The 58,833-nt window shown below is 46.5% G+C and overlaps 3 protein-coding genes and 1 pseudogene across 4 annotated transcripts; 2 read left to right on the top strand and 2 right to left on the bottom strand.

Moving 5' to 3' along the window:
* The first annotated feature begins 1,361 nt into the window (after nt 1–1,361).
* On the top strand, nt 1,362–17,030 carry GOSR2 (golgi SNAP receptor complex member 2). 2 transcript variants are annotated; one of them, XM_027445342.3, is made up of 6 exons: nt 1,362–1,520; nt 3,664–3,728; nt 6,632–6,740; nt 7,858–7,990; nt 10,888–11,028; nt 13,757–17,030. In XM_027445342.3, the coding sequence occupies exons 1-6, from the start codon at nt 1,492–1,494 to the stop codon at nt 13,916–13,918; spliced, it is 639 nt and encodes a 212-aa protein (XP_027301143.2). In that variant the 5' UTR covers nt 1,362–1,491; the 3' UTR covers nt 13,919–17,030. The 2 variants fall into 2 exon arrangements, with proteins under 2 accessions (XP_027301143.2, XP_027301144.2); XM_027445343.3 differs by lacking the exon at nt 10,888–11,028.
* A 10,253-nt stretch (nt 17,031–27,283) lies between these two features.
* On the bottom strand, nt 27,284–36,711 carry LOC101804585 (gametocyte-specific factor 1). The gene is made up of 7 exons (XM_027445728.3): nt 36,555–36,711; nt 34,140–34,237; nt 31,621–31,747; nt 30,590–30,676; nt 30,069–30,129; nt 29,001–29,089; nt 27,284–27,905 (listed from the first exon to the last, which is right to left on the bottom strand). Coding segments are annotated over exons 1-7 (486 nt in total). The 5' UTR covers nt 36,577–36,711; the 3' UTR covers nt 27,284–27,903.
* Nucleotides 36,712–41,933: 5,222 nt separating this feature from the next.
* On the bottom strand, nt 41,934–42,837 carry LOC119714112 (feather keratin 1-like; annotated as a pseudogene).
* Nucleotides 42,838–57,999: 15,162 nt separating this feature from the next.
* On the top strand, nt 58,000–58,305 carry LOC119714093 (feather keratin 1-like). The gene has a single exon (XM_072028663.1). It carries the CDS (start codon nt 58,000–58,002, stop codon nt 58,303–58,305), a length of 306 nt encoding a protein of 101 aa, XP_071884764.1.
* The last annotated feature ends 528 nt before the right edge of the window (nt 58,306–58,833 follow it).

Here is a 58,833-nt window from a genome sequence, read left to right as displayed (position 1 = left end):
GGCTGATAACACAGTGCAAGGTATTTAGTGTGTCTGAGTGTGTGTGGAAAAATGGGATTCCCAAGAAAACAAACCTATTTGCACAATGGCAGTCCTAAGCTGTCCATGACCACTAATGAACAAGTATTTGGAGTCAGAGTAAGTAGATCTATGAAAATGTCTGATCAGTGCTACACGTAGAAGTCCCCGAAACAAGCAGAATACTGGAAATAAGAAATTACTGAAAATAGAACACAAGACTGGCTAGGACAGCTATACAGCTAGAAAAGGTTGTGAGAAGATGGTTGTTATGATCAAAGAGCTGGAACAGCTATTTTAGAAAGGATGCCTACATGCAGGATTCATCTTACTTTCTCATAGGTATCTGCTTTTTTGCATTTCCGTTTGAACTGGTCACCTAGACTTCTAGAGATTTAGTGAATGCAGTTCATGTGACAAAAGACAACCATGTGGATAAATTTGTGGGCAAAAAATACACTGAGGCATTAAGTACAGATACAATTCATCCAGCGTAGCTGGGCTCGCAGGAGACTTAGTGGTGGAAGGTGGGATCCTGAGGCATTGGAATGGGCTGCCCAGGGAAGTGGTGGAGTCACCATCCCTGGAGGTCTTTAAAAGATGTTTAGATGTTGAACTTAGTGATATGGTTTAGTGGAGGACTTGTTAGTGTTAGGTCAGAGGTTGGACTTGATGATCTTGAGGTCTCTTCCAACTTAGACAATTCTGTGATTCTATCAGGAAGTAGACAGAATAGTAACAGTAGACAGTAGAAGAGCAGCAATGGAAGAGACCGGCATGTGAGGGGAGAGACAGGGCGCTGGGCAGGAGGACAGCTCCGGGGAGGAAGGTGAAGGGCAGGAGCAACACCAAATGGCCTCTACAGACCCGGGACAAAGACGTGCCCCATGCAGAGACAGCTCCTGGGCAGCCACCCTGATGCGAGGAAGGTGGTCCCGGGCCCCACGCAAGGTGACGTAGGAGGTGGACAGGGCTTTCCTCCCGACCCCTTCTCATTCTGGTGAGCATGGCTGGAGGCCAAAACCTGAGGGGAGGCGGCAGCCTCGGAACAGCAGAAAGAAAGGCATTGGGGAACGGGTGAGGGAAGGGTTTTTCGGAGAGGACTGGCGAAGCACCCGGGGGGACAGGGATGGGGCGACAAGGCTGCTGCAGGCGAGTAACGAAGGGGAAAGCCGGGCCGGGCCGGCGGAGCGGTGCTGGGGCCGTGGGAGGGCGGCCGCGGGCCTCGGGGCGCGGCGCTGGGGTCCGGTCCCGTTCCCTGTCCCTGTCCCTGTCCCTGTCTCTGTCCCCGGCCGGGGGCCGCGGGCTCGCGGCTCCCCCTGGCGGCAGCTCGGGCTCCTGACAGGGCCACGGCCGGCGGAAGCCGAGGGTGGCGGAGCCGGATGCGACGTGGGCGGCGGAGCGGAGCGGGCCGGGCTGTGCCGAGCCGAGCCGAGCCGTGCCCGGGCGGGCCGAGCCGTGCCGAGCCGTGCCATGGAGGCTCTCTACCACCAGACCAACAAGTTCGTGCGTGCGGCGCTGCGGCGGGCGCCCGTGGTGGCCCCGCTGCTGTGGGGCGGGGGCCGGGCCGCGTTGTGGGAGCAGCCGAGGCCGCCTGGATGGCGGCGGGGAGGAGGGGGCGGTAGCGGCCGGGACCCCCCCCCCCGAGGGGCTGAGGGGAGCTGGGCCGTTTCTCGGCCGCAGGGCGAAGCCAACCCGGGTCCTCCAGGCTGAGCGGGTCCGAAGTCCCGCCGTGCCTTTAGCCACGTCAGGCCCGAGTCAAGGCTTCAGGTTCCTGGCTTCAGGTTTTAAAGTGTGGGATTAGAGGTGCTCACTGAAAATAAAAGTGATTCTGTTTTACTACATAAGCGTGAATTGAAGGCACGCTCGTTTGCTAGGGTTTTTATGGCAGTGGGCTTTGATGATGGCCAGGGGCAGCATTTAAACCCTCTCAGGAAACGTGTCAGTGAGATACAAAATGGTTTTGGAGATGAATGTAGTCTGGTGAGGTTTAAGTGGTGGGAAAAATGCAAACCACAAATAAGGCAGAAAACCTGCCAGTGTAGTGGAAATAACTCATGGGAAAGAGGAGGGAACTAATCCAAATATTCCACCCTGGTATTTTTGTTAATGGGTTTTATTAAATAATGTAATAGGGAAGAGCTGGAAATCTTGTTGTTGATCCAGAAATGCAAGCCCGTGATATAACCCTTGTTGATAAGGAGAATGGTTTTGCCTTTTCCAGTTTCCATATTGCCTTGCTCTGATTGTAGCTCTTGAGCTCTGCTTTTTATCGTAGTTCATTGTCAGTCTGAAGGTAATCTCAATTTGAAAACTCTCTTCCCACCTTTTCCCAGACCTACTATATTTTCCTCCATTAGAAAAATCCTGGTAAATATGAAGTGTCTTTTTCTAATACGGTTGCCAGAGATCTGATTTTGTTCCTACACATGGATTTCTAAACAGGCATTTTAAAAGCAGTGTGAGTCTCAAGATGTCTGAGGCATCCTAGACAAACTGGTTGAAAAAAAAAAAAAACATCGAACAAGGATGGGGTGCAAGATACTGGATATTGAATTGGTTCTCTAATTAGTTGAACATGTCATAAGTACTGTAAAAGTTGGAGTTACCTGTTTAGTGTCACAGTGTTAATAATAATAATAAAAAAGTAACTTATGAGTGAATATTTTCACTGAATATTGTCCTGGCCTCCCAGAAATCTGAGGCTTTTTTTTTTTTCTTGAATTTAACAGCTATCAATGTGTTTTTATTTATTTTGGTTTTTGTTCTGTCACTGCTTCTGCAATGTCAGGAATTTCTTCTCTTCTATTTTAAGCTTCTACTTAAACTCAATGCCTCTGTGATTCATGTATTGTATGAGATGCTGAAAGTCATTCCTTCTTCACCTTCCCCTGTGGCATTTATGCTCAACAGTGTCTCACTGCTATTATCTGCAGTCCAGACTGAACAACTCCATTGTATTAAAGCTGTTTAGTACTTTTCATAATCTTTATAGTCCTTCCCTGATCCTTTGTCTGTACTGTTATTTTGTTTGTGAGAAGGAGGTGACAAAGCTTGCACTGAAGATGCGTACTACCTATTTCTGCAGTGCCATAAAGGTGTGGAGTATTTAGTGGAGTATTTAGGTAGTATTTCACTGCAGACCTGTTATTAAGGTCTCCTTTGTACCAGCTCTTCTACCAATCAGACCTTCCCTCTGTTATACTTATTATTTATGAGTTCCTATTGTGAATCTGATACCTCCATGGTTGTCTTGGGGTAGGTAGATCTTAAATGACATTGAGCATGCCAGGTGTGTGACATGAGAGAGAACCTCCATTCAGGTTACAATACAAGAAGGGAGCTAGAACTGGATTGAAAGTCACTGAAGGAAAAAAAAAATTAGTTTCACCTTGATTTTTATTTCAACACTGAAAGTTACTTTGTAGATGCATATTAATTGAAAGCACAGCTGTCTTCAAACTGAAGATTAGTGTTTTTTTTAGATGTTTAGTGATGGGCTGTCTGCACTGAATACCATGTATCTCATTCTTATTATGTTCTGAAAGGTACTTTTAAGAGGAGCTGAAGATTAAGATATTGAAAAATTGTTTTTCATTTTATGGATGTTAACTGACTTATTTTTCTTTATTTGTCTTTTGATAGACAAGTCCACGAAGTCCAATCTTACATGGGACGTCTGGAAACTTCAGACAAACAGTCAGTACACTGTAAGTAGGTAATTAGAGGGAAAAGTCCCACTCCAATACTGATGTAACCTGAACCTTCAACCTTGTATGTTTTATCATTATATTTACAATCATTACTTGAACTAATTTGGCTTTTCAGTTACTATGATCAACAGGTGAGATGAAATGCTGATGTGGAATGCATTAAAATTATTTTACCATTTGACTTGATTAAGGTGATGTCTTGTAGGACAGAGTGGAAAAGACAGAACAAAAATTTACTGCCAGTCAGCTTCCTATGGGAGGTAGCTCTTGAATTGAGAAGTGGTGTTTGCTGTAAATGCTTCTACAAGTATCTTGAACTGGGAATATCAGATATTCTTTGGTGCTGTTAGATTTTGATGCATTGTCAGAGTGTGCCATGGAGACGTATGTTATAAACGGATTAAACGAATCAAATTGATCAAATTGATGCACATATGGAGGTATAATATAACACATAGATGTGGACAGAATTGCAAATTCAGACATCACCAAGCTAGTTTGTTAGAAGCTGAGAAGTTGAGAAATGTCACTTGATATCTGTCCTATTGTTAACACTGTTCCTTAAGAATCCAATAATTGGCAAACTTCCCAAAAATATTGTTAGTCCAGTTTCTGGGGAAAATACTGTCGTTTGATGTGCAAGAATTTAAGCAGGATGATTCTAATGGCTCCTGCTTGCATGAGCCCTGTAGAGACTTGCATCAGGTCCAGAGAACCTGTAATTCCATTTGCTTATGAGAAATATGTGGAACAACTAGGTCTGAAATTGCCTCAGTAAGTTTGGACTATAACCTTGTGTTAATAAAATGACTGTCATAAAATAATATGATTTATTGTGGCAAGATTTTTCACCCTAGTGCAGAATTGGCAAATGTATTTTGGATACACATTTGAAGTCTGAATTCATGTAAAACTAGTTGCTAACGGGCATGATCAAAAACTTTTGAAGTGAAGCCATACTAGATACATTTACCCACAGGTCGACTGACTTCTGTTACCCTAACTATATTCATGTAGCATGACTAGAAAAGGCTGTGATAACTTTTCCTATCAAAAAACAACAACTTGTCTACTGGTTCTGTTTTCTATGATGGTCGTTGCCACCTGTACTGTACTGTGATACCTGCATCTAGTACAATGCCAGATGACTTCCTTGACTGTAGTTCGTTAAATGTGATTTTGGAGCCCCTTGAAAATTAGCATAACTTGCTGTCTTGCTTCTGCTACTTGAAGCGAGAGATGGGATTATGTACCATCTTATATAGTCAATAAATGAGCATACTATTTTATATATAAAAGCACAGGTATGTGCTCTAGATATTATTACGTAGTCAAGAATTTATGGGAAGAGGAGCTATCTTTAGTCTGAAGGTCAGGAAAAAGAGTCAGGAAATCAAAGTTTCAGTTGCAGCTTTTTTTTCCAGCTTTGGGCAAATAACCCCTTCTTGCTCAGAAAAAAACATAAGATGACCAAGAAAGTAACACTGTTGTTTGGACTACCTAATGCTGATGTAATTGTCTATCTGCTGTTCTGGCTGGTCTTCTGTGAAGTTTAGCTGTACTAAATGATGGAGAAATGAATTAGGATGATGTGATTGATCTGTGTTTATTTATTTAAATAAACAATATTTATTTAAAGTTGGCTATTCTTTGATTGTGTGAAATCAAATTGTAAAGAAAAGGGGTTTTATGTGCCGTTTCCTTTTTGGGTACTGCTAAATGGAATTTTCTGGAAAGTCTTGAGGTACTTTGGAGGAAATAGTTGATTACTAATGCTTTACTGTATATCTCTTTAGTCTAGAAAAAATAGGAATAAACAATATCTCTTAAGATTTTGTCTAAATGCAAACTAAGAACAAATTGTGACTGTAAAGGTTTGTTGATTATTCTAAGACTGACCATGGTAGTCCAGGAGTTGGCTTCAGGGTTATCTTCGTGACTGCACAGGCATGATGGTTCTTCAATGTCCTCTAATAATCATTCTATGGATGTGCTCTGGAGGGTGCATACCTTCAGCCTTGCAAGCTCACTTTCTTTAAGCACAATAATGACAGATGATTAAAGGTCTCCCTGTGCAGTTCAAGCTGTGAAATGCTGGATTGTCACACAGTTAGAATATGTGGTTGTCGAATGAAGAAGGGGTTAGTGACTTATACCAGGCTTTGCTGCACAATAACAGTAACTGAAAGCATATGAAATCTTTTTTTTCCTAGTTGTATGTGCTTCCCACCTTACCAAAGTAAAAGTAATTGAGTTTGCATTTTGATCTCGTCTCTCTGCTATTTCTATGCACACATTATCAGAAGCAATAGCAAAGTAGACGATCACGGAGGCAGATGTTATATGTCTTGTTTTCCCACCTGTAAGGGCTCCCCAACCATGAGCATGCTTTTCCAAGCTGTTTGTCTAGTCTGCCAATTCCCATCAATTCTTTTGGTTGCTTTGTCAACCTCCCATGCTATAGGTGTGGATAATGGAACTCTTTGTTAACAGTTTTCAGAAGTTAGGATTGCCAAGAATCATCTTGGCTATTAGCTTTTATGAGCAAGACCTGAGAAAACAGGAAGGGGCTGTAGAGGGCAATGTGGAACATTTAAGTCTTATTATATAGACGAGACAGGGAAAGAAGTTCATGAGTCTTGGAGGAGCAAAGGCATTCCCCGTTCCCTTCTCAGAGGAGGGTGAAAAAGGCAAGAGTCTCAAACTAGCCAGTTAAAGAAGTGTCTCTTCATGATTTGTAGAGTTCTTAGTTCATCTGATTTTTTCGTTTGTTTGTTTCCATCCAGCAAGAATTTGTGTCTTTCAGTTTTAAATACTGGTTTGAATGCTGTTGTACTTTTGCCTTCACTCAATTTGCAGTTCTTTAATTCAAATTAGAATATATTTTTGTTTCCTTGTAGTAGTAGAAAATGAGATTCAAGCAAGAATAGACAATATATTCAGCAACTTGGAACGTCTGGAAATCTTGTCCAGTAAAGAACCTCCCAATAAGCGACAAAATGCTAGACTGTAAGTTCACTTTCTTTGCTTTGATAATGGTGTAGTCTTTGTAGTTATTTTCATTAAATTTATTGTAGCCCTTTTCCTTTTCATTTGAGTTGAACCTTTCCACATTACAACTTAAATCTCTATGCTCTACTGTAACAGAAATGAGGCACAGATGCAAAATCATTTTCCTGCATTTACCTGCAGACTGGCGATTGATCTGGATTCATGGCTCTGTTCTGAGATGAGTACTTTGCTGCTTAGCAAAATATAGCACTTTGATGCTTAAATGACACACTGAGTTGAAATTATTTTGCTTCTAATGGTATTTGTGGAGGTAAGGAGTAAAATTACTTCAGTAGGTGTCATTTTTTCTGAAAACTTTTACTAGCTATTGGTGACTAAAATAAGGTTTCAAAAATTAACACTAGTTGAGCAGCTTGGACCAGAGACCATCAGAGCACTTTCCATTCTAAATTGTTCTGTGACTCTGCTATTAATTTTTAGTCCCAATGCTGCCTTAGATCAGGTGGATTTCATGTCACCTATATTATAAAGGTCACCATCTGAAACAGTCGTCTATGCTTTCTTTGTAGTTAACTGAACATTTAATCAGAAACAGTAGAGTTATGGACTTGATTTATTTTACCCTAATGCAGATGCATCCTCTATTGCCAATTGGCTTTTAGGTACATTTTGTAGAAACTCAGCCTTAAGAACGTGATGTTAATTAATGAAACTTGAAAACCTAATGTTTTGCGTGAATAGGTCATAAAGTAGAAACTGTTCAAATCCTACTGTCTTTTCAAATCTATGTTAAATGAAGAATATATATATGTAATCTCTCTGAAGAGACTTGTCATGGGGTGGGATGTGCAAGATAGCTCAAGAATTCTGCTTCACATTCTATCTTTAGCTTGCAATTAAATAATCACCTGTTTACTAGTAAAATGAGGCACAGATGATATAAGTATGGAATGTAAGCGTAACATTGAATGTCCTTTATCTTTTAGATGAGTAGAATCCATCATTCTTTGTATTTGTTGCTGTTAATTTATAATGCTCCATTGTTCATTAAAAAGACCACAAAAGATTGGTATTTTATCCCTGGGAATATCTTCCTGTTGTTGATCCTGTCTAGCCGAGTTGACCAGCTGAAGTACGATGTTCAGCATCTGCAGACAGCTCTGAGGAACTTTCAACATCGCCGTTACATCCGGGAGCAGCAGGAACGACAGCGAGAAGAGTTACTAGCACGTACATTCACTACTAATGTAAATATTCTTTATTTTAGATTTCTCAGTTTTAGTTGCCTTAACCGTTCAGTGAAGTTTCAGGCAAGACCTAGGCTTGACTATTAGTTTGCTGCTGTGTGATGGTTCAAGTGGATTAAAGATAAAAAAGAGTAATAATACATGTTGAAAAAGTACAACTCTTTCATGAGGAAAACTTGGTCAAAAAAGAGGCAATAGTGAAAGACTTGAGATTGCTGCTCCAATTTCATCCAGTGTAGCTCTACCTGACTTTATATAGCAGTTTCAAAAAGTTGAATGAGGTAGGTAACAAAGAATACATTTTAATTGGATTTGTGTCAAAAGTCTTTGTCAAATCCCAGGACTTGAAAAATGTCTGGAAAATGCTTATGTTTATCAGTGGCTTTTATGCATGCTGCTGTTAGTAAATGCCAGCAAGTTTTCATTTGTCCAAATATAAATTGTGTAGCTGGGAAAAAAAACGTCCATTTTAACTATAAATGATTCAAAAGTTTTTAATGACAGGTATGTGTTTCAACCTGTTCTTGATCGGTCTGAGTTCTTCCACTGATGTCTCCCCCGGCAAATTCCCAGATAAATTTTGCTCTGAATAATGTAGGTTTGCTTTCATTCTTTGCTTTTCTGTGACTTAAAAGCATGTGTTTTTTATCTTACTGTTTGCTTTCTGTGCTGACTTTCACTGTTAGGACAAGAAAAAATGCAATGTGAATGGCTATATTTTCTTGAGATTTTGGAAGTTCACTGCACTACTCAAAGCCCAACATAACTGATCTCTTGCATTTTGTTGGCTATTTCAAAATTATAAACAAGTCTTGAAATGAACACTGGAACTTGAAACCTGATTTGCTTTCAAAAGCTGTGGTGTTCTGCAAATGGGAAGAAATTTTCCTGTAGGAAAGCTTGTCCAGGAAGAAAATGCATGAGTAAATAGAACAGTTTTGAAGAGGAGTAGCAGTCTTGCAAACACAAAATACATGGCAAATTATTTTTTGTTCCTGAACATGTTGAAAGGTATCTCCAGATGTAATTAAGTTGTGTGATTATTTTGTATTTTTTTTCTTAACTTATCATTACAAAAACATAACTTCTAAAGTATATTTTCCTTTTAATAGGCAAATGGTGTATTTGTGAGTTACTGGCCTACCTGTTTAGGTTCGAGGTTTACATAGCTATTTATATACTACCCTATTTTATTAAATAGGAATGTCAGGTGAGTGTGTAAGCATTCTGAATTAATAATAGTAGTGTACATAACAGCTCTTGAAAGCTGTCACAGTGTTCTGAACGTTTTGTTTAATTCGAAGATAAATATTGTCTTCAAAGCCTTACCTTGAATTCTGGAGAAAACCACTTATAGGAAATGAAAAATATGCTGCCATCTAGTGTCCCTCCGAGGGGGTACAAGGCCAGGTTGGATGGGGCTTTGAACAACCTGGTCTAGAGGAAGGTTCTCCATGCCCATGGCAGGGGGTTGGAACTAAGTGATCTTTAAGGTCCCTTCCAACACATTCTGCGTTTCTATGAGCAAAGATCTACTTTGATAGTTTTCTTGCTGCCTTGTGTATAAAAGAAAGTCAACTGCAAATTCCTTGCATAGGAAACAGAATCCCTTCTGATTTGAAGTTTAATAAATATCTGAAAGAATAGCCATTCAGATGTAAGTGCTGTTGCTCTGCACATTCCTGTAAGACAAGATAATTTTTTCAACCTTTGTGCTCTATTGACTTTTGATCAAAGAGTTGTGTACACCGTCGATAGCCTTCTTCATCCAGTACCTTTGACCATCTAACTGGGAATAGCTCTGTCCTTTATTCTTCATTCTTCATTCTTTCACACTACGTAAGCAGAATATCCATCTAGGCAGTCAGACACCCAACACTGGATTGTACATGTGATTCCTGTATTAAAAATTTTTCTACAATAATCACCAGAGACTACTCAGGGCAAATTTGATATTGTTACATGCAAGTAACCTACAGGTGACAGGTATTAAGCACCTTCTGCCCAATGTATGAATTATGCATTTTAGTAGTTCTTGCCACTCTGAGTACGTGGAAGCAGGTAAGCCAGTGTTTCCACACTTAGCTCTAACCAATATAATGATTACTGTTTGCAAAACAATGTGGGAGTTGTGAACTATTACCTTGACTCTCTCAGTGGAGTAGTGTCAGAGAAGATGAAACTGGAAACCTTTTGAAAAGTCATGACATCCTCTGACCCCTTATGTGACCCAGGTTAGAGAATTTTACCCAGTTACTTCCATTTCAAAATGTATAGTTTCTAGTTGCACTAATGCATCTTTTCTGGATTTAAAAAAAAATATCATTAGATAAGTCCTTGGGTGGTGAGTGAGTGAGACTTTCAGGGAACTAGGTTCATATGTCTGTTTGCCCTCCCTGTCAGAAATTTGCACATTGTTGTTAATACAAGTTTATAGAATGTCATCTCCCAGACATGTTTTTTGCAAGCCTTTTGTCATTATAAATGTGCTATTGTCTTTCAAAAATCTTTTGCTTACAGTGATCACATGACTTCCTTGTTTAATCCTTTCTGATACTTTTGATCTTTTCTACTGTAATACTCTTTCCTACCTATGTCATTAAGAGATTATGAAAATTCTCAGTTTTTAATCTGATCTTTTATCTCCTGAAATCTAATTGCAGTTGAATAGCTAATCAACTCTGCCTTTTGACTTGCTTCCTATAGGCTTCTCTACATTACTTTGTTCACTCAAATTAATATTGTTTTAACATCCCTATTAAAAATAAACAACAACAACAACAAAACATAATCCCACAAGTCCTGTCAAGGGGTGTTTGTTTCTGTATGTTCTCTTTCTGGATCTATGAGTATGAGTGAGTAGGCAAGGTAACCAAGACCCTGCATTTCCCCTACAGGACTCTGACACCACCATACCGATCGACGAAACATTACAGTTTAATGAATCCCTGCAGAATGCCCATCGTGGCATGGATGATCTTATTGGCAGTGGGACCAACATCCTTCAGGGGCTGAGGGACCAGAGAGTGACATTAAAGGTGGGGGCATCATTTTTTACCAAAAAGACCCCACATTTCTGCATTTAAGATGACCAGGCTAAGTAGAAGAAATAAATAAGTATGGTAAAGGCCTAAACTCTGATTTAGCTAAGCCTAAAATCTTTACATTTTGTCATTTTACTAGGAACATATTTAAGCCTTTTTTTTTTTTTTTTTTTTTTTTTAATGCCCTGGTAGGCTAGCAGTCTTTGTCTGCACAGTAGTCAGTATCTGGAGTGCTAAATGTTGTGTTTTATTTTGTTCTGTTCTGTGTGGTTTTTTTTTGTTTTTTTTTTTTTTGATTTGTTTGCTTTCTTCGTTTGGAAGAAAAACAATGGCTAGCTCACAGATAAGACGTTGGTACAGGTAAATATCACTGAGAGCAACCACAATGCTCACATAAAGTACTTATGTTTAAGTTCAGTAATGGAGATAATACTTAAGTCTAAAGTATCTAAACGATATATATCTTCCCAAATTACTGTTAAAAATAGCGAATGTTTGTCTTTTAATTTAAAGACTGTTTAACTGGTGTGAAATTTTGAGTTAAGAGTTCAAAGGTACAAAAAGAGAATCATAGAATCATTGAAGTTGGAAAAGACCTCCAAGATCATCTAGTCCAAAACTTTAACCTAGTACTAAAGTCCACCACTAAACCATGCTATTAAGTTGAGCTTTTTAATAAGAAGTGTATGTTTGGGATGGGAAAGCTAGATCTTTGAAAAGGGAAATTCCTATCTCTGTTGTGCTCATCTTAAATTGGGGTTAACTATTGCTACCTGTTTTGTGATTTTGCTGCTTTGGGATGTAGCTATCAGAGCATTTAGGCATTTTTAATTGCTAAATTTCTATACAGATATTCATAAATCCCTATATGTAGTCAGATGAATCACACCATATTCCATGGATTGTGTAGACTAATGTACCACTGGCTTAAAAGGCAGCCTAGCCAGCTTACATACAGATAGCTGAACTGTAGACACATACACATCTTGCCCTGAAAGTGCATAGACATTTTGCTGGAACAAATTTTAGTACCTATGGTACACATTTCGTAAGGGTTACCAGGGACAGGTGTCTTCACAAGGCAGCATTGCAAGGTGTTTCCTTTAATCGTAATGTCCGTTGCTGTTTACAGGCTGGGTACTTCCTTTCTTGATTACAGATGTCCAGGCTAGCTGGTGTTCTCAAAACACTGCAGGGTATAACGGTAATTATAAATGTAACCCCTTTTCTACTTAATACTCATGGATGCAAGGACTCATCACCTGAGTGTTACACTGATGCATTACAGCAGAGCATGAAGTCCAGGTCTTTCTTCTCTGAGATGAAGGATAGCTAAGTCTAAGATTACTTGTTCACTGACCTAGCGAATATATATTTCTTCTTATACAAAGGCAGTCAGTAGAAAAACTTATTGTGGTTGTTAAGCATTCATTCCTGAGATAGGTTGTAGCTGAGTGGTCTAGCCATAAGACTAGTGGAAACAAAGAGAGGTTCTGTTAACCTTTTCATGAAGCAGACATGGAAAAAAAGGGCGGGGAAGGATGGAACATTAGTGCCAGGAGAAGATTCAGGGTTTTGAACGCTCTCTTGAAAAAGTAACTTCTCTGAAGTCTCACAGCCTTCTGAAGCAGGGTTTTCTGTTAAGAGTTGGGGCCTGGAAGTCAGTTTGAAAGACTAGGTCCATTTATCCTCACCATGGTGATAAGGATTCTTTCTGGCAGCACCCATCTTCTTGCAGCGTATGATGGAAGTTGGTCCTGCCCAGTGTCTCTCTGAGGTATGCGTCAGATAATTGCATGCTGTGAGCTGGGCTGAGCTGTGGTGCTGAGTGCAGCATCTCTGAATGCACATCTGTATGTCACTTGTTTGTCTAGCTTATCTAGAATGGTGCTTTTCATCTACCTGTACCGTTGGGACTCTGCAGCTATGAGGTTTCTAACTTCCTCCCAGACAGGATGATACCAATCTCTGAACAGTGCCCATAGTACATCTATGAGCCTGTATTTCATGCGGTTTCCTTTGACAGTTGCCTTGAAATAAGGCAACGATCACTGCAGTAGTGACTGGGTACACACAATAGTGGTGATATGGTAACTGGTAGGATCCACAGATATTCTTAGTACCAGCTGTGTCGGCAGTGAAACAAAACAGATATGGGCCTGCAGCATACCAGCCAGCAGGCTCTTTTCACCACTTTTATCCTGAAGAATTTCTTGAAATTGCATTTACACTGTTATAGCCTTTTCATTAAACTTGACCACAGACACTACAAGCTTCTGGACCTTCTTTTGAACCTCTTCTTGGTATTAACTGTACTTCAGACCAGCAGGAGGGAAGTTCTGCAATAAAGGTTGTCTGGAGCTTCAAGCTCTTACTAGACTGTATGTCTGGAAGTGGAACAGAAGAACTTAATTCCACCATAGGGAGTTCATTTCTCTGAGGTGCTGTCTGTGATGTTTCAGTCTGGACACATTGCTTTGTACCTTTACCTCTTTCTTGTTCTCGTGTGTGAATTAGTCTAATAATCCACTTATTTCCAGGGTTCCATGGCTATCTCTTAAATTGTAGGAACAATATGGCAAAGATGTTGTAGAATTTAGAGAAAGTTCTTTCGTTTACTGAGGGATCAAAATTCATCACTTGCCACCCATGATAAAATATTCTGTAGAATAAGAAGTGTACCATGGAGTTAATTGTTTCTTTGCTGTCTTTTTATTCTTAGGGTACTCACAAGAAGATCCTGGATGTTGCCAACATGTTGGGCTTATCCAATACTGTAATGCGGCTGATTGAGAAACGAGCCTTTCAAGATAAATACTTTATGATTGGGGGAATGATTTTGACTTGTGTAATAATGTTTCTCGTCGTGCAGTATCTGACATGAGCTACTATGCTATTGCCAGAGGATATCGTCTTTTGGAGCAAGATGGACTGTCCTCCAAAATGTACTTTCCTCTGAGTGCTGCTTTGGATGAGCCCCTCCTGCGAACTTCAGAGTTTACAAGTCACACTCAGACACGTCATGTGGAAAGCACATAGGGGAACAAATTTTTTGGGGACACTGTAGTTTAAAATGACCCTATAAAAATATCCTTAGCCATTACTACTCTCATCTTATTGCCAGTAAGTTTAAGAATCTTAAGTAGGAGGCAGAAGTGAAATTTTTGCCCAGCTGTTAGCAAGTCAGGAGTGTTGGGTAGATAGGGGAGAACAGGATACAAAGGCAGAACATAAGATGAAGTGAGCCTTTCCTGTGATAGCTAGAAATGACCCTGGTGAGTGTATTTCCTTTTGAAAAAATGCCACTATGGAGAATTCTGCAGTGTCTGTGGGCACGCTCCTACAGATTGTGCAAAAAGAGGAAGTGAAGGGTTCCCATTTGTAAATGTACTCTTCTGCTTGGAGGGAGAAGGACTTGTGGGGAAGGGTCTTAACTCTAAAAGCATGGTCATAACCTCTGCTACTTTTTTGTATACTCATACGGTTTTACCCAGCAATCTTCAGTTTAGACTGAAATGCTTCTCATCTTATCTGAAATAAGTTTTGGTATCTTTTTATGTCCTGCTGCTTCCCAGTGGAAGCTGAATGCTGTACTCCTCCCTGCTTCCAGTCAGGTGTAGATCAGTGAGTGCAGATCAGAGATCACTGCACCCAATACCAAATTCAACTTCCAAAAAATTGGGAGCATTTTTGGTGCTAGTGCACATCGTGTTATAGTGAATTGTATTCATTATCTGAGGTGGTTGGTTGGGGTTTTCTGATCCATAGCTGGTATTTTTGAATTCAGTGAAGCAGGCACGTTCTTGCGGTGTTCAAACTGAAACTCGTGATATTTGTGTTTATAGAGCTGGAATGGGCTCTTTTTTTTTTTTTTTTTTTTTTTTCAAATTCAAAAATAGCAGTGTGATCATCAGAAGAGGAAGAGTTCCCTTAACTTAGTGCCTTGGGATGGTAAACATGTCCCTTGTCCTTGAGAAGGGTATTTGCATTATTCTCTCTACCTGTGAATTTACTGTGAAGGACATTCTCATACAAATCATCTCACAGAGATGATAGCTTAGATTTTATATCTTCTTCGCTGTAGATATTTATCCACATTTAAACATACACAGTTAAGAAATGCCTCCTATGGTACACATTTCCCTTAAGAAATGCCTCCTATGGTACACATTTCCCTGAAGATTGTGGGAATTCTGTTGGAATGGCCATCATGAAGTTTCAAACAGCCTTCCATTTCAAACATTATCCATTTCAGTCAGCCTTCATATACATTCTCATTTTGTGTAGAAGTCAGGAGCATTTCCAAATATCTGACAGTGTCATGTTCAGATAATGTGGCATTCTGTTGGGTGTTTGTTTTTTTTCTTTTTTTTTTTTTTTCTCTCTGGAATGGTTATGGGTCTTTTAATTAGTAACAGTTTACAAATTCTGCATTTCTTTGCTCCAATATGTTTTGTTTTTATAACTACATAGCTTGTTGCAGACTTTTTTTTTCAGTTACTAATACCATTTCTTCAATTTCAGCTAATATGGGCAATTTAAACAGGCTTCAGCAGTGCTTGTTTACATTTTCATGTTTAAAGTATTGACTGATCCATGTGATGTGGCATAACTTTAAAGCCCAGAATGAGACTCCCCAGTTTGATCAGCTGTCACTGTACAGTCAGCTTTGTATTTGGAATCCAGGGCAAGTAAAATGTCAGTAGTCAGAGCACTAGCTCCTGCCCTGCAGACACAACAGTGGAAGAGGCCAAGATGCTGTCAGTGCCTAGATAATCCTGTCAGGGGGTTCAGCAGGAGAAAGTGGAAAAGTGTCAGTGGTTGTTGAATATCCTATGTGCTGCACACCTTCCAGCTGGCTGTTTTGTTCTTAATGTGTTTGATGTTTCCCAAGTATTTAAAGCTCTTTGTTTTCCTCAATCTGCTGCACTTTCTCGAGAAAACATGTTAGCAGACCATGTGCAGAATCACTTTGCATGTCAGCCACAAGGACTAAGGAATCAGAAAGTTTGTTATGAGAGATCATATGTCTTACTGTATCTTTAATCTAAATTTACCTTGAATTTATTTTAAATCTGAAATTTATCATGATAAATTTTAGCACAGAATGCACTTGTTAAAACACTTTCTATTAGATCAGTTAGGCATCTTGTGAGGATCCCTGGCAAATCTTCTGTCCTGATCCAACTCTACCTTGATTTTACAACTTTATTGTTTAAAGTTTATATAGTTGTGACTTGGTGTAGCAGGAATCGTCTTATACCAAGGTAAGGACTCTAGTCAATCTGTTTTCTTCTTTTCAGCTTGTGGTATGAGCCATAAAATAAAATTAATGGAACTGGATTTTCTCTGTTTTGGGACTAGACTAACATTTTTATTCACGTTTCTCTGTCCACTTATTTTTGTCCTTTTAGAGTCTTCCTTGTGTAGGCTAATTTCCCTGTTGTATGCAATGTCCTTGCTATTCATTATCTGGAGTTGGGGTGTGGGCTCAAAGGGAAGCACTTAGATGACTGGATTTGATGATGTGTAACTTCAAACAAATTTGTACTAGATATTAAGTCCAAAATGACTTACAAGAGCACCTGTGTCATCTCAGATGGCTAATGTAAAACCCTCAAAACTTCTGTCATTAGTGTGGCACAGTAAAAATACAGGTAGGATCAACGATCAACGTCCCTGCTACCATGGAATGACAGAGCTGAAACCCTGGTGGCTTGTCACATGTTGCTGCTGCAGCTGCTGTCTCTGAAGTTTTCTTTCTTAAGACTGCTTCTTTCAGTGGAGCTGTTTGCCTGTGAACTTCTGTGGAACACCAAGTGTTCCAGCTGTCGAATAGAGTGCTCTCATGAGAGGGCGCTGTGGAAACTAACTAGTCTCTGGAAAAAAAAAAACAAACACACTTTTAACCAGTATTTTATACATAAGGGGACAAGGGTGGGACATGATGTGATTCATCTGTTGTGTTATGTAAATAAAGATTTTTTCAACCAGAAGTTTTTCTTTTTTATCTTGCCTAATGTTTGAGATGCCCAATTACTTAAGCTGGACAAATAACTTCTGGACACAGGCAGGTGAGGCACTAGGTTTGCTTGGTTGAATGGGGAACCTGTGCCTGAACTCAGATGTAAAACAGAAGTTCACAGAAAGTGCAAATGGGTGGCCTGCTCAGGAGGAATGGATAAATGTTACTCAAGTGTTCAGGGATGGAGCAGCAAAGTCAATTTGAAATTGGCATTGAAACTAGTGAGATAACAGTTTGTATGAATGCACTGCTAGCAAGAGGAAGGTTATGGAAACCAGCCATGAACAGGGCAGGGGTATTTCAGGAAGTATCTGGGTCATGGTGTTTCATCCTGCAGCCTCTGGGGCTGTTTGCCCACACAGGCAGGAGTGTGTTGGCAGGTTCCGTGAGGGCTGAGGCCACAGGAAGCACACAAGAACAACCCAGAAAAGTCCTACATATGGAGGGTTGTGGTGCTTCCATCGTGATGGATGGCTAAACTCCACCACATCTGCTTTCTCACTCCCTGCTCATCGAAAGAGGGGGGGAGAAAAAGTATATGAAAGCAAGTAGCTCACGTGATGAGATAAGGATAATTTAATTAAAAAAGCAAAGGTTGCAAAGAGAGAAAACAATTCTCAATTATTCATCAAGTGATGTTCAGCCATGTGTTGGGAAGCCAGGTCTCAATACACTTAGTAGTTTTCAGGACAGATGTCTTCATAATGGGAGCTTTCCCTTCTCCTCCCCCACCTTCCCAGCTTCTATTGCTGAGTGTAATGACACGTCTGTTAACTGAAATGCTTCCTTTGATGTGTTGCCCCACATGATGATGCCATCAATGTATCTCACAAGTGTTCAGGAGCTTCCCCTTGTTCCAGTGCAGTCTGGATCATTCCATGGCAAATGGCAGGGTTGTGCTTCCACCCCTGGGGCAATCAATTCCAGGTGGACTGGACACCCCTGCAAGTGAAAGAAAACTGTGGCCTGCTCACTGCTGCCAAAGTGCCCCTACAGGCAGCAGCTCCTGCCAGGTCACCTGCTCCTGCGTGGTCTCCTCTCCACGGGCTATAGGTCCGGCCCAGAATCTGCTCCGGCAGGGGTCTTCCACAGGTGGCAGCCTCCGTCAGTGCAGGGCCACCTGCTCCACCGTGGTCTCCTCCACGGGCTGCAGCGTGGAGCCCTGCTCCACCGTGGTACTCCATGGGCTGCAGGGGGACATCCTGCTTCACCATGGTCCTCACCACAGGCCACAGGGGACTTCTGCTCCGGCGCCTGGACCACCTCTCCCCCTCCTTCTGCACTGACCTTGGCGCCTGCAAGGCCGTTCCTCACTCCTTTCACTCTCCCAGCTGCTGTGTGGTGCAGCGTTTTTTTCCCTGTCTTAAATATGCTCTCACAGAGGCGCAAAACAACATCGCTTATTGGCTCAGCTCTGGAAAACAATGGGGCCCTTCCCAAACATGGGGCAGCTTCTAGATCCTTCTCACAGAAACCACCCCTGTGGCCCCCTGCTACCAAAACCTTGTCATGTAAACCCACTACATGGTGGCATACCACTTGGTTGCCTTTGACTCTAGTTCGTACTGAAGTTCTAGCATGTCCGGCACCACAGCACACAGTGGTGTTGTGACTTTATTCAGGCCGTGATAGTCCACTGTCGCCATTAGATGTTTGCACTAGCCATGTGGGACTACTAAGGGTGAGTGAGTCTTGCTGATCACTCCTTGGCTCTCCAGTCAACAAATCAGCTTATGGATAGGAATCAGGGAACCTCAGTCAGTGCAATATTGCTGCTGGTGCACTGCTGAGGTAGCGATTGGCACCTGCTGTTCTTCGACCCTCAGCAACCCCACAACAAAAGGGTCTTCTGAGAGACTGGGCATGGTAGACAACTGTTTAATGTTCTTTATCTCCAAGACAGCTATGCCAAAAGCCATTTTGGGTCCTTGAAATACCCTCTCCTAACGTAGTCTATGCCAAGGATGCCAGCCTCTGGGCCAGTCACAATGGAGTGCTTTTGCTACTCATTCCCAGTCAGGCTCACTTTAGCCACCAATACAATTAGCTGTTGTGATCCCCCTGTCAAGCCAGAAACACAGATGGGTTCTGCCCCTGCATAGCTTGGTGGCATTAGAGTACACTGCAATGGTGCTCACTAGAGCATTGCACTCCTGTGGGTCCTGTGGGCCTGGTTGATAATACAAAGTTTTCCTTGAGGGGATGCCTTTCCTTCATTCCTGACAGAGGTCACCTAGAGGTGGAGGACTGGTGCCCCTTTTCCCAGTTGCTTTGTCAATGATCCTTTCCCTAGAGAAAGATCCATCTGCTTGGCTTCTTTGCCTTCTAATTCCTGGATACTGGTGCTGGTATTCCAGCATTGGAGCAGGCAGGTGGCAACGTGCTCACCTGGGTGACGATTGAAATGCTTTCCTAGATCTTGCAACTCACTCAGGGATAAGGATCAGGTGGTTTCTGCCTTATGATTTCTATCTCGTCTTCCTCCTGTTTATGTGAGAGCCCTGATCCAGAGCAGCCTGCCTCTTCCACTTCCTGCTCTGGAACCTCTTAGTGGAGCTCCTTCTTCCCTTACTAAACAAGCTGACTTCTGCGTCCATTGTTTTGTGTTAACTACAGGGGCCACTGATTCCATTGACAGTTAGCCCTGTTTTAGCTATTGTCTCTCTTATTTGCTTGTCAGATCCAGAGGCCTTGTCTTCCCCTTGCAGGTGCTGAATAGTGCTGACTATTGAATGATAAGTGCAGGCCAGGCCCCAGCACAGTGCAGCAAGCTGGAGTTTGCCAGCATTGCCAAGGTCAGGGCATATGTCTTTTAAACATTCTACCATTTTTTTTTTAGGATTCTGCACTTGCTCAGAGGTGAAGTTTAAAACCATTGGCAGAGAGAACCATGACAGGTACCTGCCTGTATCTTCCCACACACCTTGCCACCCATCAACACACTGCCTAGGGGCAGATTCCTGGGTGGTATGCTTAATTAATTGTTTAACCTTAGGAAAAAAAAAGAAAAACAGAAACATTCTGGAAACCTAGCAATAGGAATATGTTGGTTACCTAAGGATATTCAAAATACTGGAAAGCTATTGTAATTAGCCCACAGGGAAAGGAGGAGGAGGCACCATTCCTGATATCCTTCACCAATTCACTCCCAGAGGAGAAAAAGTGTGCAGTTGTTAAAATTCTCCAACAGATGGTTCCCAGTGTACAGTGATGACAACAATGCAGGGCCTGAACAGCAGATTAGGCTCAAGACCAGTGATTTACAGTACAGCAAACTGAAAAGAGAAAGAAAAACAAACAAACACACACAGCCTTTAAAAAGCTCTCAGATCTGACATATAGAGAAAGAGAGAACATGGCATAGATCACATACAGCAGAATGACATAGAACAATATCAAGAGCAAATCAGTCAATATCATGACCAGCAACTGTTAGACAAATACACTAATTGTAAGTTCCCTCTGAAGTGCTCTGGTCAAATCTATAGTTATCTCAACCCTTTACCCCCTATGTCGGGCACCAAAAAAGGACTGTGGTGGTTTCACACTGATGGACAGCTAAACTCCACCACGCTGGTCTCTCACTCCCCTCCTCAAAGGGAAAGAAGGGGGAGAAAACATGATGGAAAGAGGCTCATGGGTTTATGTAAGAATAAATTAAAGGAAAAAGAAAAGGAAAAACAAGCAAAGGCTGCATGGATGAGAAAAAACAATTATTCTCTCCTTTCCACCAGCAAGCAATATTCAGCCATGTGTTGGGAAGATGGGCCTCAATAAGCATAGCAGTTGTTCAGGAAGACAGATGTTTTCATAACGAGACCACCCCTTCCCCTTTCGCAGGTTTTATTGCTGGGTGTGATGATACATGGTGTGGAATAGCTCATTGGTTGGTTTAACTCAGCTGCCTTGGCCATGTCCCCTCCCCACCTCTCGCCCACCCCCTGCCTCCTGCCCTTGGGGGGCTTGGGCAGAGTCTTGATGCTGTGCCAGCACTGCTCCGCAACAGACCCAACATTGGTACGATGGCAATGCTGTTCTAGCTCCAAGTGCAGAGCACAGCACTCTAGGGGCTGCTGTGGGGAATGTTAACTCCATCCCAGGCAGCCTGAAGTACACGGGTGAAAGTGTGCACTCAGGCTAGAGGGAAAACATGCGGTGCATTTTCTTTCTAATTCACTGATTGTGGATGGAAAACAGAGACGGGTTCTGTGGAGAAGAAGACAGCATCAGAGAAAGGCTCACAGGGGTGCTGAAGGGTAACACAGACTTTCAGCAGGAAGTTGGTCCCACTGCAGCGTGTGGGAGTGTGCGTGTGCAGGCTGCAGGCCAGGTATCTACTGTGATGGATCTCGGTGGTGATACAGCAAGTTCATATGGCACTGAAACTGGTGGTGGCTCAGAAGGGTGGAAGAAATGGTGCGGTCTCTGCTGACTCCATGGTAGAAGAGGTGAGTGGGAGCTATGCTGTGGAGGAAGACACCCAGAACCTCTGCATGCTCTGCCTGCTCCTGGTTTGGCTCTGCAGTAGGGTCAGGCCTTCCCCTCTCATCTGCTACCAGCTAGTAATGCAGGTGGTGAGGTCTGGAGTCCTGGTCTTCTCCTAACCCCTCCTTCCTGGCTCTCATTAAGGAGAGTAAAGGAACAACTTGGAGGGCAAAATGTATTAGATTATCTTTTTCTTGAAATTTGTTTTGTTTTGCAGTAATTCAAGTTTCCCACATTAACAAAACAATCATTAAATCAGAAAATATCTAGCAAAGAATGGAAAAAAATAAAAATTGCATCTAGTGAAGCAGGTATAAACTAGATATATCAGATAGCCCTCTGGCGGTCTTCGTTAAAGCTTTGGAAAAAGAATTTTTAAAAGGCATTTAATAACCTAAACGCTGAGACACGTTTTCATGGTTTATCTTCCAGGGTGGTCCCCTAAAAGATTTCAGTATGATAAGAGGTAGCTCAAGACTAGAAATAGTATTGTTGATTCAGCTGTCCTTTAAGGTGGTAAGTGTATGTGTAGGAGAAATCTAGGAGGGTATAAAACAGGTAAAAGTTTTGAAACAAAAGATACTAAGTGCAGTCAGTGTTTCAGTAGTTAAAAGGAGAGTGAACTGTGCATAAGGTATTTGCAGCCTGGAGGCGAGCTAATGAATGACTGTATGCTTACAGAATCACAGAATCATCTAGGTTGGAAGAGACCTCCAAGATCACCAAGTCCAACCTTTGACCTAACACTAACAAGTCCTCCACTAAACCATATCACTAAGCTTTACATCTAAATGTCTTTTAAAGACCTCCAGGGATGGTGACTCAACCACTTCCCTGGGCAGCCCATTCCAATGCCTAACAACTCTTTCAGTAAAGAAGTTGTTCCTAATATCCAACCTAAACCTCCCCTGGCACAACTTTAACCCATTCCCCCTCGTCCCGTAACCAGGCACATGGGAGAACAAACCAACTCTCACCTTGCTACAGCCTCCTTTAAGGTATCTATAGAGTGCATTAGATGGGGTGGAATTAATTTAGAAGGAAGATAGTACAGGTAAGTACTAGAGGCTATTTATACTTGTCTGGTAACCAAAGCTTAAGCACTATGCCTATATATGTGTACTGTTTCCAAAGGTTAACCCTATGTATGATTACAACTGATAAGTGTTAGAAATCAACACCTGCTTTACAGTAAAACAAAAACAATGATAACATTACACATGACCATAGTAACAATATTGAATGTTTCAACCATAAAAGAGAAATAATTATCTTTGTAAGCTGTAATATTCCAAAGATAATAGCACGTTTTCACAATAACACCATGTAAATATAGCACTTTCAATAGCTGCTGTACAGAGGGTGCTCTTGCTTCACTCTGCTCTGCCTTGCCCCAGGGTCTGTGGGTATTCAAGCCCTTCCCTGTTCCCCAGCAGTTTTTTCTGCTTTCTGCTTTGTAGTGATGGCAGAGCCAAGACCCACCCCAAAACTTACCTGTCTGCAGTCTTCTCCTCCCTATCTCCCACGTACTCATTTGGTGTGGAAAGGATGGTCCAGACAGATTTAGCTTGATATGCTGTTATTGGTGCTTTTGCAGTTGAGATTGTGCTATCTCTACAGATCCTCAGCCCAATTGCAGCTCCCCCTGGACCTAGAAAACTAAAAACTGCTGCACACTCAGGTGGATTCCTGACAGCAACCCTCCCCTGGCAATCATTTGGCATTTATTCTTCCACTACTCTTCAGTTTCTTTGCACCATGATTTATGGAGGTGAAGAGCTAGGAGCAAAAGAGAGGGAGCAGAGGATAATAAAACAGTGACAGGGGACCAGAGCAGAACACTAAGTGATATCAATAGTCTAGAAATGGGCTGTAGAAACGACAATTGGGATGAACTTCAGATAATATCAGACTGGCAAAATCCAGGGCAGTTATATTGTCAGAGACATACAGCTATACTGGCCAGAGTGAAGGCACGCTGCTGCCCTTGGCCATCCTAATATTTCACAAGTAACTCAGGTTCTGGCTTGGTGCTTCCCCTTTTTACTCAGAAGGAAGAAAGGGTGCCAGGCTGGCCAGCAGCAGGTGAGAAGAGCCCAGCAGAAAACTGCAGGGAGTTTGTCTGCAGAGCCTGGGATCCCACCTGGTTTGGTGACAGGGCTCCAGGATGAGCACTCCTGCTATCCCAGTAGTTGACAGCAGCCTTCTTAGAAGAGGGACATCACAGCAGCAAGATGGGACACAGCCACTGTCCTTCTCACTGTTACCTATGCATTCCAAGGAAATAGGACAGCTGCCACATGGCAGTGAGACACTGTCAGGGCTGGGAGCTCCATGTAGGAAGGCGCTTCCAAGACCCTGCAGAGGAAGTCAATTGGCTGTTTCAATTTACCTGCTCTGGAACATGCACGTCAGGCCTGCACAAGGAGACACCTCGTCTGCATGGTTTGGCTCACTCTTCAAAAGAAATGCTCAGCTCTGTGACTGCAGCCAATGTGTGGGCAGGCCAGGCAATCACTGCTTTGATTTTCAGCCTATTGCTGAGTCAGCAGTTAGAAAAGACCTACAAGTTGAGCTCGTGCTTTTGGTTTTATGGGTTATAACCTTGACTAAAAGCTGGGAAAGGGGAAACAACTTCTTGAATGTGGTTTTGTTTTAAAGTTGAGATCTGAGGCCAGAGCCTCATCTGCCAGAACAAGGAGACTCTGTGCTGCCTTCAGTAACCCCAGGCACTCTTACCTGCTGGAACTTGAAGCTTGGAAGCAGGTGTTAGATCTCTACAGAGTTAAACAGGGGCCAACAAATCAATGTAACCTCAGGTGACCTGCTGCTGCACAGCTGGGCTATACCTGGAATGTGAGGGCTGTGATCTCTGGAGAGACTCCCTGGACAGCCTGGTCCCCACTACCACCTAGCCCTTTCTCCTCCAGGCTTCCTGACCACAGCACAAAGGAGCTGGATACAGAAATCTGTAGGCAAAACAATACCAGGAGCTTGTTCACCTTCCAGAAGGTATGGAGGGACATTTTTTGCAGCCGGTGTTTCCCATTCCATTCTCTCTCCTACATCCAGCACTTCATTTGCTTATTAGAGGACATGCGATGGAGAACTTTCCTCATCTTCCTCTCTTTTTCTCACCCTCTAGCTTCTACACTTCGTATGGGCCAACGTAGTTCAAGACCCTGCATTTGTATGATGATTAGGTTACAACAGTGACTAAGCAGGATTTAACTGATCACATTCAAAGCTTCTTTATTCACATGAACAAAGATCCCTGCACCTTTTGATGTGCATGTGTGACACTGGACATTGCTGTTCTCCTGGGCATCAGCTAGTAGCAAACACAACTACCTCAAATCCCCATTAGCTGAATATAGACCTGAGGAAAGCAATCATAATCTGAACTGGTGGGAGGGAGAGGAAGGAGATTGTGTTTTCCAGGGCTGTGATGATTAATGTGAACTGTGGATGTGAACCATGCATATGGACACTTGTAATTGTGAATACATCTCTGTGGGGCTGTAGGCAGCAAGTATACATCTTGACTATAGGGAAAGTGGAATGGGACAGAAGGATAAAGAGGTATCACACACTGTAAACGAAGACTGCATAGACTTCTAGGGTCTTCTGGTGCCAGAAATAAAAAGCCCAGAGAACTAGGTAGTACAAACTGCTGAGTGCCAGAAGGACAGGATGCAGTAACTGAAGTCACCCCATCCAGACCTTGACCCTGAAAAGACGTGTAGCCGAAGGCAGAGCCCTCCTACCTATGAAGTTAAAAAAAACAACACAAGTTCACCTCCAAGTCTGCCTTGAGCCATTGGACTAGGGAGGAAACCACCTCCACAATGCTCTGGGGCTGAAGAGAGGGGGAAGACTGGAGAAAGGACATTTTCCCTGTGCCAGTGTGGTTCTGCCGAGGGAAAGCATGTGCTAAGTTCTGCAGATGAGAACAACAGGGACAAAGTGGGAAGAACAGAAAGAGCTGCTCATGGCATCCCTGCTCCAGCTGCAGTCTGTGGCCAAGAGGAGAGGAGTTGGGCATCCCAGCCCAGACCACCAAGGTGTGGAGAAGGGTCTTACTCTGCAGGATGCAGCAAGCAAGAGTCCCCACAAGGGGATGTGCAGGAATCTGGCTGAGCTGACTTGATCACAGCCCATAGGGAACACAGAACTGGGAAGCAGACTGGCTCCCCACTGATCCATGTAGGCTTGTGCTTCATGCTGTGCTCCCATTACTGTGTAATGCATAGGTCCAGCCAGTGGGGTACAAAAATAGCACACAGCCATCCTGCAGTGCAGGCTCAACCCTTCAGTGGGAGAAAGCCTGGGCAGAACTGTAGTGAATGACAGGGACAGAGCAGAGATTTGGGGATCTGCTGGTATTGGAGCTGACCAACAGCATGGGTGTACCTCATCACTGAGCAGCTATACATCTGTGTCTGGGTGCTAATGAGGGGGTGGCGAGACCCATCAGACACCACACGGGCCCACGGTCTCCAGGACGAATGGAAAGGAGCTCCCACATGTCCAGGCTCCCCAGCAGAGAAGAACTTGTGCCTAAAGGTAAATGCTACCTCCTCTCCTCCCTCCTGAGTCACATGTGACAACTGCAAACACAACCATTTGTATCCCAAATTTCCATGCAGATTTCTAGTCAGACTAGTTCTATTGCCCCAGAGCTGGTAGCTCAGGTAATGCAGAAATGGCCCAGCAAGGAAGGTGTACACGTGCAAGTCCTCATGGAGTGAGTTTAACAGCATCTGTGCCACCAAAAAACTCGGGTTAGAGGAGAGTCACCCAGGCATATGCTCAGAAGCCCTTCCTAGTGGGCCAAAATGTGCTATTTCTCTACATCCCATCAGCTTGTGCAAGGAACACATCCATCCTCCAGGAAAGTGGGAGAAAGCCCCAGCACTGCACAGCACACCCATCATAAGAGAGACCAAAGACTTAAAGGATTAATCGGCTGCAACCACAGTGATAGTCACAAGAAAGTCCTCTGCCACTTTGGAGAAGGTATCATTTAGCATGCTTATTCTTTAAATTATTCCTTGCTCTGTGATAAATACAAAGTAGTCAGAGGGAGCTTTATCCCAACACCCCAACCATAAACGACATGGAGTTTTAAATAATCATTGCGCTGGAGGGAGGGTTATCTTTGTTTTACAACCATACAGCCAGTTAATCTTGCATTCCAAAATCACGATAGGGAACAGAGAAATGATGGGTTTCTCACTCTTCACAGGCTGTGGCATACTTGAGGAAGTTGCCTAGAAGGATATGGGATTTTAGATCTCAGAGCTATGTCATGCATTGGCTACACCTAGGTGATGAGGCAAACCTACTTCTCGTGGTCCCTATGCCCTGATTACTGAGGCCAGGGGATATTTTGGAGTCACAGTCATGACCTTCCAGGCTGTTTGCTTGTGGCCCTTTCCAGAAAGGCAGGCCTACTGAAGAACAGTGCTCTCCTTACCCTGAGGAAGAACAGGGTCCTAGAATAACGTGATTCCTCAGAGCAAGTACACCCAAAGCTCACCTCCTCTACTGCAGTCAAGTCACAAACAATCGAAAGCTGACATTTGTCACAGCTTCATTCATTTAAAAGAACAAAAAATAAAAATCAAATGAAGGCTGAGTGGAGATCTTACCTAGTAACCATTTAGTTATTCAACAAAACAAGAATGTAACAAATAACTCCATTTGCCTTTTAGAAATACAACATGGGTCCAAGGCTATTCACAATCTTTTTATTGTAAATTACCATTTTGAACAAGAACTTTGACAGAATCAAACTTTAAAATAATCTTAATTTTGCACATGCTGGTCAACATGCCTTATTTTACATTGGTAGTAATACAAATTGTAAGAATCCATTGTTTTGAGGAGCACTTTTCAAAATGCCAATGACATTAATTTCTTCCTAGAGAAATACCCTATGCTGCTTCTTCATTGTGTCTGTGTATTTAGACCTCATTTTGTACTTTCAATCATTTTTAAGATGCAAATCTGCTTAATCCAAACATTTACACAGCCCTAGATGTATATGATAGTGATCTAAACTCTTTCCCAGACTCAGGAAAAAAACATTACATCAGTGCTCTCCAACAGGTTTTAAGTGTTAGTAAACTTTTCTTTAAATGGGAACTACAAAACCCTAATGGGAACTAGAAAAGTAACTAAGCTTACTGTTTAAATTTAACCCGTGTACATGCATATAGAATGGATTACATATTGTAAGGAATTCACAGAGGATTCCCCATTATTAGATGAATCAAACGAACTGAAGCACCATGCACCAACACGACAAAGCGAAGGCTTAAGGCTTGAAGCAGTAAAGGCATGATCACGATGCTTTCTAGAAAGAAGACAGAAGTATCTATAAATTACAATGTACTAGCAAACCAAAGCTATCTACTTTACATATCTGAAGTGGACAAACTCAGATGCTGGAAAGATAAACAGCAAGAAGTACATGCATAGAAAAATACTACGTTTGGCTGGTCAAGATGATTTTTATTAATCCTTATGCAGGGATGCAGTAGGAAGTCTCGGCCTCCCTAAAGGCTTGAGAAACTCCCACAATGTATTTTATGCTCTGCAGGCTGTAATAGGCCCTTAAATATGACTTCACTAACTACAGATGACTACAGGCTGACTACTAACTACCTAACCACAGGTTGCTATAGAGTAAGTTTTCTGTACCTCTACAGCACACAACCAAGAATTTTCCCAGGTATCCAGTAAACTTCCACAGAGATCATTTCAGACACCTTATAATCCAGCTGTTTTGCAGGTACATGGCATATGCTTATGATACGTGGTAGAAATTCCTGGAAATTACGCTGTGGTTCCTGACTTCTACTGAAATGGGACTACAAACATTTCTGTTACGTCAAGGCCTGAATTCACACAAAGCTGTAGTTTATGAAGGGCATTTCTACATCCCCCAGAATAACTTCATCCCTTCATTTATAGCTAGCACCAAACATTATTATCGTAAGTACACAACTCTGAGCGGGCCTCTTTTGCAAATGCACATGCCTGTTTTAAAGCAACAATCTAAGGTACAAGATTTCAGTGGTACATGCAATCCCCCCTGCTGTTGTTTCCTATTACTTCTCCTCCTGTCCTCTCCTTGAACTTCTGACGCCTATGAAGTGTACAGAAGTTGTTTCATGTGCCAAGGACATTATACTTGCCACAATTTCTCAGAAGACTGGTCTGCTAATCAGTGTATACCTCAAAGAGGCTGAGAAGCACAGCTTGGAGCTCTGAAAAGGAACTCAGTCTATTAGATTCCTTAGGAAGCTGCTTTCCAGGAGGACCATGTTATACAGTTCCTCTCCTGTCCATTCAGTCGTTGCCATAAGGCACTGCTCCAGCTAGAAGTTTCAGTAACTGTCACTATCTACAGAAGTTTTGGCATCAAAACCACATGCACACTACTTACAGCCTTTCCCTGATACAGCATACGGGAAGGACTCAGGCGCACGTACACTTGAAGGTAGGTAATTCTTTTGTCCAAAGGTGGTACTGGAACTGAAAGACTACAGTCACTTCTCATGACAAAAGCACTTGATTAAGTTTATGCACTTTACTATATCATGAAGCAGAGTGTACCATCTACCACAAGGAGATGGTACTTTACTGCTTGGCAATGGTGACATTTACAATAAGTACATGTGCTCTGAACACTATAAAGTGTTTCAGAAAGCATAACAAATGAAGCCAGATAGCACTGTTGACACCCCTTACGGAAGGAAGACTATCTTTTGAGCCCACACAAGACTGTAGAGCAGTCAGCTGCAAGACTACTTCTACATATGGGCTTAAACAAACCTTTAAACATGCTGTAGCAACCCTGGTGCTGCCACCACACCTCATGTATAGCCTGCAATAACAGTCTACTGTTGAATCACTGAAGCCAGGCAATTCAGCTCCATCAAATTCACAGCTCCTACTATACTCCTCCTTCCCCACTTGTCCCTTGTAAAATGTAATCACAGTTTGGGGATTTTTGCTAACACAGGGCCCTACTGCCAGTGAATCTCCCAAGAAAGAAGTGACAGGAGGTCACAATGGACTACTAGCTAATTATTAGTTTCACAGGAGGTAGCTCTCTCAAAAGGCTCCAGAGCGAAGTATCTGGCCACATTTCCTAAGCCAGCATAATGGCTGAGCACCTCTCACATAGCGGCTCAGCACCTCCCTTCCCTGCACACTGGCCAGAATTGCAGCAGAAACTGAACACTGCACAGCAGCAGGGAGAGCACTCTGCCACAGACATACGAGAGCACAGAATAACTGAATTCTTGCAGCCCAAGGGTCTCCTTCTCTTTTAAGGGCGAGTCATATGAGAAAGCAAGTAACAATGAACCAGCACCATAAAAACATTCACTGTTAGTGTACAGTTCCTGGGAGGAGAGAAACATCAGCAAAGCCAACCATCAAGGCTGGGCTGGGAGAAGGATAGAATATTCTTTTATACCTGTGGTAAGGTATCAAACTTGCACTCTACCTGTTTATGCCAGAATTGGTCATACCCCAAAGGAAAGGGGAATTTGGCTGCTCCAACAACTCTGCAAAAGGAAACAAGTGACATGGCTCAAAACTAAGAAACACCAGCAAAGATAAACAAAGATCAGGAGTGTCTTTGTCATTATTTCTACGTGTTCAAGAGCAAATAGAAATCTATCCTGATGAATGTGTCTGCTTCACTGTCATTTAACTAAGGAACATAAGAGTTACCATGCTTCTGATTTCATCATTGCATAGGAAGTATAACAGCTTTTATGTAAAGGAGCAGATGTTTTGAAATATATCTCCATACCAATTACAGCAGGCATGTTGAATAATTCTTCATGTCCAGAAAAGCCTGCTAAGCCAGGCTATGCATACTTTCAGGAAAGAACATAAGCAGGGTGTCCTACATATGAGACCTAAATGAATGGCATTTCTCGACTCACACTATCCTAAGCGGAATTGTAAGACAGGACCAGAGAGAAGTCAGCAGTGTTGCAGAAGGGGGAAGTTCCTTACCAGTTTCCCAGTCTTCATCACATGGAGGCGCCTGCCAAGTGCTCACAGCATTCACCTGCTCTCTCTGGAAGCCAGAAGACTGGTTCACTTCAGGATGACAGAAAAATCAGTGACTGTAATTTGTCCTGCTTCAGAAGCATTAAGTACTTTGGATCAAGTTGTAAAACAGTTTTTTGCTTTAGAGGAATGCCCCCCACACAATGTAAACTGGTTAGGTACACACAGGAGCCAAGCATAGATCGGAAATCAAGCAACCATAAACAACATTTTCAGTGAACAGCAAATGACTCTGTCCCCTGGGACCTGGCAAAGGAATGCTCAAGTGGAGAGGAAGCCTGCTAACACAAATGCCAGCATGACCGTTAGCATCAGTGCAACTCAACAGAAGATGGAAAGCCACCAGCTCTGTAGTGTGGCAATAGCTTTAGAGACAATGAGGAGAACGAAAGAGACACTACATAGCACAGGATGCTTTTCTTAATAATTTGGGGGTTTTGTCTCACTGGGCAGGAGACAGGAGTCTTAACTGTATTGCAGACAAAGCGAGTTCAGCAGCAGAGAAGTCTGCAAAAGGAGCTGACCAATCTCTCATCAGGAGTGAGCTATTCAGGTTTCCCCAGCAGCAGGGATTTTCATAGCTTAGACACCTATTTGACTTTTCACATGGCACCAGTGGTCAAGCCTCAATGAAGGGAGATCATCTCTGTGAAAAGAAGATCTTGTCTTTCTGGTCATTAAAGCATCAGAACTCCTGCTGGAGGCATTTCAATACGCACTGGCTTGGGTACAACCTTTTTATTCAAAAATCCTGGGAATAAAATATGTGCAAAGGCTATCAGGAGCTTCTAACGAGCCTACTCAATAAACCAAAGCAATCAAGACTCAAGTTTTTGAAGGCTGTTGTGTCACACAAAACTATAGACAATAATTTGACTCCCACTTTTTCGGTTATAATGGGAGCTATCCTGACAAACAGGGGACCTCAGTCCCTAGGGTGAAGTTGCATCTTAGAGCACAGGTGGTTCTCTTACCTATATCTTGCTCAATGAACCCTTTGTCATTGCATTTTGATATGTGATCACTGAGGTCAGCTTGAGGAACAAGATGGCGAGCATTGAAGGGACATGTGGCCAATTCCTTCGCAACATGAGGGTAGCTCTAGAGAAGAGAAAACCAAAATCACGTGCCATGCTTCTCAAGTTCATTTTTCCTTATGTTTTTTACAGGATTAACAAGAGATATTTGTGATATTGCTTTAAAAGACAAAGCAAGGAATGGCAAAATACTGCTCAGACACTACAATTGCAAAGCGAAACTATGAAACTGACTGTTCTTTGAAACAAAAGTTCACTAAAATATTACTCAGCTCAAGGGTGGCTCAAATGAAACATACCCTCAGCTAACCTCCCTGCTGCAACACTGGCAATACAGCTACATGGTGTAAAGCACATATGAAGCTATTTTAAAAACAACAGAGGACAGATGGTAGGCAAATCTAAACTATGCAGGTATTTTTACACAGGCAGGCACAAAGACAGAGAAATTCTTTAACCCTTTCAGAACAGCTAGGGAGCTGGAAGCATTCCACCCGCAAACTTTGGTGCTTCTTCACATAGACACTGGTTCTACTCACAGTGCTCAGCAATTACTATGATAAATTAGTTCACCCCCTGCTTTATTGGGAAAAAAAAATCACAACTTTGCCACTGTCCCAGTACCTGCCTGGCTTTGGCTGGCACAACTCCGCTTGTCAGGGATCAGATTTGCACCCAAGACAGATATAGAAGCAAGAGTGCGTGGTACAGATGCTGCTTGAGGCAGTGAGCGCTCTACTACCAGTGATACACAGCTGCAGTGCAGGCTCCGAGGCACCTGTCATTACCTACACCTATGAAGCTGTAGACACAGTTCTGGCCTTAACAGGTCTGTACAGCTAGGCTGCTGTGTCCTCACATGTCCATTAATTGCTTCAACCAGCTTCAGCAAGCTGCTCTGGCAGGATCAATGTAAATTCTGCAAATTACTTACAGACACCAATTGTATCTGTGTATTGGGTTTGTGTGTTCAGGTTTGGGGGGGGGGGGGGGGGGGGGGGGAGGGGAGGAGGGCAGGAGCAGCCTCTGATAGAGGTCAGGAGCTGCCCCATGCTGGTTCTGGGAAAAAGCTCAAAGAGGAAGGAGAGACAGAGAAAAAACATTTTGAACTGACTGCAGCCCCAGTCCCCTGCGCCTGCTGGGGAGAGAAGGGAAGAGGCAAAAGAACGGAGACTGGAGTTGAGGTTGGGAAGAAGGGTGCTGGAAAGAAGGTGTTTTTAATTTTGTTTTCAGTCCTCACTGTCCTACTCTGTTATTAATTGGCAATAAATTAATCTTCCCCAAGCAACGTCTGTTTTGCCTATGATGGTAAATGGTGAGTGATTTCCCTGTCCTTATCTCAACTCACATTTTTTTCTCCCTCTGACCTGCTAAAGAGGTGGAATGAGAGAGTGGCTCAGTAGGCACCTGGTGACCAAGCAACTTTAACCCATCAATGTGACAGGTGATCATTATTATAACTCAACCCTCTAATTAGGAAATCTTGCAAAAACTGACTGGTTAACAGTTATGCAACGCAAGGACAAAAACAATAAGGTTAACATTTACTTGCTGATATTGTTCACCTGGCTCACATGCACATTCTTGCCAAAATTTGCAGGGAGTGAACAAAAAAAAGTCTCTTGAGTACTACAAAAATAGATGTACTTGCTGCTCTGCCCACCACTTTCACTTGTTACTTAATATTTTTTAAACCACTAGTTTCACCAAAATTAATTGTAAGTACTGTTATCAGTGCATACACCCTCCAGCTGCATCTTTACTGAAAGGCACAGCACTGCTACACTATTTTGAAAAACATATTGGTAAGCTGAAAGAGGAACAATTGGTTTTTAGGAAGTCTTAGCAAAAACCCAAAGCTTGGTCAGTCACCTGCATGTGACAGTTTAAAAAACAGACCTTAAGGATACAGAGGAGAACTGAGGTTGGAATGCTTCCAATTAGATGATTTGTATTCAAATTCTGGATGAAAGATTGAGGTAAAAAAAATCCACCTCTCCCATGTGTGCTGAATACAGGATCTGCAGTTTCTGCCATTAAATACTTATTGGCAACATTAAAAAAAGAAAAAAAGCAGCTATGCATTTCTGTCACTTGAACAAATTACAACATCAAACCATTTCTACTCTGACTAGCCAGAGGTGGTACACATCACTCAGGCTGAGTTCTCTTTAAGCTGAAGTAGAAAAATTTACCTGATCTCCACGTGAGCTGCTTGAAGAAACTGAGATTTCATCCCTGACCTAACCATGAAGAGCCACACCCGTCTTAGGTGAGCTAACGTGTCCTTGAACCTGTTACTACACAGGTCATAAAAATATACAAAATAAAGGCTAAATGGGGCTATTTGTCAGGAACTTACTCAAGCCAGTCAGAAAACAGTATGAGAATATGCACATTGTATCTACAGACGCGCACAACCCCCATTCAGTGCCTTGTTTGGCTGTTCAGCTTACCTTCTTGCACTTTACAAGGTGATATGGAAACCTACAGGCTCTGATTTGATGGTGCTTATTATACGGACATTGTATCAATCTCTCTGGATCCAAAACATCTAGAATGGAAGAATAGGGGCAGGGGAGGGGAACTAGTTAGAAAGACAAGATCAAACATCACTAACACAGTGAAGTGGAACAAACACACCACCACAAAAGGGCTGTGATTTTAGGAAGTTAAACCAGTTGTTTTTACTTTGAAACCCGTCACTGAGGCAGGAGCCTGTTTTGCATAACCAAACAAATTCACTTTGAAGTTTGAGCTGACACAGACATTAGTCAAAACAGACAGAGAATAGTAAGTAGCACTGCATAATAACACTTTAAGGTAGCATATTAACTAGATCACCACAGTTACTCAAAATGAATGAGGAGAGTAGTACTTTTCGAACTATTTTGGATGAGAATCACTGGGGTGATGATACCTCCACCAGGGCCCTCGAGAGCTTTATCACTGCGAACCAAGTCTTTTCTGATCATCAGCTAGTTTTGCTGGAGGAAAGATGCCAGCCAATTTAATTTAATTTCTGAGGAAACAGCATGCCTAACATGGTTTATGTAATTTAAGTGAAGTTTCTCCCAAGTCATGCAATTATTTAGGAGCTAAGGAGTTATTAAAACACCTAAGAAGCCAGGCAATTAACAGGGAAGCAGTATGAATGTGTACATCTGTGATATATAATCACTTTCATATTCTCAGTGAGGAAAAAGAATGGCAGCCAGAAAGAGGTATAGGGGACCACTGCTACCTGCAGACCTCTCTGTTGTGTACTCACCAGGGAGCCAGACCAGGCTTCTTTCATCATTTCTTCCCTGCTGGTCTTTTTCCCAGGTTTTTAATGCATTTTGATTTTTTTTTTTTAAGCTGCTTTGTAATCAAATCCTAAACACAGGCTGCAGTTTGCTTAGCCTCTCCCCTGCTATCACAACCACTTTTTTGTGTCCAAAGAAGGGCAACGAAGCTGGTGAAGGGTCTGGAGAACAAGCCTTATGAGGAACACGTGAGGAAATTGTGGTTGTTTAGCTTGTAGAAAAGAAGGCTTAGGGAAGACCTTATTGTACTTTACTGTTACCTTAAAGGAGGTTGTAATGAGGTGGGGATCAGGCTCTTCTCCTAAGCACTAAGTGATAAGACAAGGGGAAATTGCCTCAAGTTGCACCAGGGGAGGCTTAGGGGTTTTTTTTGTTTGTTTGTTTTGCTTTTGTTTTTTTCTTGGAGAAATTCCTTCACTGAAAGGGATGTGCAGATTTGAAACACACCAGCCAGGGAAGTGGTTGAGATCCCTGGAGGTCTTCAAGAAATGTGTAGACGTGGGACTTCGTAGCATGGTTTAGGGGTGAACGTGTCAGTACCAGGTTAAAGGTTGGACTAGATGATCTTAGAGGCCTTTTCTAACCTGAATGATTCCATAATTATACATAAATTGGTGCTCAGTTGTCTCAATAGCCAGTGCAGGGAGCTATCTTGGCCCACAGGCTGACAGCTAGTTAAGGTGCAGTTCCTCAAGTCACACTGAGCTGAGGTCATGTTCCAAGCCACTAGGAATGCTGTACATAATCCTTCTTTCCATCCCAGCTGCACTACACTGCCACTGCCAGCTTTGCTGCTTTTGAGTACCTCTCACCTCCATTAGCCAGTCTAGGCCATTACAACAGCTGAAAACCAAAGACTTCTTCATTATTAAGATGGATTAACTAGCTTTCTACTGTTTCAGCTGTCCGTGTAATAGGAATTTGAAGTGGCTTCTCTCTCTAAACTGGCTCAACAGATCGAACAAACTACATGGCCAGTACAAGGAAGGAGGCAAGAATGAGTACCTGATGGAAAGGGAGCCCTTAGAGCTACACAAAGCAGCAAAAGCAGAAGCGCCAGGAGCTGGCTTGATCAGGTCAACAGATGCAGTAAGCAGGCAAAATGCTGCAGCAAGCAAAGCCTCTGGAGCACCAAATCAACATCAACACGCAGGTGAGATCCCCAGCCCTTAGCAATACGGCTCGCAAAACCAACCCCCAAACAATTCCACCGCCACCAGAAATCACCTGAAAAACCTCCAGGCAGGCACAACTCCTGCACCAGAGGCAGCGGCTCCATTTGAACGCTGCCCAAGGGCCAGACCCCACCCATGCCCCATCCAGTAACCACAAGCAGCACAGACCTAGCTGAGACACCCAGCTCACCGCTTCCTTCACAGCTCAGTCACAGAGACAGCACCAGACCCACCACCTGCAACACCCCCCAGCCACCCCGCTCAACACCTTCCCGCCCCCCCCCCCCCCCACGCTGTATCTGCTTCATGACGGCAAAGACGATCCGGGAGGGAAACACACAGAGAGGGGAGCGAGGCCACCTCCGCCTTCCACCCGCCCGAGGCTCACCGAAGTCATCCTCCACCTCCATGGCGGGCAGAGGCTGCGGGGCTGGGAGGGTCCTCGGCGCCGTGCCACGGGCGGGGGCCGCGTGCAGCGCCTGCCCCTGGCGCCTGCGCGGCTGCCTCTTAGCAACCACCCCTGCCCCGCGCGGGGCCCCACCCGCCGTGGGGCGGTTGCCGGGGCAACGCCTTGTCCTTGTTCTCCGGCGGGCGCCATTTTCTCCAAGCCTGGCAGTGCTGGAGAGCCCGGCGCGGCCCCCCCCCCCCCAAGCTCCCACCGCCTTCCCTGCTCCCAGCGCTTCACGTAATGCCCCCGGGGTGTCCTTCTCGCCATCGGTGCCCGAAACGGGTCCAAAAACGCGGAAAGAGAGCGTGGCCCTGCTCTGAGAACCTTGTAGGAGGCTTGTGCCGAGATGGAGCTGGAAGATGGGTGAGGGCACAGCAGAGCTGTGTGGTGTGCAGCCCTGGTGGGTAGCTGATCCACTGGGCCATTTCCTGCTGTTTTGAAGCAAGCTGAGTTGGTCATCCCACTTGATTTCAGACCTCCACTGGTTTCCTGTCTCAAAGGCTCTGAGCAAAAAGGCAGCTTTGAACAAAAGCTGTGTTTCACCTGCTCTTGGACATGTGCAGTATGGGAGGAAAGAAACCTCGTGTTTTACTCTGCGTCCGCTCCCCACATTGCTGGGTTCAAAACCAATCACTTTTGCTAAATCATTACCTCATTTTGCAACTAAAATATAAGTGTTGAGTAGACATGAGATGAATGGAGACATACTTTTTCTAAGCAGATGGCTGGTATTGTAGGGGCCTGGGTGCTGCAAACACATTTTTAACCATAAAACAGCTCAGGATAGGCTAATCCTGAGTTTCCACAGGAAACTGATAGGATCACCAGGATTAGAAACACTTCTGATTTTATGTTGCCCAAGGGTTTACACACAGGTATAACCCCTTTTATCCAATTTCCAGAACATTCTTGAGTCAGGGAATAATTGAAAAGTGACTTGGATGCCTGTCCTGTGCTGTGTGTTAGGCTGCAGAACCCGAAGCAACCATTGCTGATACAATAATGAGCTGTGCTTCCGTCTCAAAGCAACTGAGCAAATAGGCAGGAAAATGTCCTTTTGTGGTCACAGGTCACTCAGTTACAGAACATGTGAGACTTCTGCAAAACTTACCCTAAGCAGCAATATGCCTTGCCTTGTCCCCTTCGTGTTTTCACATTTAAAGTAGACCTTTGGCCTGAGCACTGCAGTTCCAGTCTGGGAGCTGGCAGTTGGTTCCTACCTTCATCCTCAGGCATGTGGCTCTCCTTTGACACTCTGGTCTGGAATTTAAAATAGAATAGTTCAGTTGGAAGGTACCTTCAGAGATCATCTAGTTCAACTGCCTGACCATATCAGGGCTAAACAAAAGTTAAAGCATATTTTTGAATGGCATTATCTGTAATACACAATAAATATTTGTTCATTGTCTTTTGTATTATAAAAACAAGGAGTTCTGTTGGAGGAGCGGGAGTTGTGAAAGCTCCCTGCTGAAGTAAGGAACTGTATAATGCTTGGCTAGACACTATGAAAATTCTTTTGCTTAATGTAACAAAAAAGAGAACCCCCTCCCCTTCTTTCCTTCTGCATCTCAGTTGCCTCTTTTGTTCAAAGACACTGCTGCAAAGCTCATGTAACCATCTCCTGATAAGTTGCTAAACTAGTGTATCAGCATCCTGCCTTCCTGTCTCACGCTGGGCCAAAACGACCAAATAAAAAAAGAAGTTGAACCACAACGTCGAGGAAGACTACGGCCTTCATCTTCACGACCACCAGAGGGACAGAGATGACCCCCTAGCAACAGTGCGCACAGTCGCAGAATATATCAGGATGTGCTGTGTAATCCTGGAATTACCAAGATATAAAAAGGGACCCTGGCGGGGGTGAGGTGCGTGCCGTTGGTGGAGCCGAGACTCCCCGGCTGCCCAGTGCTGTTTTGCTTGCTGTTGGCTTACTCAATAAATTCCTTTCTATGGTTAATACAATGCTCAACGAAAAATTAAGGGGGCAATTTATAACATTATCCAGATGCCTCTGGAACATTGACAGGCATGGGAGCATCAACCACCTCCCTAGGAAGCCTGTTCCAGTGTTTGACCACCTTCATGGTAAAGAATTTTTTCGTGATACCTTGTCTTAACCTTCCCTTGTGCAGCTTTATGCCATTTCCCTACATACTATCACTGGTTACCAAGGAGAAGAGATTGGCTTCTCCTTCTTCACTTCCCCCAAGGAAGTTGTAGAGAGCATTAAGGTCACCTCTTAGCCTTCTTCTCTCCAGACTAAACCAACCAAGTGTCTGCAGCCTCTCCTCATAGGATGTCTTCCAGCCCTTTTATCAGCATTGTTGCCCTCCTCTTGACATAGTCAAGTAACTATCTTAATATACTTTTTATATTGTGGAGCCCAGAACCACACACAATTTTGAAGGTAAGGCCATGTCAACACTGTGTCGAGTGGGAGAATCATCTCTTTGGACTGGCTGGCTATGCTGTGTTTAATGCAGCCCAAAATGCAGTTTGCCCGCTTGGTTTCCAGGGCACATTGTTGACACATTACTCTGTCCCAAGTATAGAGCCCAGACCTCAACTTTGTTGAACTTTCATGCCATTGCTGATTGTCCAGTGCTCCAACTTTTCTATCAATTTTCTACCTCTTCTCAGCGAGGTGGGGGAGAAAATTGGGAAAAACAAACAAACAAACAAACAACAACAACAACAACAAAAAATATGTGGGTTGAAATAAAGACAGTTTAATTGGATGGAAAAGGAAGGGAAAATAATGATAAAAGAATGTACAAAGCAAGTGATGAATAATTCAGTTGCTCACCACTTGCTAATCAATGCCAATCCAGACTGCAAGCAGCAGCACCTCTCCCTCCCAACACTCCCCATTTTTATTTTTCAGCATGACATCATATAGTATGAAATACCCCTTTGGCCAGTTTGGGTCAGCTGTCCTGGTTGTATCCCATCACATCTTCTTATGCACCCCCCAGCCTCCTTCCTGGCAGGGCACCACCAGAAACTGAAATATCCTTGACTCTGTAAGCAGTGCTTTGCAACAGTGTTGTGGTTTAACTGGCTGGCAGCTAAACACCACACAGCCTTTCGCTCACCCTCCCCCCTCCCTCTCTGGGATGAGAGAGAGAAATGCGAAAGTGAAGCCTGTGAATTGAGATAAAGACAGTTTATTAAGACAGGAAAATAATAATAACAATAATATTAATAACATTAATGATGATAATAGAACTAAGAATAATAATGTGTACAAAACAAGTGATGTACAATGCAATTGCTCACCACCTACTGACCAATGCCCAGCCTAACCCCGAGCAGTCCGGCACCCCCACCCTGGCTAGCCACCCCTATATATTGTTTAGCATGACCCCAGATGGTATGGAATACCCCTTTGGCCAATTTGGGTCAGCTGTCCTGGGTCTGTCCCCTCCCAGCTCCTGCTGCACTCCCAGCCTGCCTGTTGGCAGGACAGAGTGAGAAGCTGAAGCGTCCTTGGCTTGGTGTAAGCACTGCTCTGCAACAATTAAAACATCAGTGTGTTATCAGCACTCTTCTCATCCGAAGCCAAAACATAGCACCCTACCAGATTCTAGGAAGAAAATTAACTCTGTCCTAACCGAAACCAGGACAAACAACTAAAACATCAATGTGTTGCCAACATTATTCTCATCCTTAATCCAAAACACAGCAGCACACCAGCTTCTTGGAAAAAAATGAACTCTATCTCTGCTGAAACCAGGACACATAGAAGGAGATCAAAGTACCAACACAGGACTTTCCCTTCATGAACCCATGTTGTTTATGCCTGATAACAGCTTTGTTCTTTAAATGCCTTTTGGTAGCACCCAAGATAAGCTCCATAACTTTTCCAGGGACTGAGGTTAGACCATCTGGTCAGTAGCTTCCTACATGTTCTCTTGTGCCCGTCCTGAAGATTGGTATAACATCTGCTAGCTTTCAGTCAGCAGGGACCTTCCCAGACTCCCAAGACCTTAGGCAAATTCAGCAGGGACCTTCCCAGACTCCCAAGACCTTAGGCAAATTGAGAGGGGTTTTCCTTTGACCTTCTCTTGCTGTTGGCATACTTTAAATACACGTTTTTTTGTTGTCTGTCTATGCTAGCCAGTGTCAATGTGAGTTGCTTGATTTGCACCTCTTCTTTTTTTCTTGAATAGATGAACAGAAGGAAAAGCACCTACTTGCTTGCTGACAGTGTATACCAACAAGCCTTGAAGTGTTGAGTAGCACGTGCTGCCCTCCAGACACAGGGATAGTGATGAGACTCTCACAAACTCAGGGGTATGTGTAGCTGTGAGTTCAGACGAGTCATGAACACTGCCAGCTGCTTTGGCAAGGAAACTGAACCACGTGTCAGTTCTTTCTTAGACTGATTAGCACCCACACCACATCAGGCCTCACTCCAGTAGAGTACATATCTATATAGATGGAGTTGTCCAGCAAAACATCTTTTCCAAACCTGCTTTTGCTTCCAAGGGAATTGAAGATGTTTAGGGAGAAAGTTTGTTGTCCCTCAGCTACATAGCCAGCTGCTGATTAGGGCTCTGGGTGGTCCTACATCATCATACTCAGGAATGCCCTGAAGCAACTCAGCAGTTCCCCTTCCTCAGCTGCAATCCTCTATCTCATTTATCCTGCTAAATGAAAACACTGCTTTGGAGAGCTCCCAGACTCCACTTAGTCCACAAGTCTAACAGCACCAACTGGCCGTACTCCCCTGCCACTATTCTTGTAATTAGTGTCTTTCCAGAACCTTTCCTCAGGAAACCCTTGGCACTTGATATAGATCTTAGTAGGTGGGCAACATGCGCTATGCAACATGCACATTCATTCCCATTTCTACTGTTCTCTGGGGATATTTTCTGCATAAGAATACCTCCTGGCAAACACAGCAACATCCAGAGGATAACAAATGTACTTTCTTCCCCTTTACAAGTGTTTGCGGAGCTGTTGCCTTCAAGGGCCTCTGGCAGCTCTGGCTCCTCATAGGAGGCCAGCAGTCTAAACATCACTTCTGCAGGATGTGCATTAAGGACAAAATAGCATGACAGTACAAAGGAAGCAAAGCTTGGCCTTTGTGGCCAGAGGCTGATGGCAGGACTTGTGTACATCTCACTTATATGTGAATGACAGTACATTTAAGGAGACACACTGCAAATTTTTGCACCCTGCCTGCCCTTTTGGAAAAAGGCAAAGGCTGCTATCTGCAAAAGTGTTTACAGAAGACATAAGGGGAAAAGACTTCCTCCAGTCACCAGGTGTCTGGAGTGACCATAAGGGAAAGGAAAATGCAGAGGCACAGAATAGGATGCAGCAGAATTTTAATAATCCAGAAGGAAACAAGGTCCCTCCAAGAGGAATCACCAGTGCAGGAAGCACTGGGGGAAGATGAGCGTCTGTCTTGGGCTTTAGCAGGGGAAGCACCTCCTGCCGCAGTAGCCGCTGCCCAAGCCAGAGAGGCCGAAGCCCCCGGAGGAGATGGGCACTCCCTGAGAGCTGAGGATGCTGCCAACGGCAGCGGAGGTGGAGGATCCCACGGCGGTGTTCTGCGGGAAGGAGCTGAGGATGGGGCCGGGCAGGGTCACCACCACGGGAGAGGGCTGGATGAAGACGTTGGAGTCCTGGCACTGCCTGACACAGGGCTCATTGCAGCTGTTGGCCAGCGGAGTTGGGCCACAGGGTCCGCATGGCAGGCATGGCAGGCACTGGTTGTAGCAGGACATGTCTCGGGGCAGGAGGTGTACCTGGTAAGAGAGAGGGCCCAGAGGAGAACTTCTATGAGAGAGGAGAAATGTGCCAGACCACCGCAGGAAAGCCATGGTACGTTCTGTTTTGTGACCTGTCAGCTGTGTAAGGAGCCCCATGGGCTTAACTTTGGACACAAGAGCTCGGCCAGGACTGTCCAGTCTGACGAAGCTCCCCACCTAGCCCATAGCCACGGAGAAATTCAGCCAAGCTGCAGGTTCTCTCCATGACACGTATGCTGCTCTTTTCCCTCTCCCATGACTAGCACTCCCAAGATCCAGGAGAATATGAAGAGGCAGGCATGTTTAAGAAATCCCCAGGGAAGAAGAGGAGAAGAAAAGCACTCACCTTGTTCTCAGACAGATGGAGGTAAGAGGAGTGGATGAAGAGAGTGAGGAGATGGGGTCTCTTTTATACCTCTCCTACACCGCCCCGGGCCCACAGTCATTCTATACGGGCTGTAATTTTCCAGCAGAGTCACCTCAAATGCAAAATAACCTTCCTAATGGCACAGAATGTATTTTGTTTTCCTGCCATTTCATTTCCTCATTTCTGACCTGCCAACTTGGCCATAGAGGCTCCTTTCAAGTAGAAGGAAAATAGGTGCAAGGATTTTCCCTGGAACAAAAATGTAATTAGGGGCAGAAGATAAGACTCAAGAATTGGAGGTGTCCTGTGCAGATGTGGGACATGGGTCTCTGGAAAGGTGTTGAATCACTTTGGAACCCTCTTTGCAAAAAGTTGCACGTCATTCTGCCTATGCAGTGCCCTTCTGGATGATCAAAGGCTCCTTTTCCCAAGGGCAAGGAGCATCCCTCTGCCCAGCCTGGCTCCCAGCCTGCTCCACCAGTCACAGCTCATTGCCTGCATAGGCAGATGGGCTGTGCTGCAGTTTTGAAATGAACTGGCACAAGACGGCTCCTTCTAGGGTAACATGTTGTCTGCTTGTTTGGCCTTGTTCCCTCTTGTGGCTGTCTCCTGGGCTCTTCAGGCAAGCCATGTTGTCAGCTGCTGTGAAGAAGGCAAAGGTTGATCTCCTGAGTGCAATGATGCCCAGCAAGTCCTGGGGAATCAGGTCCCTTCACTACCAGAGGACTGAGTTGTTCACGGGGACAGTGTCTTGCTCCACCACTCTCCTTTCCGTACCATGCACTTTGGCTGGACACATTCTGTGACCAGCAGTAAAACCAAAGACCTACCCTCTTGTGCAAAAGATGCTGACCATCCTGTGAGCTGCCTGAGGCATGAGAGTTCTGGTCAGAAGGTCATGCTGCAGGGTAAAAGCTGTTGAGGCTGCATTGGGAGTGGCACAGCTCGAGTTCAGGCTCAGAGGGAGCTGCCTGGCGAGAGGGGGATTTGGTATGCATGGTGCTCAGGCCTGCAGACAGCAGGCACTCTGGCTTGGCTTCACGCCAAAAGTGTGGCAAGTGGCCAATCCCAAATTAGAGCATGACTCGTCCTGGGCAGGGAGAGTCTGTCCCAGGAAGTTTGCCTGCTGAAGGCATTCCCTTGCCCTCCTGGGGTGTGTCCCAGCTGCCTCCCATGTCTGCAGGGCAGGGAAGTGCTTTGATCATGCAGCAGGGATGCATTGCCTCCTTGATGGAGTCTGGGAGGTGTTTCTGTAGCCAGGGCCCTTGTGAGCAAGTCCCCTCCCTGAGCATGCCCAGCCGCGTGGCAGTGCCCATTCCTGCCAGCCCTCGCTTGTTGAGTGGGAGCTTCCTTGTCCCCCCAGTGGTGCTGGCTTGTTCTGTTGCCTGAGGAGGGCTTTGGGACATGGCAAAGGATGTGTGCTGAAGCCCTAATGCTAGGAGAAGACGTATTGCCTGGGACCCAGAGACGAGTCCCATCAAGGGGGAAGATGTTTTCTGCAAGCCTTTCTTTCCCTCCAGAAAGCACTCAGGAGAGCTCCTACATACAGCCCCATCTCTTTGGCCAGGAGGGTGAGGCTTGTGTGTCCCTTGCCTTCCACCCTTCATGTCTGACCCTACTCTGGGGGCAGACCTACTCAGAGGAGGTCCAGGGGACGCAGGATCAGAGGGTAGTTCAGTCCCCAGTCTGCAGTGCTGCAAGAGTTTGTTCCCCATCCTGTGCAGGACCTGTCTTTTGTCCTTCTAGATTGCCTTGAGGTTCCTGAGGGCCCATTCCCGCAGGCTGTCTAGGTCTCCCCTTGTGGCAGCCCTGCACCAGAGTGCACCAGCTGGCCCCCAGTTGCTGTCTCCTCCCAAGTTAGTGGAAGTGGTAATGGCATCAAGGCAGACAGCTGAAAGCACTGGCACAGCCTGGATGCCTGGGGAGACAAAGACCAGTGACCACTGGATGTAATAGAAAGCACAGGACCTGAGAGTGATGTAAATGGTATGAAATAAGGGGTGGATATTGTCCTGGTTTTGGCTGGGATAGAGTTAATTTTCTTCGTAGAGGCACTTACATGCCACGTATTGGCTTTGGGAAAAAAATAACACTAATAACACAATTATATTTTCAATGCAAGCACATGGTCTCGTCTCTTTAGCCATGCACTGGTACACCGTTGAGCCTGGTTCTGTCTTCTTCAGGACCTCAGGGTAGCTACTCCAAAGGTGCTCTTCGGTCTCCAAACAAAACCTGATCTTCCACACACTAAGGAAAGCCTGTACCCCCAGATTCCCCTCATTACCCAATTGCTGTGGCTACCTGACAATCCTGGACAACATCAGCAAAACTCATTCTACTTGAACAATGTATTTCTTGAAACAGAGCCCAAAACTGGACGCAGTGCTTCAGCTGCATTTGGAGGAGTGCTGAGCAGAGTGGGATTGTCACCTCCCTTCACCTCCTGGCTAAGCTTCTGCTCATACAGCCCAGGATGTCCTTGGTGTCCTCGATGTCTCAGAACACTGCTGGGAGTCACTTCTCTTTGTATGGGATTACCACCCAAGTAACTTTTTCTGGGCCAGCTTTTAACCTGCTGCCATCGAAAGGCTGCAAGATAGGCGATGTGGCATGAGGGCGGGCTGGCAGGAAGGCATTTGCCAAACTGGGCTTTGGGTGCTGTGTTGAGGAGCTCATGGATGGACCTTGGAGACACTCTTCTCTTCCCCTCAGTCTCTCCCTACCTCCCTCTTCCCCACAAGCTGTTCCAGGAAGCTCTGGGAACAGATGGGAAGAGTAAGAGATGGAGGACATGCACTCCTTGTGAGCCTGTGTGGTGGGCAGACCCCAGCAAACATTTAAGCACCCACCAACTACTCGCTCACACTACAGCCGCAGCAGGGTAGGGGAGACAGCTGGAAGACCAAGAGTGAGAAAAACTCCTGGGTCAACATAAGGATAGCTGCTGCCCTCCCGGGGCCTCCTGCAGCTCTGGCTCCTCACTGGAGGCCAGCAGTGGCCACATGCCACCTTCAGCAGGCTGTGCACTGAGGCCGAGATGGCACGCCAGGACAGAGAGGCAGCAAAGCTGGGCCTGATGGCCAGGGCCCTGCAGGGCTCATGGGCACCTCCCTCATCTGTGGGTGACAGTGCTTTCCCAAGAGGCCCTACTGCACACAGCCTCACCCTTGGGAAATGTGAATGGTCCCCATGTGTCCCACATGCCCCCCTGACATCCCCAGAGAAACAGCACTGGTCCTGACAGCTGGTGTCTGGAGTGTCTGCAGGAGAAGGACAACTCAGAGGCGCAGGCTGAGATGCAGCAGAACTTTAATATTAGGGTCAAAAGAGGGAAAAGAGGTTGCTCCAAGAGGAAGCCCTAGTTCAGGAAGCACCAGGAGCAGATGAGAGCGTGCACCATGGCTGACCCCATCCTTCCTATAAGGGGTGTTGGGGTTGTTTGGTCCCTCTGAACAAAAGAAGCCAATGCTCTGTGCCCACTCTGCTCTGAATTTCTGTGGTCCTTTAGCAGGGGAAGCACCTCCTGCCGCAGTAGCCGCTGCCCAAGCCGGAGAGGCCAAAGCCCCCGGAGGAGATGGGCACTCCCTGAGAGCTGAGGATGCTGCCAACGGCAGCGGAGGTGGAGGATCCCACGGCGGTGTTCTGCGGGAAGGAGCTGAGGATGGGGCCGGGCAGGGTCACCACCACGGGAGAGGGCTGGATGAAGACGTTGGAGTCCTGGCACTGCTGGACACAGGGCTCATTGCAGCTGTTGGCCAGTGGGGTTGGGCCACAGGGTCCGCATGGCAGGCACGGCAGGCACTGGTTGTAGCAGGACATGTCTCGGGGCAGGACGTGCACCTGATGGGAGGGAGGGCGCAAAGGGGCACAAGGGTGAGAGAGGAGCAGTCTGCCAGCACACCACTGGACAGCAGCAGCACATGCGGTTTGGGGAGCTGGCAGCTGTGAAAGGAGGCCCACAGCCTTCTCCTTCCCCTGGGCACCAATGTCCTTGAACAGAATATCCCAGCCCAGGAAGCTCCCTACTTAGCCCATAGCTTCAGATACACCTCAGCCAGGACCCAGCTTCACTCCACACACTACTTCACTCCACACTTCACATCTACTGTTCCCTTCCCTCTCCCATTTCTAGCTTTCCCAAGACCCAAGAGAAGATGAAGAGGCAGGCATGTGCTAAGAAATTCCCCAGGACGAAGTCGAGGAGAAAGGGCTTCAGACTCACCTTGATCCCAAGGAGATGGAGGTAACAGGAGTGGATGAGGGAGTGAGGAAATGGGGCTGCTTTTATACCTCTCCTGCACTGCCCCAGGCCCACAGTCACTCTATGCGGGCCGTAATTTTCTAGCAGACTCACCTCAAATGCAAAATATCTTAGCTAATGGCACAGGTTGTGCTTTGGTTTCTGTCAACTCTGCCATTTCATTTCCTCATTTCTGACCTGACCATTTGGCCACAAAGGCTCCTTTCAAGTACAAGGATAACAGGTCAAGCATTTCCCCTGGCAGGAACACATCAGTAGGGACAGTATATTAGTCCTAAGTTCTGGAGAGCATGGTACCTGTCTCTGTGGAAGTGCATTCACCTCTTAGATAGAAAGCGCACATATCCTCCTCTCTTTGGTGTGCCCTTCTAAATGCCCAAAGGCTCCTTCACCAAGGGACAAGGAGCATCCTTCTCCTGCTGGCCTGGCTCCCAGCCTACTCCAACAGTCACAGCTCATTGCCTGCATAGGCAGATGGCCTGTACTGCAGCTTTGAAATGCCCAAGTTGTGAGAGTACTCGCCAAAAGGTCATGCTGCAGGGTAATGGCTGTTGGGGCTGCCTGGAGGGTGGCACAGCTTGAGCTTGGACCTCAGACAGAGCTGCTTGGATGGATGGCGATTTGGTATGCATGGTGCTCAGGCCTGCAGACAGCAGGCACTCTGGCTTGGCCTCATGCCAAAAGTGTGGCACGTGGCCAATCCCAAATTGGAGCATGACTCGTCCTGGGCAGGGAGAGTCTCTCCCAGGAAGTTTGCCTGCTGAAGGCATTCCCTTGCCCTCCTGGGGTGTGTCCTAGCTGCCTCCCATGTCTGCAGGGCAGGGAAGTGCTTTGATCATGCAGCAGGGATGCATTGCCTCCTTGATGGAGTCTGGGAGGTGTTTCTGTAGCCAGGGCCCTTGTGAGCAAGTCCCCTCCCTGAGCATGCCCAGCCGCGTGGCAGTGCCAGCTCCTGCCAGCCCTTGCTGGCAGCAGTAGGGCAGACCTACTCAGAGGAGGTCCAGGGGACGCAGGATCAGAGGGTAGTTCAGTCCCCAGTCTGCAGTGCCGCAAGAGTTTGTTCCCCATCCTGTGCAGGACTTGCCTTTTGTCCTTCTAGATTGCCTTGAGGTTCCTGAGGGCCCATTCCCGCAGGCTGTCTAGGTCTCCCCTTGTGGCAGCCCTGCACCAGAGTGCACCAGCTGGCCCCCAGTTGCTGTCTCCTCCCAAGTTAGTGGAAGTGGTAATGGCATCAAGGCAGACAGCTGAAAGCATTGGCAAAGTCTGGATGCGCGGGGAGGCAAAGACCAGTGACCATTGGATGGAGCCACAAAGGAGGGAGGAGAGAGAAGCTTGTGGCGCATCCTTAAGGAATAGGAGCCTCTGCTGAGGTCTGCAGCTCCAGGAGGAGCGGGGCCTCTTCCTGCAAAACACATCACCGGCCATTCCCTGAAGTGCACAAAAGCATGTCCTGTCCTCCGCCTGAATGCAACCACTCTCTTGCACTTTTCTGCCCATACTGATATGATCCTGCTGGGGTATTCCTTTGAACTCTGATACCAGAAAGTAGCCTGTATGGTACAATAGGCATGTCAGAAATGAGGAAATGAAATGGTAGAGCTGATGGAAACCAAAATACAACCTGTGGCATTAGCTAAAATATTTTGCATTTAAGGAGTGTCTACTGGAAAATTATGGCTTCCGTAGAGTGACTGTGGGCCTGGGGCAGTGCAGAGAGGTATAAAAGTGGCCCAGTCTCCTCACACTCTTCATCCACTGCTCTTGCCTCCATCTCCCTGGGAACGAGGTGAGTCTGAAGGCCTTTCTTCTCCTCTTCTTCCCTGGGGATTTCTTAAACATGCCTGCCTCTTCATATTCTCCTGGATCTTGGAAGTGCTAGTCATGGGAGAGGGAAAAGAGCAGCATACGTGTCATGGAGAGAACCTGCAGCTTGGCTGAATTTCTCCGTGGCTATGGGCTAGGTGGGGAGCTTCGTCAGACTGGACAGTCCTGGCCGAGCTCTTGTGTCCAAAGTTAAGCCCATGGGGCTCCTTACACAGCTGACAGGTCACAAAACAGAACGTACCATGGCTTTCCTGCGGTGGTCTGGCACATTTCTCCTCTCTCATAGAAGTTCTCCTCTGGGCCCTCTCTCTTACCAGGTACACCTCCTGCCCCGAGACATGTCCTGCTACAACCAGTGCCTGCCATGCCTGCCATGCGGACCCTGTGGCCCAACTCCGCTGGCCAACAGCTGCAATGAGCCCTGTGTCAGGCAGTGCCAGGACTCCAACGTCTTCATCCAGCCCTCTCCTGTGGTGGTGACCCTGCCCGGCCCCATCCTCAGCTCCTTCCCGCAGAACACCGCCGTGGGATCCTCCACCTCCGCTGCTGTTGGCAGCATCCTCAGCTCTCAGGGAGTGCCCATCTCCTCCGGGGGCTTTGGCCTCTCCGGCTTGGGCAGCGGCTACTGCGGCAGGAGGTGCTTCCCCTGCTAAAGCTGCTGGTGATGGCCCGGGAGAAAGACGCCCAGGGACCCAGAAGTTGGTAGCGGACAGAGCATTGGCTTCTTGCATTGAGGTGCCAAACACTCCCAGCACCATTGCAAATGGATGGGGCCAGCCTGGCCTCTTGGAAAGCACAGCCCATGTCTGCCTTTCCTCACCTTCACTCTCTCCTTTCCCACCTGTGTCCTTGTTGCTCACTGCAGCTCCACTGCGCTCAAAGTCCGACAGTGACATCCTAGTGTGGACCTTCTGTCCCTTCTCCCTCAGTGGAATGGGCAGATGGACAGGTGGTGGGATGCCCTCCATGGCCACACAGTGCACGCTCTCGTCTGCCCCTGGAGCTTTCTGCACTGGGGCATCCTCTTGGTGTGACCTCGGTTCCCTCTTTTGACTCTAATATTAAAGTTCTTCTGCATCCCAGCCTGTGCCTCTGAGTTGTCTTTCCCCTGCAGCAGCTTTTCCAGGATGCCTGGGGAGAGAGGTGTTGCTCACGGGTAGTTCTGGGAGTGGGTGGTTGCTGATGATCATGCTTTGCGATCATTAACACAGGCTTGCATTCAGAATGCTTCTTCATGTATCAGGTCACCCTCTGGATTCTAAATATGTGGTTACATAGAGGTGGATGGAATTATCCAACATAGCTGATTGGCTTCTATGCATTTTGGTGTGCACACTGTTTCTTCTCTTCCTTGACAAGGTGGAGGGCATAGCTGCCCAAGAGAAGACAGGAAATCCCTTCCTAACAAAAACACTGCAGAACTTGCTGTGCTTGGTCAGTCTTTCTTGCTACACAGCCCCAAACTGGGCACAGTGTTCCAGATGCGTTTGGAGGAGTGCCGAGCAGAGTGGGATTGTCACTGCCCTCAATGACACCAAGCTGAGTGGTGCAGCTGATAGAAAAGAAGGAAGAGATGCCATTCAAAGGGACCTCCTCAGGCTGGCGAAGTGGGCCTGTGTTAACCGCATGAGGTTCAACAAGTCCAACTGCAAGGTGCTGCACCTGGCTCAGGGCAATCCCAGACAGGAGTACAGACAGGGAGAAGAACTCATCGAGAGCAGCCCTGCCAGAGAAGGACTTGGGGGTTGTGGTGGACAAAATTCTTGACACGAGCCAGCCATGTGCGCTTTCAGCCCACAAGGCCAACTGCATGCTGGTCTGCATCAAAAGAGGTGTGACCAGCAGGTCGAGGGAGGTGATTGTCCCCCTCTACTCTGCCCTCACGAGTACTCAGAGTACTGCATCCCCATCTGGGGACCCCGGCACAAGAAAGATGTGGGCCTGTTAGAGCAAGTCCAGGGTAGGGTGAAAAAAGATCGGACGGCTGGAGCACCTCTCCTCTGAAGAAAGGCTGAGAGAGCTCAAGAAGTTCAGCCTGGAGAAGGGAAGGCTCTGCGGAAACCTCATTGTAACCTTTTAGTACTTAAAGAGGTCTCAAAAAAAAAATATATAAAAAAAAAGATTGCGAAGGACTCTTAACTTGGGTAGAGAATGATAGGGCAAGGGGGATTGGTCTTAAACTAAAAGAGGACAGATTTAGACTAGACCTTAAGAGGAAATCTTCACTGTAAGGGTAGTGAGGCACTGGAACAGGTTGCCAAGAGAAGCTGTGGATGCCCCATCCCTGGAGGTGTTCAAGGCCATTCTGGATGGGGCCTTGGCCAATCTGATACAGCAAGTGGCATCCCTGTCTGTGGCAGGGGGCTTAGACTTAGATGATCTTTAAGGTCTCTTCCAACCCGAGTCCATGATTCTATAATTCTATGCTTCCATGATTCTATAATTCTATGATTCTTGAGCTCCTGACTATGCTTCTGCTCATACAGCCCAGGATGTCATTGGTGTCTTCGGTGTCTCGGAGCACTGCTGGGAGTCACTTCTCTTTGGGTGGGTTTACCACCCAAGTAACTTTTCCTGGACCAGCTTTTGGTCTGCAACCATAGAGGGGCTTTAAGATAGATGACGTGGCATGAGGGCAGGCTGGCAGGAAGTCATCTGCCAGACTGGGCTCTGGGTGACTGCGGTGATGCTTTGGAGAGCTCATGGATGGCCCTTAGAGACACTCAGAAAGCACCCGCTGTCTCTCCTCCTGCCCTCAGTCTTTCCCTGCCTCCCTCTTCCCCACAAAGTTTTGCAGACAGCCCAGGGAACAGATGGAAGGAGTAGGGGGAGGACTCTGTGGTGGGTTGACCCCGGCAAGCATCTACGCACCCACCAACGCACTCGCTCATACCGCAGCCACAGCAGGACAGGGGAGACAGCTGGAAGTCAAAGAGACAGAAAAACTCCCCGGTTTATATAAAGACATTTTAAGGAGGGAATGGGAAACGAGAGAAAAAGCAAGTGATGCCAAGGCTGTGCCTCATCACCTCCCACCAGAAGACCAATGTCCAGCAAGTGTCTGCAGGATGGCTACTTAGGGAGAACTGTCCCGCTGTTTTGTTGCCGGGCGTGATGCTCTATCGTATGCAATATCCCTTTGGTCGATTGGGGTCAGCAGTCCTAACTGTGTCCCCTCCTGAAAACTTCCCCGCCCCTAGCCTGCTCTGTGAGGGTGCAGAGGGGGAAACATAGAAGGCCTTGACCCTGAGCTCAATCGTTGGAGTGTCACCTCCGCTGTTTTAGCCACACAATCAGAACACAGCACCATACTGCCTATGGTGAAGGCAATTGCCTCCATCACAGCCAGAGCCAGTACAGCCTGCTTCCCCCACTCCCTCTCCTGGTCTGCTCCCGGGCCATTTTCTGCACGAGCCTCCCCGCCCAGCACAGCTGCCCCCAGAGCAGAAGGAATTGCCGCCCCTCCTCTTGCCTCTCTCCCTCTCCCCTGCTGCCCCCTTCCCAGGAACCTGTGTGGCTGCTGCCCTCCCGGGGCCACCTGCAGCTCTGGCTCCTCACTGGAGGCCAGTAGTGGCCACATGCCACCTTCAGCAGGCTGTGCACTGAGGCCAATATGGCACGCCAGGACAGAGAGGCAGCAAAGCTGGGCCTGATGGCCAGAGGCCCTGCAGAACTCATGGGCACCTCCCTCACGTGTGAATGACAGTGCTTTCCAAGGGGCCCTACTGCACACGGCCTCACCCTTGGAAACGTGAATGGTCCCCATGTGTCCCACATGCCCCCTGATGTCCCCAGGTGGTGTCTCGCAGCTGGTGTCTGGAGTGTCTGCAGGGGAAGGACGACTCAGAGGTGCGGGCTGGGATGCAGCAGAACTTTAATATTAGAGTCAAAAGAGGGAAACGAGGTCACACCAAGAGGGTGCCCCAGTGTAGGAAGCACCAGGGGCAGACGAGAGCACGCGCTGTGTGGCCACGGAGAGCATCCCGCCACCTGTCCATCTGCCCACTCCACTGAGGGAAAAGGGACAGAAGGCCCACACTAGGCTGATGTGGTGGGACTCAGAGCTCAGTGGAGCTGCAGTGAGTAACAAGGACACAGGTGGGAAAGGAGAGAATGGAGGAGGAGTAAGGCAGACATGGGCCGTGCTCTCCAAGAGTCCCATGCTCTTCCAAGGGGTGTTGGGGAGGTTTGGCCACCCTGAACACAAGAAGCCTACGCTCTGTGCCCAGTCCGCTACCAACGTCTGGGTCCCTGGGCGTCTTTCTCCCGGGCCATCACCAGCAGCTTTAGCAGGGGAAGCACCTCCTGCCGCAGTAGCCGCTGCCCAAGCCGGAGAGGCCAAAGCCCCCGGAGGAGATGGGCACTCCCTGAGAGCTGAGGATGCTGCCAACAGCAGCGGAGGTGGAGGATCCCACGGCGGTGTTCTGCGGGAAGGAGCTGAGGATGGGGCCGGGCAGGGTCACCACCACGGGAGAGGGCTGGATGAAGACGTTGGAGTCCTGGCACTGCCTGACACAGGGCTCATTGCAGCTGTTGGCCAGCGGAGTTGGGCCACAGGGTCCGCATGGCAGGCACTGGTTGTAGCAGGACATGTCTCGGGGCAGGAGGTGTACCTGGTAAGAGAGAGGACTCAGAGGAGAACAGTGGTGACAGAGGACCAGTCTGCCAGTCCAACCTAGAACAGCCATGGGACGTGCTTTCTGGGGAGCTAGCAACAGTGTAAGAAGGCCCACAGCCTTCTCCTTCCCTTTTTTCCCAGCAGCCTTGCAAGAACGTCCAGGCCAAAGCAGATCCCAACCAAGCCCTTATCTCGGGATTTATGTCAGCCAAGCCACAGCTTCACTTCATGACACACCTCCTGTCCCCTTCCCTCGCCCATGACTAGCAACCCCAAGACCCAACAGAGGAGGAAGGTGCAGACATGTAATGAGAAATCCCCAGGGAAGAAGAGGAGAAGTAAGGCCTTCAGACTCACCTCGTTCCCTGGGTGATGGAGGCGAGAGCAGTGGATGAAGAGAGTGAGGAGATGGGGCCTCTTTTATACCTCTCCTGCACTGCCCCAGGCCCACAGTCACTCTACGCAGGCCGTAATTTTCTGGCAGACTCACCTGAAATGCAAAATAGCCTTCCTAATGGCACAGGTTGTGCTTTGGTTTCTGTCAGTTCTGCCATTTCATTTCCTCATTTCTGATTTGCCCATTTGGCATCAGAATCTCCTTTTAAGTAACAACATGAGAGGTCAAGCATTTCCCTGAGCGGGAACACGTCAGTAGGGGCAGCAGATGTGTACTAACTGCTAGAGTGTTTATTGGGTTTACATGGCAAGTTTCTGCAGAGGTGGCCTCTGTGAGAAGTGTCTGGAAGCTGCCCATGAGCTCCCATGAGCTGTCCCCTGAACCCCTCTGAGGAGGTCTGACCTCAGAATACAGGCAGACATGGACTGTGGGAGGCAAGGGATACACAATCTTCACCGTGTTGATCAAAGATATGGGGCTATGTGAAGTATCTATCCTAATCACTTTTTCGAGGGGAACAAAGGTTACAGAAAAACATCTTTTGCCTGGCTGGGACTTGTCTCTGGGTTCCAGGCAGTATGTCCTAGCATGAGAGCTTCAGCACACATCTGCCATGTCCCAAAGCCCTCCTCAGGCAACAGAACAAGCCAGCACCACTGGGGGGACAAGGAAGCACCCCTTCAACAAACTATGGCTGGCAGGAACAGGCACTGCTATGGGGCTGGGCATGCTCAGGGAGGTGACTTGCTCACAAGGGCCCTGGCTGCAGAAACACCTTCCAGACTCCATCAAGGAGGCAATGCATCCCTGCTGCATGAACAAAGCACTTCCCTGCCCTGCAGACATGGGAGGCAGCTGGGACACACCCCAGGAGGGCAAGGGAATGCCTTCAGCAGGCAAACTTCCTGGGACAGACTCTCCCTGCCCAGGACGAGTCATGCTCTAATTTGGGATTGGCCACGTGCCACACTTTTGGCATGAGGCCAAGCCAGAGTGCCTGCTGTCTGCAGGCCTGAGCACCACGCATGCCAAATCCCCCTCTCGCCAGGCAGCTCCGTCTGAGCCTGAACTCGAGCTGTGCCACCCTCCAGGCAGCCCCAAAAGCCTTTGCTCTGCAGCATGACCTTCTGACCAGAACTCTCATACCTCAGGCAGCTCACATTATGCTCAGCATCTTTTCCACAAGAAGGCAGGTCTTTGGTTTAACTGCTGGTCACAGAATGTGTCCAGCCAAAGTGCATGGTACGGAAAGGAGAGTGGTGGAGCAAGACACTGTCCCCGTGAACAACTCAAACCTCTGGTAGTGAAGGGACCTGATTCCCCAGGACTTGCTGGGCATCATTGTGCTCAGGAAAGTAACCTTTGCCTTCCTCACAGCAGCTGACCATATGGCTTGCCTGAAGAGCCCAGGAGACAGCCACAAGAGGGAACAAGGCCAAGGATACAGAAAACATGTCATTAAAAATGAGCTGTCTTGTGCCAGGGCATTTCAAAACTGCAGCACAGCCCATCTGCCTATGCAGGCAATGAGCTGTGACTGGTGGAGCAGGCTGGGAGCCAGGCCAAGTTGTAGAAGGATGTGCTGTGTCCTCAGGCGAGGGAGGCTTTGGTCATCCAGGAGGGCTCTGCATAGACAGAAGGATATGCAGGACCCCTCCAGCACTTGGGACTCATCTTCTACCCCTTCTGACCTACTCTATGGTGGTTTTACTCAGCTGGGCAGCTGAGCTGCATCACAACCACTCTCTAATTCCCCTGCCTTAAAGGGAAGGGGGAGGAAATGCGATGAAAAGGGATCAAGGGTTGAGATAAAAACAGAGAGATTTATCACCAGTTATAGCGACAGACAAGACAGACTCAGAATAGGGAGATTAATGTAATTTATTACCTAGAGCTTAGGGATATGGTTTAGTGGGGACTGTTAGCTTTAGGTCGGAGGTTGGACTCAATGATCTTGAGGTCTCTTCCAACCTAGAAATTCTGTGATTCTGTGTGATTCTGTATTACTAACAAGCTAGTGCAGTGAGAAACTGGAAGCAAACTAAAAACACCTTCTCCCCCAGCCACCATCTTCGTCGTTCTTCCTCCAGGTGGCGCAGGGGAACATGCAGTGGGGCTGTGGTCAGTCCGTAACATTTCGACTCAGCCCCTCCTTCACAGTAACTCTCTGCCCTTGTTCCAATGTGGGGTCCCTCCCACAGGATTTAGTCCCTCCTGAATTGATCCTGCGTGGGCTTCTCATAGGCAGCAGCTCTTCAAGAACTCCTGCAAATATGGGTCCGTACCACAGGGTCCATCCATCAGGAAGAAACAGCTCCAGCACGGGTTCCCCCACGGGCGGCAGCTCCGCCCAGAACCCCTGCTCCTGCGTGGGGTCCTGTCCACAGGCTGCAGCTCCGACCCAGAGCCTGCTCCACTGTGGTCCTCTCCATGGGCCACAGCCTCCTTCGGGCAAGGACCAGCTGCTCCACTGGGGGATCCTCCATGGGCTAGTGTGGAGATGTGCTCCACCATGGTACCCATGGGCTGCAGGGGGACAGCCTGTTCCACCAGAGGCCTCTCCACGGGCCACAGGGGAACTTCTGACTGAATGGAGTCAAATCCAGCTCTTGACGAGTGGTGCTCCCCAGGGTTTTTGGTGTTGGGGCCATCGTCTTTAATGTCTTTGTTTAAAGACATCATAGCCCTGGAGTGTGTCCAGAGAAGGGCTACAAAGCGGTGAAGGGTCTGGAGCGCAAGTCCTGTGAGGAGCAGCTGTGGAAACTGGGGTTGTTTAGTCTGGAGAAGACGAGGCTCAGAGGAGATGTTAGTGCCCTCTACAACTACCTGAAAGGAGCTGGGGGTTGGCCTCTTCTCACAGATAACTCGTGGTAGGACTAGAGGGAATGGCCTCAGGTTGCACCAGGGGTGGTTCTGGATGGAACTGAGAGGAAATTTATTCTGAGAAAGAATAGTCAGACATTGGAAGGGGTTGTCCTGGGCCAGTTGTGGAGCGACCATCCCAGGGGGTGTTTAAAGAAAGGTTGGCTGTGGTACTTGGGGACATGCTTTAGTGGATGATATTGGTGATAGGAGGTGCTTGGACCAGATGATCTTGGAGGTCTTTTCCAACCTTAATGATTCCGTGATTCTATGAGTCCGCTTTAGGACCTGGAGCGCCTCCTCCCTCTCCTTCTTCACTGAGCTTGGTGTCTGCAGGGCTGTTTCTCACTCCTCGCTGTTCCAGCTGCTGTTGTGCCGGAGTAGTTTTCCTTTTCTTAATTCTGCTCTCACGCATCCAAAAAAACATTGCATATTGGCTTGGCGCTGGACAGCATCAGGCCAGTTTGGAGCCACCTGAAACTGGCTCTTATCTAACATGGGTCAGCTTCTGGACAGCTCTCACAGAGGCCACCTCTGCAAAACCCTATTACCAAAACTTTGCCACATAAATCCAATAAACCCTCTAGCACTTAGGACTCATCTGCTGCCCCTGCTGACGTGTTCCCGCTCAGGGAAATGCTTGACCTCTCATGTTGTTACTTAAAAGGAGATTCTGATGCCAAATGGGCAAATCAGAAATGAGGAAATGAAATGGCAGAACTGACAGAAACCAAAGCACAACCTGTGCCATTAGGAAGGCTATTTTGCATTTCAGGTGAGTCTGCCAGAAAATTACGGCCTGCGTAGAGTGACTGTGGGCCTGGGGCAGTGCAGGAGAGGTATAAAAGAGGCCCCATCTCCTCACTCTCTTCATCCACTGCTCTCGCCTCCATCACCCAGGGAACGAGGTGAGTCTGAAGGCCTTACTTCTCCTCTTCTTCCCTGGGGATTTCTCATTACATGTCTGCACCTTCCTCCTCTGTTGGGTCTTGGGGTTGCTAGTCATGGGCGAGGGAAGGGGACAGGAGGTGTGTCATGAAGTGAAGCTGTGGCTTGGCTGACATAAATCCCGAGATAAGGGCTTGGTTGGGATCTGCTTTGGCCTGGACGTTCTTGCAAGGCTGCTGGGAAAAAAGGGAAGGAGAAGGCTGTGGGCCTTCTTACACTGTTGCTAGCTCCCCAGAAAGCACGTCCCATGGCTGTTCTAGGTTGGACTGGCAGACTGGTCCTCTGTCACCACTGTTCTCCTCTGAGTCCTCTCTCTTACCAGGTACACCTCCTGCCCCGAGACATGTCCTGCTACAACCAGTGCCTGCCATGCGGACCCTGTGGCCCAACTCCGCTGGCCAACAGCTGCAATGAGCCCTGTGTCAGGCAGTGCCAGGACTCCAACGTCTTCATCCAGCCCTCTCCCGTGGTGGTGACCCTGCCCGGCCCCATCCTCAGCTCCTTCCCGCAGAACACCGCCGTGGGATCCTCCACCTCCGCTGCTGTTGGCAGCATCCTCAGCTCTCAGGGAGTGCCCATCTCCTCCGGGGGCTTTGGCCTCTCCGGCTTGGGCAGCGGCTACTGCGGCAGGAGGTGCTTCCCCTGCTAAAGCTGCTGGTGATGGCCCGGGAGAAAGACGCCCAGGGACCCAGACGTTGGTAGCGGACTGGGCACAGAGCGTAGGCTTCTTGTGTTCAGGGTGGCCAAACCTCCCCAACACCCCTTGGAAGAGCATGGGACTCTTGGAGAGCACGGCCCATGTCTGCCTTACTCCTCCTCCATTCTCTCCTTTCCCACCTGTGTCCTTGTTACTCACTGCAGCTCCACTGAGCTCTGAGTCCCACCACATCAGCCTAGTGTGGGCCTTCTGTCCCTTTTCCCTCAGTGGAGTGGGCAGATGGACAGGTGGCGGGATGCTCTCCGTGGCCACACAGCGCGTGCTCTCGTCTGCCCCTGGTGCTTCCTACACTGGGGCACCCTCTTGGTGTGACCTCGTTTCCCTCTTTTGACTCTAATATTAAAGTTCTGCTGCATCCCAGCCCGCACCTCTGAGTCGTCCTTCCCCTGCAGACACTCCAGACACCAGCTGCGAGACACCACCTGGGGACATCAGGGGGCATGTGGGACACATGGGGAC

Source organism: Anas platyrhynchos, chromosome 28 (genome assembly GCF_047663525.1).
Source record: "Anas platyrhynchos isolate ZD024472 breed Pekin duck chromosome 28, IASCAAS_PekinDuck_T2T, whole genome shotgun sequence".
Taxonomy (NCBI): domain Eukaryota; kingdom Metazoa; phylum Chordata; class Aves; order Anseriformes; family Anatidae; genus Anas; species Anas platyrhynchos.
Note: the sequence above shows the minus strand (reverse complement) of the source record. Positions and strands in the feature narration are given on the sequence as shown.

Coding starts and splice junctions, on each gene's coding strand:
- GOSR2 (XM_027445342.3), top strand. CDS start 1,492: ATGGAGGCTCTCTACCACCAGACCAACAA. Junction 6,741..7,857: donor AAGCGACAAAATGCTAGACT/GTAAGTTCACTT, acceptor GATCCTGTCTAG/CCGAGTTGACCAGCTGAAGT. Junction 11,029..13,756: donor ACCAGAGAGTGACATTAAAG/GTGGGGGCATCA, acceptor TTTTATTCTTAG/GGTACTCACAAGAAGATCCT.
- LOC101804585 (XM_027445728.3), bottom strand. CDS start 36,576: ATGGAGGTGGAGGATGACTTCG. Junction 34,238..36,554: donor GGAGGTGGAGGATGACTTCG/GTGAGCCTCGGG, acceptor CTTCCATTCTAG/ATGTTTTGGATCCAGAGAGA. Junction 29,090..30,068: donor ACCAATTCTGGCATAAACAG/GTAGAGTGCAAG, acceptor GTAGTCTTTCAG/TTCCAGTACCACCTTTGGAC.
- LOC119714093 (XM_072028663.1), top strand. CDS start 58,000: ATGTCCTGCTACAACCAGTGCCTGCCATGCGGACCCTGTGGCCCAACT.